This window comes from Sus scrofa, chromosome 1 (genome assembly GCF_000003025.6).
Source record: "Sus scrofa isolate TJ Tabasco breed Duroc chromosome 1, Sscrofa11.1, whole genome shotgun sequence".
Taxonomy (NCBI): domain Eukaryota; kingdom Metazoa; phylum Chordata; class Mammalia; order Artiodactyla; family Suidae; genus Sus; species Sus scrofa.
This window is the reverse complement of record NC_010443.5, coordinates 244,368,788-244,440,876: the sequence shown is the minus strand read 5'-3', so window position 1 is coordinate 244,440,876 and position 72,089 is coordinate 244,368,788. Positions and strand designations below refer to the sequence as shown.

At 33.4% G+C, this 72,089-nt stretch overlaps 1 protein-coding gene across 1 annotated transcript; it reads right to left on the bottom strand.

Annotated features, from left to right (window-relative positions):
* Positions 30,223-49,921, bottom strand: CYLC2 (cylicin 2). The gene is made up of 6 exons (XM_021075625.1): positions 49,905-49,921; positions 44,017-44,057; positions 42,241-42,362; positions 40,787-41,023; positions 39,925-40,534; positions 30,223-30,266 (listed from the first exon to the last, which is right to left on the bottom strand). The coding sequence occupies exons 1-6, from the start codon at positions 49,919-49,921 to the stop codon at positions 30,223-30,225; spliced, it is 1,071 nt and encodes a 356-aa protein (XP_020931284.1).

Here is a 72,089-nt window from a genome sequence, read left to right as displayed (position 1 = left end):
AAAAAAACAAGGGCAGGATGCTTCTGAATACTAGGCTCATGCAAATTCACTGATCAGTGAAGCCAAATACGATGAGAGTAATTGGTAGAGTTTAAACACTATTTCTTTGAATGGCTTATACTGCTGTCCTGATTTCCAGTTATGAAAATAAGAATAGCTCAATATTTCTCTAGTATATATGTGCCTGGGGCCTTAGGCTCAGATTATTCAAAATGGACTAGAAACTTGCTGTGAAGCTTCCTAAATAGGGACTTTGAGGTATATAAAAATGTTTGACAGAAACAATGAAAGAAAATGATATTCCAGATCAAGTAAACAGCATGATAAAAACACCAAGGAGGGAAAGCATAAAATATGTTTTGGGAAAAAAAGGAACATTGACATCAATTGAATTAATTGAATTAAGCTGAATTGAAGAAGGTGGAATGATAATGTAAGTGGGACTAAAAGGTTAGGACCAGATTGTAAATGGTATACATTCAGTTAAACAATATTTAAAACTTAGAAGTGATCCATTAAAGGAATATTATATGGTCTGATAATGATTTTTTGATATAGATTTTTTTTTAGTTTTATTTACAAGGTTTCCTTTTGTGTTGTACCTGTCTTATCCTACTAACAGCCAGTATTGTGCCTGGGCAAGCCCTTCTGGTTCTTATTATGACTGCAAGATACCCTTCAGCAATACCATAAATTTATTTGAAAAAATAAAGATTTGTTGCTTATAGGGCTTAGAAATTACATAGCAGAGCTGGAGCCACACAGCAAAGGGTTGGGAGTAGGGAGTGGTGAGAGTGAGAGAGAATCAAAGTGAGAACTAGTAAGAGAGAACACTGGCTTGAGGGTCTACATTTATTGGGGTTGAGGGTGACAGCCTAGGGGTTTTGTGGGTTCACGCTTTATTGCTAAATTTAAAACAAAAGTGGGAGTTTAAAGTGTCGGGAAAGAAAAATCAGGTGGCCCAAATGATCAGTTATCGAAATCAATCAGGATTTCTAAAACAAAGGACCCTCAGGGCAGGGAGGTGGCGTGGTACTTTATCTAGTCCAGCTGCTGGGGTGCATTTTTCTAGATAGTCATCCTTGGAGTGGATGCCTCTTGAAGTGGTTGCGTCAGTAATCAAAACCTAAGTCAGACACATTCATTAGAAAAAAAAAAAAAAAAAAGTAAGGATTTACACTATACTGAGGATGATTTTGTGTTAACTCTTAAGGGCTACATGTCACAAAGTTCATTTGCTAAATTTCAAACTCTCAGAGATTGTTGGGGGAGGGGACTAGAAATTAAGGACCTGAATACTATCATTTTGGTGGGGGGAGGATCTTTAAACATCCAAGTAGAAATAAGTCTTATGGAGGAGGAATTTTGGAGAATAATAAGTGCAAATTTTCAACACAATTTACAAAAGTAGCAAAATATTAAAAAAATTCAGTGTTGAAATTAGGAAATAAAGTCTATACATAAGTGAAAACTCTAAGGACATTTTAAAATTCCTAACATAAGAATTGTATGGTGAAGAGAAAAGGGTCCCTCCATGTCTCAGTCTTGGGGAGCAAGAGCTGAAGGAAAGATAGACCAGTAGAAAAAAATTGATGATTTTAAGTAAGATTCTTTTTTCTTTTTTTTCTTTTTTTTTTTTTTTGGTCTTTTGTCATTTTAGGGCCACACCCCCAGCATATGGAGGTTCCCAGGCTAGGGGTCCAATCGGAGCTGTAGCTGCCGGCCTACACCACAGCCACAGCAACGCCAGATCTGAGCTGCATCTGTGACCTCCACCACAGCTCATGGCAACACTGGATCCTTGACCCACTGAGCGAGGCCAGGGATCGAACATGCAATCTCATGGTTCCTGCTCGGATTCGTTTCTGCTGCACCACAATGGAAACTCCAATAAGATTCTTTTACTGTGGCAAAGCAGAAGCTACAGACAGCTGTGTGTAAGTATTTGTGAGTTAGGTCAGAACACACAGGGAAATAGGCACACACAGTATGGAGAGCACATTTTTTGAATTGATATTTTGGCCATTGTGTTTAATGTGTTCATTCAAAATTAGAGCTGGCAAGCAACTTCCACGACAGGAATATCACCGACTGAATGGAGTATTCACTTCTCCAGTGTGGTAGAAATTTCAGAACCTCTTCACAGTAGTCCTGAAATTTAATCAGATGAGAACAAGTAAGATACTAAAGTTTCTCTCCAGATGCAGTAATTTCTACTAAAAGAATAAGTACAGATTCCCCTACTGAATTTGTAAGTTCCAAACCCGCTACCTTAGAAAACTGAGTAATTAAAACCGTTAAGATGAACTAGTCTCATACATCCCCTTTCATGGGCTGAATTGTGTCTCCCAAAATTTATGTACTAAAATCCTAACCCCCAGTATCTCAGAATGTGATTCGGAGATAAGGGACATTAAATAGTGATTATGGTTAAATGAGGTCCATAAGGTGGCCTCAGTTGAATATGAGGTATGTTCCTATAAGAAGAGATTAGAACACAGAATTACAGAGGAAAGACCATGTGAAGAAAGGGGGAGAAAAACATCTTCAAGGCAAAAAGAGGTGGCTCAGAAAACGTCAGCTCTTGATCTCAGACTTCTACCTTCCAGAACTGTGAGAAAATAAATGTATATTGTCTACACTACCCTGTATGTGGTACTTTATTATGAAAACCCTAGAAAACAGATATACCCCTCATGTGTAAATTCTAAGAAAGATTTATCAACTGTATCTAGAAAAAGTTAAAGGGGATCCAATTAATATTTGGTTATGCCAGGTTTAGAAAAAAACATTTTTTGAATATACTTACATAAAGATGTATAAACTGGGGGGAATGCCGTTTTTAAAAAGAAGGTTCTGAGGGGATAAACAGAGTATATAGTTGATAGCCATACTGTTTCTTCAGATCAATTTAGTCATTCCATTAGAGACAAGCGAAAACTCTTTTTGAAAATTAAACAGCCCTTTATAAAATAGATACATTTCATATCACTTCAAACCTTCAACAATCCGTAGATATTCTTTATGTCAAAATAATAAAACTTTAACTACAATCAAATGAAATTTGAGATCTTCTAACTCTCTAATATTAGTTTGAATTTAGAAGGATTCAGTATTATTGGGATGGACATTAGGATGTATTGTAATGGTTAGTTCCTGTACAGTCTTGTTTCACAACTGATGCCTACTTTATTTTTTATTTTTTTAAGTTTTATTGAAGTATAGTTGATTTACAAGGTTATGATCATTTCTTTCCCATGTAGATTATCAGAGAATATTGAGTACAGTTCTGTGTGCAGTATAGCAGGTCCTCAATGATCAATCATTCCATGTATCTCAGTGTGCACATGCCAATCCCAAACTCCCAGTACATCCCTCCCCACCACCTGTCCCCTTTAGTAACCTTACATTTTTCAAAGTCTGTGAGTCTGTTTCTTTTCTGCCATAAGTTCATTTGTATCCTAGATTCCACAAGCAAGTGATATCATGTGATGTTTATCTTTGCAGCTTATTTTAAATTCCATTTTAAAATTTCCTTCTCTGTCCTCTTTACTATCTCCTGATTAGCTCTTCATTTATTCTACCTAAATACCATTAAAACAAGACTACTGATGAAAATGATTTTCATCGCAGGTATGGGACTTCAGGTGATAACAATGTGGCAAGAATAAACTTACATACTACATATGACTGTCTTAATGTTAGATGTCCGTTACACGTAAAGGGTAATTTCTACCCAGTTTTCCTGTGCTGTTTTTTGTTATCACCCTTGCCATTTAAGATAACTTTCTTTAGCACCAGCTGCCAGCTTCCTTTCCTCCTCCTCCTCCTCAAAAAAAAAAAAAAAGAAAAAAAATCCCTGTTTATCTTTTATGTAGAAAAATTGACTTTTTATAATGTAAATGTCTTATAGCTGAACTATGCTTAGAACACCACTTCTTTCAAGTTCTATTATCCTATTATTCTATTTGAAGTTACTTTACCTAAGACAAAGAAACTTTCTCTTCCTAAGAGGAAGTTTCTTTTTCTGCTAATTCAACTGAATTGTTTGGCAGGAAGCTTTTTTTTTTCCTTAATCATATTTTTATAAGCAGTGGTTAATGAGAAGCTAAGACAGTAATACAAAATTTACAGGGGCCTGGCAGAGATAACAAAAGAACTTAAATTTTAAAAAATCCTGGGAGTTCCCTTTGTAACACAGCAGAAACAAATCCACTCAGTATCCATGAGGATGCAGGTTCAGTTCCTGGCCTCGCTCAGTGTGACGGGGATCCAGCATTGCTGTGAACTGTGGTGTAGGTTGAAGATGCTGCTCGGAACCTGCCTTGCTGTGTCTGTGGTGTAGGCGGGTAGCTGCAGCTCCGACTCAACCCCTAGCCTGGGAACTTTCATATATCACAGGTGTGGCCCTAAAAAGAAAAAAAGAGAAGAAGATCCTATATTACAATATGATGTCCTTAGAAGTAGTAAATAGCAGAAAGAATTAAAAAATGGGATACGTGGCTTGTAACACAAAAAAAATTCTATTAAAATTCTGAAGGAAAGAATAAGTAAATAGCGAGCAAATGATTACATTTACAATAGATAAGCAACGGGATCTTATTTTATAGAGTAGGGAACTATCCAACCTCTTGAGGTAGACAATGATGGAAGATAATTTCAGAAAAAGAGTGTGTATGTATATATATATAAATATATATATATATAACATATATATGTGACTGGGTCACTTTTCTGTACAGCAGAAATTGGCACAATATCATAAATAAAACTATATTTATTTATTTATTTTTTTTATTTTATTTTCCCACTGTACAGCAAGGGGGTCAGGTTATCCTTACATGTATACATTGCAATTATAGTTTTTTCCCCCACCCTTTCTTCTGTTGCAACATGAGTATCTAGACATAGTTCTCAATGCTATTCAGCAGGATCTCCTTGGAAATCTATTCTAAGTTGTGTCTGATAAGCCCAAGCTCCCGATCCCTCCCACTCCCTCCCCCTCCCATCAGGCAACCACAAGTCTCTTCTCCAAGTCCATGATTTTCTTTTCTGAGGAGATGTTCATTTGTGCTGGATATTAGATTCCAGTTATAAGTGATGTCATATGGTATTTGCCTTTGTCTTTCTGGCTCATTTCACTCAGGATGAGATTCTCTAGTTCCATCCATGTTGCTGCAAATGGCATGATGTCATCCTTTTTTATGGCTGAGTAGTATTCCATTGTGTATATATACCACCTGTTCCGAATCCAATCATCTGTCGATGGACATTTGGATTGTTTCCATGTCCTGGCTATTTTGAATAGTGCTGCAATGAACATGCGGGTGCATGTGTCTCTTTTAAGTAGAGCTTTGTCCGGATAGATGCCCAAGAGTGGGATTGCGGGGTCATATGGAAGTTCTATGTATAGCTTTCTAAAGTATCTCCAAACTGTTCTCCATAGTGGCTGTACCAGTTTACATTCCCACCAACAGTGCAGGAGGGTTCCCTTTTCTCCACAGCCCCTCCAGCACTTGTTATTTGTAATAAAACTATATTTATATTAAAAATAGTATAAATGGTAAGTAAAAAATGCAATGGTTTAAGACTTAAGACACTTCACCTACATGCAGTTCATGATAAAGCTGCTGTTGGGTGGGAAACTTCACATAGCTACAGTCTCAATTACCCTCTTTTGTTTCATTTCCATTAGGTGATTCAGGGAATCACAGACATTAAGCGCTTTCTTTTCTCCCTAGTTGGCTATAATCCTCAGGGCATTAAAGGAAGGAGAAGAAGAATCATCCTACACTGCTGCTTGCACATAATAATAACTGCAATGCTACTTTTTCATCACTTTTCTATCCAGAAGGAGCAGCAGCATGTAGTGATCTTCCCATTACAGTGTGCTAGGGAGAAAAGCTGTACCTTTCTCTGACCATGGTGGTGTACTTCTGTTACCAGAGGTTGCTGCTTTTCCTCAATCTTAATCATTCTCTTTACCCTGCTTTTTAGTTGTTTATCAGCTTTAATTTAGCATTCATTCATTCATTCATTCATTCATTTACTTATATCTCTAGATCTGAGCTTGGATCAGAAATCAGGAGTTGATATTTGTCCCCATTTGTCCAGTTTCACACATTTGTGAAGTTGAATAAATAATGCTATTAAGTGGGCAAAGCAAGAAATTAAACTAGAAGATTAGAATATGCATCGGTGCAGTTTATAACTAGAAGGAGACTATCTTCTAAAAGTAAAAGATAGAGACAAAAACACCTTATGCTAAGATGTAGTGATCCATATCACTTAACATGCTCACATAAACACTCAAGGAGCACTCAAGCATATTTTAGAGATGATTCATATTGAAATATCTGAAGCATTCCTTTATTCTAGATATATCATTAGATTTCCAAATACAGAGTATATAATCTCGATATCAATAAAAGCACACCTATACTTTTTTTTCTCCAAAATATATGTCCTGAGTTTATGTGTCTTTTCAATTTAACCTTCTTTATCTCAAAGTTGAGCTACACAATTCAGTGTTCTGTCATTTTTACTCTCTCTACACCCCATGTAACATCTTTCTTTTATTATTGCTAAGTATAAGAATTATAAGTATAATTACCATGATAACTATTTCCTTTTTCATGCATGAACTTAGGAAATGTAAAAAACTTAGCATGTTTTCAAACTTTTTGAGAACCGTAAAAATAATTATTGAATGGATTTAGATACTTAAGTATATTTCATGATATTTTTCTCCTACTATCTCAGTCTAAGAAAACTAAGAGTCACTTCCTAGGTATTCCCCTCTTATATTTACCCATAATAATGTTTTTCATTGATAAAATATTATACTTAGTTTATAGAGGCAATTTAATTTTTATAATGCATTAAGTTCCAGGTTAAGCTAAGAGCAGGAGTTCTATTTGAATCATTTAACAAGCAGAGGCTTGAAATGGAAGCTGTGCTTCCTTAGAAAATATTAGATTTGCCATACTGAATGATAATCAAAACCCAAAATTCTTCCATCTGGTATACTTACTAATAAATTATTGTCAAATGGAAAAATAAAATTGATCTGGAAAAGCATGGATGTAAAAATACTGAAAGGACTGAAAGAAGACCATAGGAGATGGATGACAGATAGATAGATGGTAATTAGGTAGGTAGGTGGATGATTAGGTAGAGAGATGGATGGATAGATGGATAAATAGGTAGATATTCCTCATTAGTAAGCTTTTGAGAGATTTACCTTATAAAAAGTATCATCCTTCCTCTCACATTTACAGAGAATAATCCAGATTTTAGCAAGTTATTCCTTTGCTACTTGACAAAGATATGTATTACAAAAGGAATCTTTTAAATGTTATTGGAGTATAGTTGATTAAAGTGTTGTGTCAATTTCTGCTGTACAGCATAATGACCCAGTAATAAAAATATATACATTCTTTTTCTCATACTACCTTCTATCATATTCTATCCCAATTGGTTGGATATAATTTCCTGTGCTGTACAGTAGGACCTCATTGCTTATCCATTCTAAATGTAATAGTTTGCACCCACCAACCCCAAACTCACTATCCATGCAAAGGGAATTTGAATACATTCTTTTTCAGAATCACTTTCATATTTTCCATGACTTACCACTTTCTTGAGAAAACCAAATTTTGCATAAAAAATCATGCACAGGTCACAAGATTTTCCTGTAAGTTTTGGATATTTATGAACTTTAGGTTAATACCTCCTTCTCTAGAAGTAAACTTTTTTTGTATACTTCATGAAGAAATGTTAGATAACTTAAGTGTTTAGTTAGGTTTTGGCACTTAATAATTTGGGTTTTGAGCACTTCTTTGCCAAAGTAATAGTTTTGGGTTTTTGGCACTTCCTGTGGAACCATGCCATACTCGAAGCCATATTAATAACATTTTATTCTATCAACCACCCTTCATTACCCAACTCTTCAAAATCAGTTAGCTTCACATAGACCCCATTTTTTGTCACTCATGTGGTTTCATCAGGTTTCAAGTACCATTAGAGAATGACGATCACCTTTTCCACAGAAATAACTTAAATTGCCTTAACTTGTATACCAAAATTAAGTAATAACTGACTTTTCATCAAACTTTTGTGACAACAGAAGACATGAAAAATTTTTTGAGAAAAAGAAAATAACTATGACATGAAACTCTTTTTGAGAAAAAGAAAATAGCTGTTTTGCATCTTGTAGTACTTGGGATACCTACATTATCAAAGTTATATAGATCTAAAACCAAAGAAAATAACTTTAGTAACATTCAACTTTATAAAACTAAGCAGTGCATCAGAAAAATGTGTTCTCCTTATTATGCAAAAACAATTATAAAAAATTAAAAATCTAGTCTACTAGTTGTATGTAGGGATGTGTATGTGCATATATGGGTAGTTTTAGCATTATCTCTCAATCCTTCAGTTATGTATACCAAGGACATTCTCATGTAGAAGGGGTTAGAAAACATTCCTTCTTGATCATTAGGGGACAGTCTTATTTTATCCTTTCATCTTATGTGATATCCTATGTGACATACACATCCCTGCTGTGTACTCTGCTCTGATTCACTAAGAGCTGACCCATTCTGGATATTTTTAGAGGAAATATTAATAAGGTTCCATTTTCCAAGGCTGTAATTCCTCAAAGATTGTCATTGCATTTTACATGTCATAATAATTAAATACCAACCTTGTTGTTTTTCAGGTTTGCTTTTGCTTTCCTAATTATTATGCATAGACCTGTTAAATAACTGCAGAAGATTGAATTATCTATGTTGGTTTTAAATGGCTTTGGAGATTTTTGAAGGCTTGTAAATACTTTCTGTTTTCAAGTCACTTCCAAATCCTTCCAGGAGATATAGTTTTTTGTCTGCAGCCTGAAATCTCTATGTATGGCGTTAGTTGAGTTTTCCTCATAAAAGAATATCATAGGGAGTTCTCTGGCGCCTAGTAGGTTAAGGCTCCAGGGTTGTCACTGCTGTGTCTCGGGTTGCTGCTATGGCACCAGTTCCATCCCTGGCCACGGGTATGACAAAAAAAAGTTTCAACCCTCATTAAAAAATAATATCACATAAAACATATGATTTATACAATGAATTTTGGGAGATATGTTTGATTTTTCATCAGATAATTAGTACCTATGGTCCAAGATCTGGCTGGAGCATATAACTGTACCAACCATCTATTTATAATTTATTCTTTCAGTTGTAGACTTAAATTTTTTGAATCCTCCCAAATTCAGTGAATAAAGATTAAAAATAACTGTTTGAATGAATTATTTATTACTAATAAGTGACATAGTTAACATTTGTTTTTATAAAAAACAGAATAAATAGTGGTAGAAAATACAAGCTGTAAATATGACAGACTTTTTGCAAGATTAGTTCTATTTAAATCTAATAAAATACTAAATTTCAGAGGAAATTTCATATCATCATCCACAAAATTAAATAATCATTGTTATTATAATTTATTCAATGGGTAATTATGAAGATTAAGACATTTATATAAAATTTTTAAATAGTGGTTCTGAGAAAGAAGTAAAAAAATTGTTTGTTACTGTCATTGTCTTTTGATGGGTTTTTTTTTTTTAGTTACTAATTGCTAGAATTAACAATGTAGTTTATTAGCTTTCTCATCATTATTCCTTATATTTCATAATCCTCTATTAATTTAGTACTGTGCAAGCATACCTTTAATAGTAATTCTCCCTTAGAAGTTCAGTGGGTGGTAAACTTGCATTTCTGAAAGTGTTTTTAATCTTCCCTTCCTATATATGCTAGTTTGTTGAGTATAAGGGTCTAGGTTCTGACTGTTTGATTAATGTTGCTTCTCTGAGCACTGTGATTCCCCTAGATGTTAAGTGTGATGTCATTTAGTTTTATTCCTTTGTAGATACTCCTGTGATGCTGTTTGCTTGTTATGATTGGAGCTTTTTATTCTCTCCAGAAACTTTTTATATTAGATTTTGTCCTTTTTTCTTCTTCTTATATTTTACCATGGCATTCCTTTAATTGTGCAATTTTATATGAAACATATCATAAAAATATATTAAATGTATATGTGATGCATAATGGATAAGAATAAAATATCTTTGAGCTCACCAACAGCTTCAACACAGAACTTTCTGATCTTTATGGAGTCCCTAGTAGCCTTTTCCCTGACTATAACCCACTGTTCTCCATCCCAGAGACCTGCTAGCCTCAATTTTGTTTTTTATCTTTTACTTGTCTTTTGTTAGCATCTCATCACATGTGTGTGAATTCCTAAAAAAATATTTTAAGATCTGTGCTTTTAATATGTAAATACATGATATCATATTCTAATTAATTGCACTTTCATATATCTTCCTCTGAATTGCCACTCTAAGTGCGTGTCCACTTATCTTCTGGATACTTTGTGATTTTCTGATAGATTTATAGGGATTTTATATGTAATATTAATCCTAAATTTTGCATTCATATGTGTTGAAGATATCATTGATTGGTTTATGTCACTGTCATGTGATATTGACATAATTATGGCATCTTTAAAAATAATATTTAATTGTTATTTCTCTGATAAATATTGTTCTTTAGGAGTTGCTTGGAAATTCTTGGCCCTTTAATCAACTAGTTAAAATTTATAAACTTCCTGTTATTTTGACTAAATCCTATTGGAATTTTGATTGAAATTAAATTGAATATATATTTGATAAATGTGGAATCTTTTGTTAAATTTTCTAATTCATGTGGTATCTATTGATTTATTAATATCTCCTTTAATATGTCAGTAAATTTTATGATAAATATATATATAGCATGTAAAATATATAAATTTTATGTTATTGATAAATATTAGACATATATATATATAACATGATTTTTTTTCTGTAAAAATGTTAACACATTTCCTTAGATTTTACCTCTTAGGGATATTAGAATTCTTAGTGCCATGTTAATCATGTATTTTAATTAGATATTCAAAATGCATATAGCTATAATTACACTTCAACTAATTTTCAAAAGTATTAAATTTTTATACAGATATTCAACTATGTTTCATTATGCGTTTGAGAAGGTGGGACCAAGATGGCAGAGGAGTAAGATGTGACACTCATCTTCTCCCATAAACACATCAAAAAACTACATGTAGAATGATTTGCACAGAGTATCTACTGAATGCTGGCAGAAGACCTTAAACCTCCATAAAGGGCAAGAGACGCTCCACATAATTGGGTAGAACAAAAGGAAAAACAGAGAGAGAGAAACAAGGAAAAAAAAGGAATCAGGATGGGACTAGCACTCCTGAGAGAGAGCTGTGAAAGAGGAAAGGAACCCACACCATGGGAATTCACCTAACTGAGAGGAAGATCAGCCAAGACGAACAGACCTCAAAGCCTCAGAGAAAAGCCCAGCAGCTAGACTGAGGAAGGCAAAGAGAAAGAGCCACAAAGACCATCAGTACCACCATCCCAGACACCACACCCTGTGAGGCTTGGGCAAAAGACTGGACACTGAGACTCAGGCTCTGGAGGTCAGTTCCAGGGAGAGGACTAGGGTTGGTTGTGTGGAGACAGCCTATTGGGCTAGGGAGCAAAGGAACAGTGTACCATAGGCTGGTGAGCAAATTGTCACAGCTGAGGGAACCCAGGGGAGGACTGGGCCTGCAGGAGAAGAAAGGCACCATCCTTAGGGAGGGCAAGATGAGGGGCATAAAACCATAGGAATATCTTTGTGCACACACAGACTTTCAGAAGGTGGGGTGCCTCTGGCACAGGCGAGGGGCATCAATGCACCTCTTGCACAGACTATAGGTGATGGGGCACCTCTTGCTTGGGCTACAGGTGGCTGGGCACCTGTTGCATGGGCTAAGAGCAGTGGGGTGTCTCCTGCATGGGCTAAAAGTGATGACACACCTCTTGCATGGCCTACAGGCATTGGGGGAAAACACAGCAACCATTTCAGACACCAGAGGTAGATGTGGCCTACCACCACTATGCATCCATGAACAGGCATTATCTGGGGCCCAAGTCACCTCAGCAGTGAGCACAGAGGAAAGCATTGAAACTGAGTGCCTCCATTTGTGGCTCTTCTTCTGCTGGGAATACACATGCCCTGATGCTGCCACTAGAAAACACTCTGGGCATTATCTCTACATGCCTGAGGATAACTGTGACTTCTCAGGGCCCTGAAACTAGGAGCAGCCTGTGCCACCTCCCTGAGGTCCTTGCCACTGGCAAGGGCCCAGCAATCAGGCAGTGGTTACTAGCTCTGCCCATTGCCTCCATCTCGCTGGAAGCACATGCAGGGCATACAACAGCATGGGGATAACAGGCTATGCACACTGAAGAAAGAGACAGCAAGTGTCCAAACCGAAAGCAGCCCTCATGCCAAAAATAAATAACAATAATAATAATAAGCCCTCATGAAATACCAAGGGGCAGTGTCATATATAAATAGCTGTCCAAGACTATAGTAGTTGTTTTCCCTTAACTCACAGAATAATATATATATATATATATATATATATATATATATAAGCAAAATGAAGAAGCTCAGGAACCATTTCCAGTTAAAAGAAGAGGAACATTCACCTAAAAGAGCAAACAATGGAAAAGACCTCTGCAGTCTTAACAGACACCAAGTTCAAAAAGGAGATAGTGAAAGTACTGAAGGAATTAAGAGAAAATATGAAGGAATTAAGAGTAGATAAGAACAGTACTATAGATTACTTTAGAAAGAAACTAGAAAATATAAGGAAGAACCAGGGAAATTAGAAAATTCATTTGCAGATATGCAAGCTGAGTTAAAGGCACTGAAGAGCAGAATTAATAGTGTAGATGAACAACTTAGTGACTTCGAAGATAGAATAATGGAAATCACCCAATCAGGACAGCAGACAGAAAGCCAAATGAAAAAAAAAAAAATGAAAACAATATAGGAAATATGTGGGATAATATAAAGAAGTCCAATCTACTAATAATAGGGATTCCAGAAGGAGAAAAAAAGAAAAGGGAAATAAAAATATATTGAAGAAATTATGGCTTGAAAACTTTCCAAATCTAAAGAAACAGATCTCAAGATACAGGAAGCACAGAGGTCTCCAAACAAGTTGAACCCAAACAGCCCCAAACCAACACATGTTATAATAACAATGGCAAAAGTTAAAGAGAAAATTCTAAAGGCAGCAAGAGAAAAACAAAGAGTTAATTTTAAGGGAACCCCCATATGGCTATCAGCTGATTTCTCTACAGAAATACTACAGGCCAAAACAGAGTGACAGGATTTGTTCAGAGTTCTAAAAGGGAAAAATTTGGCAGCTTAGAATGCTCTGCCCACAAGAATATCATTTAAAATACAAGGAGAAGTAAAGAATTTCTCCAAAAAAAAGTAATACTGAAAATGAAAAAGAAGTAAAAAGAAATAGGATGGAGGAGATCACAATTAGAAAGTAATCATTTAAATAAGCCAGTATGCAGATCTAAAAGAAAAAAAAATGTAAAAGTAATGATAAACACAAGGAACAATAAGAGGTAAAACATGAAGATGTTAATAAAAGGACATAAAAATCATGAAGTGTGGGAAAGGAAAGAAAATCTAGACTTCTTTCTTTAGAATATGTTTTAACATATATGACTATGAGGTTAAAGCAAGCAGATATAGGAAGGGGTTATCATACTTGAAAAACAGTGCAACTACTAATCAAAACCAAACAAACCTTTCACAAAAACTAAAAAGAGGATGCAAGCATGAACTAAAAGGAAATAATCCAATCCAAAAAAAAAAAAAGAAGAAGAAGAAGAAGAAAGGAACAAAGGAGAAACATAGAATCAACTGGTAAACAAGGTTTAAAATGGCAATAAATAAATATTTATCAATAATTACTTTAAATGACTAAAGAGTGAATGCTCCACTCAAAAGACACAGGGTGGCAGAATGGATAAAAAACAAGAGCCTACAATGTGCTGCTCACAAGAGACTCACCTTAGGCCAAAGGACACATACAGATTGAAAGTGAGGGGATAGAAAAAGACATTTCATGTGAATGGAAAAGATAGTAAAGCAGGAGTTGCAACACTCATATCAGAGAAAACAGACTTTAAAACAAAGGCCATAAAGAAAGACAAAGGACACTATTTAATGACAAAATGATCATTTCAAAAAGAGGATAATACAGTCATCAATATGTATGCCTCTAATATAGAAGCACCCAAATACATACAACAAATACAATAGATATGAGGAGAATTTTATGGAAATACAGTAAGAGTAGGAGACTTTAACAGCCCACTCACATTAATGAACAGATCCTCTAAACAGAAAATCAGTAAGGCAACAGAGATCCTAATTGACACAATAAAAAACTTAATTGATATTTTCAGAACTTTACATCCAAAAAAAAAAAAATCAGACTATACATTCTTTTCAAGTGCACATGGAACATTCTCAAGGATTAACCACATACTGGGGCAAAAAACTAACATCAGGAGTTCCTGTCATGGTGCAGTGGTTAACGAATCTGACTAGGAACCATGAGGTTGCAGGTTCAATCCCTGGCCTTGTTCAGTGGGTTAAGGATCTGGCGTTGCCATGAGCTGTGGTGTAGGTCACAGACGCAGCTTGGATCCCGTGTTGCTGTGGCTCTGGTGTAGGCCACTGGCTATAGCTCAGATTCAACCCCTAGCCTGGGAACATCCATATGCCGTGGGAGCTGCCCTGGAAAAGGCAAAAAGACCCCCCCCCCAAAAAAAAAAGTAACATCAACAAATTTAAGAGTTTAGAAATTATTTCAAACATCTTCTCTGACCAAAATGGTATGAAACTAGAAATCAACCACAGAAAAAGAAATGAGAAAAAAAAAAAAAATAGACCTGACTACATGGAGACTAAACAACATGCTACTAAAAAAGAATGGGTCAGTGAGGAAATCAAAGGGACATTAAAAAATACTCTGAGACAAATGATAACAAAAACAGTGTCATTAAGGTCTATGGGATGACACAAAAGCAGTTCTTTGAGGGAAGTTCATAGCAATATGGGGCCTTCCTCAAAAAGGAAGAAAAATCTCAAATCAACAATTTAACCTACCACCTAAAATAATTAGAAAAAAAAGAACAAACAAAAGCTAAAGTCAGCAGAAGGAAGGGAGCCACAAAGATCATAAAGGAAATCAATAAAATTGAGGTTCAAAAAAAGTAAAAAAAATCAATAAAACCAAGAGCTGGTTCTTTGAAAGGCTAAATAAAATTGACAAACCTTTGGCCAGACTCACTAAGAATAGAAGAGAAAGAACTCAAACAAAATAAGAACTGAAAAAAAAAGAGAAATCTCAAAGGACACTGCAGAAAAAAAAAAAATAGAATGCTATGAACAATTATACACCAACAAATTTATCAATTCAGAAAACATGGAGAACTTTCTAAAGACAATGAGCCCACCAAAACTGAATCAAGAAGAAATAGATCAACTTTGCAGACCAATCACTAGAAATGAAATTGAATATGGAATAAAAATACTCCCCACAAATGAAAGCCCAGGACCAGATGAATTCACAGGTGAATTCTACCAAACATACAAATAAGAAATTATACCCATCCATCTTAAACTTTTCCAAAAGGTTGAAGAAGGAGGCATTATCTCAAAGATAGTCAAAGAAGCCAACATCACTCTAATATCAAAACCAGAAAAAGATACTACCAAAAAAGAAAATTATAGGCCAATAACTTTAGGAACATAGATGCAAAAATTCTCGACAAAATTTTAGCCAACCAATCCAACAACATATAAAAAAAAACCCTACACTATGACCAAGTTGATTCATTCCAAGTTCAAAAGGATGGTTCAGCATTCACAAATCAATCAACGTCATACACCAGATTAACAAAAGAAAGTCAAAAAAACACATGATCATCTCAATAGATAAGAAAAAGCTTTTGACAAAATCCAACATCCATTCATGAAAAAGCTCTTACAAAAATGAGTATAGAGGGAGCATTCCTTAACATCAGAAGAGCCATTCACGACAAGCCCACAACCAATATAATACTCAACAGAGAAAAGCTGAATGCCTTCCCACAAAATCTGTAAGAAGACAAGGATGCCCACTCTCACCACTGTTATTCAACATAGTTCTAGCCTCAGCAATCAGACAAACAAAAGAGATAAAAGGTATCCAAATTGGAAGAGAAGAGGTAAAAGTGTTACTCAATGCAGATGACATGCTACTATATATAGAACACCCTAAGGACTCCACACAAAAATTACTCAAACTGATTAATGAATTCAGAAAAGCAATGGGATAGAAGATGAACGTTCAGTTGTGTTTCTGTATACTGATAGTGAAGTATTTGAAAAGGGTTATAAAAATGCACCTTTTACAATTGCACCCCCAAAATTAAATACCTAGGAATAAACATGACCAAGGAGGTGAAAGACCTATTTGCTGAAAAGGAAATTAAAGAGGATTCAAAGAAAGGAAAGATATACTGTGCTTCTAGATTGGAAGAATGAGTATTGTTAAAATGGCCATACCACCCAAAGCAATCTTTAGATTCAAGTCAAACCCTTTCAAATTACCCATGACATTTTTCACAGCATTAGAACAAATAATACAAAAATTTATATGGAATTATTAAAGACCCAGAATGGCCAAAGCAATCCTGAGGAATAAAAACCAAGCAGGAAGCATAACTCTCCCTGACTTCAAACAATATTACAAAGCTACAGTAATCAAGACAGTGTGGTATGGATATAAAAACAGACATACAGACCAATGGAATAGAATTGAGAGCCCAGTAATAAACCCAGACACTTACAGTCAATTAATCTTTGCCAAAGTAGGCAACAATATAAAATTGGGGAAAAGAGTCTCTTTAGCAAGTGATGCTGGTAAAACTGGACAGCCACATGTAAATCAGTGAGACTAGAACACACTCTCACACCATGCACAAAAATAAACTCAAATGGCTTAAAGACTTAAACATAACACATGACACTCCTAGATGAGAACATAGGCAAAATATTATCTGACATCAACCATGCAAATGATTTCTTAGGTCTGTTTCCCAAGGCAATAGAAATAAAAACAAAAATAAACCAATGGGACCTAATCAAACTTAACAAGCTTTTGCACAGCAAAGGAAACCATAACAACAACAACAAAAGGTAACCTAGAGAATGGGAGAAAATAGTTTTAAATGATGCAACCAGATTTGGCTTAATCTCCAAAATATACGAACAATTCATACACCTCAACAACAAAAACAAAAACAAGTGAAAAATGGGCAGAATGCCTGAATAGACTTTCCTCCAAAGAAGACATACAGATATCCAAAGGAACCTGAAAATATGATCAACGTCACTAATTATAGAGAAATCAAATCAAAACTACAGTGAGGTACCACCTCACACCAGTCAAAATGGCTGTAATTAATTAATAAGTCTACAAGTAACAAATGCTTGAGAGGGTGTGGAGAAAAGGGAAATCTTCCTCCCTGTTGGTGGGAATGTAAATTGGTACAATCGCTATGGAAAACAGTGTAGAGGTACCTCTGAAAACTAAATATAGAAATACAGTTTGACACAGAAATTCCACTCCTGGGTATATATCCAGACAAAACTTGTTGAAAAAAATACATGCAGCCCTGTGTTCATTGCAGCACTATTAACAATAGCCAAGACATGGAAACAACCTAAATGTCCATCAACAGATTAATGGATTAAGAAGATGTGGTACATGTACACAATCGAATACTACTCAATCATAAAAGAAAATGAAATAATGCCATCTGTAGCAACAGGGAATGGAACTGGTGATTCTCATACTAAGTGAAGTAAGGAAGATGAATACCATATGATATTACTTATATCTGTCATCTGATATGTGGCAAAATGAACCTATCTAAAGAAAAAAAACAAACTCATGGACCTGGAGAACAGTTATGGTTTTCAAGGGGGAGGGAGGGGGATTTACTGGGAGTTTGGGGTTAGTAGATGCAAACTATTGTATTTGGAGTGGATGAGCAATGAAATTCTACCATATGGCACAGAGAACTATATCTAATCACTTATGATGAAACATGATGGACAATAATGTAAGAGAAAGAATGTATGTATATATATATATACACACACACACACACACACATGCACATATGTATAATTGCATCACTTTGCTGTAAGGCAGAAATTGACCAAACATTGTAAATCAGCTATAGTTAAAAATTAAAACAAAGAAGGCAAAAAAAAGAATTTTAGCTCTATAACTATGGATTCTTTTTTCTATATCATCTAAAATAAAAGATATGACTTTTCCTATCTCCTTATCTGTTTTCTTTACTATCATGTGATGGTATCAATCAGTGATTTCAGAAAAATTTGAAATAACACTAGTGAGAATGAATGCTTTTATTTGTTTCTGGTCATAAATATTTTAAATGTTCAGTATTATGAATAGTGTTTGCTTTAAGTTTTATGATAGCTAAGGATTATCAGTATAATATTTCCTTTTTTGCACGTTTGGTAAGATATTTTAAAAATAATTAAAATAGCTTTTTAATCTTTTTTGGTAATTATTGTGATTTTTACTTATTTTCTCATATGCAAGCTAATTTGTTTATGTTATTTTACATTTTTAATACTAAAAAAATAGAATCCTGCAGTAAGTTCAAATAGTTCAAGATGATTATATCCTTATTTATCCTTATTTGGTTTGAATAGCTATGTTTATATGTGAGATTTGCTTATAATTTTAATTTTAAGATTATTTTTATTGGAGATCATACCAAGTTTATGAGATTTGGTTAAAGTGATATGGTTGTGTTTTCTTTCCATTCTTTGTGATAGTTGTGTTAAATTTGATTTTTTTTGTTGTTGTTGAATGTTACATAAAAACTGTTAGGACCTGCTTGGACTGGACTTTTTTCATAGGCTGATTTTTAAAAATCATTTTAGCTTTTATAGAGGTGACAAAAATATTTAGGGTTTTGGTTTTGATTCAGTTTTAACAAGTAATATGTTTTCTTGAGTGTTTAAGTTTTCAAATTTATTAAGATAAAGATTTCAAGTTTCCATCTGTTATTTTCTAAATGTTGCTGTCCTCTGTTTTGAAAATGTGTTTTACTTTCTTGATCTGCCTTCTATATTACTTCTTAATAAATCCTAATTTTAAAATTTTAATGGCTTGGGAATTGTTTTTTCCAGTGCTCACTTTGTTGTTACATTAATCTTCTCTTTTTGTTCATTTCCTATTTCATAATTTCCATTTTCTCCTTTGATATTTAATTCCATTGTGCTTTAATTTTACTAATTCGTTAGTTGCATTACTGCAATTTTAACTAGATACACAAATCTTATTATACTATGGTTTTTTCATTACTTTTTGTTTCTGCTTTTATTAAAATTGTTTTAGTTCTTGAGTCACTTAGAAGTGTTTATTTATTAATTTCTACATAATTGAAATGTTGGAATGTTTCTAAATTTTGTGTGTTCTTGATTTTTAAATTAAACAATCTGTGGCCAGTGATTTTGTAAATGTATAATTTCTTAAAACTTACTTTAGAGCCTCGAATGAGATAAATTTTTGTGAGTGGACCTTGCATGCTGGGAAAAATGTGTATATTTTCTTAGTTACTAAGTATAAATGTATATGTTTGTCCAATATATCCTGATGTTAATTATACTAAGTTTTCAAAATTACTGCTGATGTTTAATGACTGTCACTAACAGAGAGAGATAATTTAACTTTTTCCCAGTAGGATGAGTTAAATTCTCTAAATAGTAAATCTATGTCTCCATTTAATTTGTTCAATTTTTGCTTTAAAATTTGGAGATGCTGCTATTAGGTATGTAAAAGATAAGAATTACATTTTCCCTGTGAGTTAAAATGAATGTTATTGATAGTGACTCTCATTTCAAAGCTTTTAAAATTTTCTCAATTAGTGATTCTTTTGACTTATTTTGAAGTATCAATATCAGTGATCATTTGGTATTACCCTACACTTTTTTTTAGTATTATTCTTATATGATTGGTTTCTATTGATACTGAAAATACTTGTAATAAGCTGCTTATTGTTTAGTGTGAAATATAGCATTTATTTACGTAGATAGATAGGTAGATAGATAGATATAGATGTAGATATACACTGTATGTGTCTTTTATTAATTTTGGAATATTACTTTACAACAAACCAAACTTGGTAATTGAAGGGAAAAGCAGAATATGTCCCTTTCACTGAGTTATCATAACACAAAACATGTGTCTTGAGAATACAAGCTGCATTATAAAACAAATGTGATTAAATTTGCCACATTGTGGATTTCTAGAGAAGTACTTATACACTATGTTATTCTAAGTAGTTACATCTTATTTTGGAGGGAGAGTTTCTATGATCTGTAAGTGCTTACTAGTTTACTACAGATTTCTCTAGAAAAGTCTTTACCTCTGTAAGAATTTACCTCCAGATTCAGAAGTTGATTTAAATATGCTTTCAATATTTATATATTATATATAATATATATTTAAAGATATATTATATATAGTTTATATTAAAATATAAAATATAATTTATACTTATATGCCATATATTTTTATATTTTATATATTTTACATTATATAGTATATATAATATATATTATATTTTACATATATGCATACACTATACCTTTATATATATTTCTATATATAACATAAATATAATAAATATAACATATATATATTTATATATGTGTATATGTATACCCTATATATTTTACATAGACTCACCTAAATTTTTCAAACACCTTATGATGCATACGCAATCAATTTTAATAACAATTGCATTTTACAGAAGTGTAACAAAATGCTAGTTTTATATCCCTTTACAAAGAAAAGGTAAGTTTATATTGTAATTATTTATTAAATATATGTATGTATTATGACCTCCATTGTCTCCAAACCTGCCTACCAAAAATTTTACTGTTACAAAATTTTAGAAGCATAATATTCAAATTTAAAGTTTATTTTTAAAATGAAATACATAATTTTCCAGGTTGAGATTTTAAGGCTATAATTTAAATTTCTTAGAATTATTACTATTTCTCATTGTAAATTGTTGTATTTACTACAATAAATATATTCTATTAGTTTTTTCTTTAATATAACATAACACCTGACTTGTGAAGTTCTTTCTGTTGCCGTCAAATGCATAACATTCAAAATGGGAAGACAATTACAATGCCTAAAAAAAAGTTTATACAAAGAAAATTAAAACTATCTGATTAGAAAATGTTGAAATAATATAATTATTACGAGTAGAAAATATATTTCCCTATATTCATACTAAAATGGAGCAGTCTTAGTGTCTTCTCAATTTAATTTTAAATTGTAATGATTTCATTTTGTTCTGCTTTAAAGTAAACTAAATTTCATTATTATTTTTTTGAATGCATACAACTGTATTAAAGTAGCACATAAAGATAGCGATAGACAACATGCTGGCATTTAAAAATTGCCAAAGATAAAATCTTGGGTTGTTAGTCTTCTAAAGTATCAGAGGATCAGCAGCATATCTGGTATTTGAAAAAAGTTTCTTTGTCAGAAATAATGTGTTTATCATTCATTATAATTTCCAGTGGTTGACATGGAATTATGAAACATTATAAGAAATCACTTATCTGTCATAATTTTCTATCAGTGGCATTTGTAAAATTGTATATTACTATGGATTAAAATGTTACATGTGATGTAAGATTGACTTTGGTCTATATGACTATTTATTAAAAATATTTGTGTTCAGATTATTAGTCAATTTTTAAACCAAACAGCTTAATTTACTAGAAAATTGAAATGTATTTTAATGCCTTTATGCTACTTAGTAAACTGAAGCTCAGTAATGTTTAAATTACCTATATAGAGAAATCTTAGACTTAAACCACACTCTCCTGCTTATCAGTTAGCTAAACTCCCTCTAATTTAGACTAAGATGTTTTAATAACGTAGGAGCATGATTTTGTGCGGATTTGTGAATATATACCATTTAACCTCTAATCCTCTTATTCATTGAAATCTTTTTATGGATATAAGTGTGACTGGTTAGTAAAGTATCACTGTCAAAGTAAAATAATGTAAAAACAATTTTTGATTTATCAGTATTTACTATGTTCAAGATTTATACATGAAACAAAATTTTCTAGGTTTTTATATAACATATATACCCTCCATTGTATGATTCATATGACTTGTTACATGATCAATCACCCCTTATTCTATGCAATTATTAGCATAATGTAATTAATACAAATTGATTAATTGAAAATGTAAAAATAAAATAACAAAGGAATCACAAAAGTACTTCTTTATGACATGTATAAATATAAGGGGTAAACATTCTAGATATTCTGGAAAATATCCTCTTAGCTAAAGCTGATTCTTTAATAATATTATATAGATAAGTAAATGAATCTTAACCTATATTTTTCAGGCCTGAGTCATTTTCTAATGCGTTTTTAGAATCAGTGCTATTTGCTTCCATCTTGCTCTGAGTTCAGTGTTTTATATTCTCCTTCCCGTACTGTGACTGTATAATGGTTGAGCTAGGATTCATATTCTAAATTCCTATCGTATTGCTACAAATACAACTCATAAAATTAGTGAGCAGAGTGCAGTACTTAATTGAGGAGACATATCAAAGGCTAAGGGGAGTGGGACAAATAGTGGCAGAAGTTCCTTTGAGACTCATGGAAGCAAGCAATTATGCATTGAACAGTTGACTTTCGTACGGAATTCTGTGGTAGGAACTTTACATATATGATGTAATTTTTGTAACTTTAACATAACTCTACATTTTTGCTAGAGCGAGGCTATGAAGAAACAGGCTGAGATAATCAATAATAATTCCTCCAAAGACCAGAACAATTAGGGTATAAACCATGGTTTAAATGATAGTGTCATGTGAGATTCAAATTCAGACTTATATTCTAGTTTTGCCACTAGCTATGCAAATTTAGTCATGTTACTTAACCTTTCTAAGCTCCAATTAAATGACGATAACATATTGGGATTATTCTAAGTATTAGTGACAGTATAAGAAACGTATTTAGCAGAGAGTTAGTGGTCAGTGAATATTAGTTGATTTTTTGCTGTGGCTGTTATTTCAATTTAAAATATTTGTAGATTAAACATTTTTGTAATGTCTTGAAATATGATTATAATATTGAAATGTTTAGATTTTGCTGTTATTTCTAAAAATATTTTCCTTATTATAATGTAATGTGCTATACAAATTTTTACTTAGTAGATAACTTAAAAACTTTTATGTCTCAGGCATTTCTGTCTACTTTTCACATTAACAGTACGTGATAGCTTGTGGAAATGAGATTGAATAATTAAATATCCAGTAGTGATATATATTTTTTAAAATATATGTAATAGCATTTTTAATTTGAAATTTTTCATTTTATTATTATTGATATTTATTATATAGAATTTGGACCACATTTTTCTTACATTTTTACTATTATTCCAGTAATAAAGGAAATAAATGACCTTTTTAACCAACTGTATCATTAGGCTTATCTGCATAGACTTTTTAGTGATTTCTACTAAGTTCAATATTGACTGTATGTAAAAGAAATATTTTGTTTTATCATCATCAACTGTAGCCTCTTAGAAATTTAATATTTATTGTATAGTATAATATGAGGTATAGGAATATTAAAATCAAAAGTAACAATCCATGACTTAATTTCTGCTTTTCCCTACATGACCTAAACCCTATCAGAAAGCACAAATAAAATGTAATTAGTAATTGGGTAGATAGAAGGGATTTCTGCATTTATTTTCTTTTAGGAAATGTGATAAAATTCAAAAATGGCTGAAAGTATGAATCAGTCATTTTTTTTTTATTGCTGAAGGATATATTCTGACAATTGTCTAGTAATAAAATCTAGATTTAATAATATCCTTGAGGATTTCCCATTGTGGCTCAGCAGGTTATAAACCTGACTAGTATCCATGAGGATGCAGGTTTGATCTCTGGCCTCGCTCAGTGGGTTAAAGGATCTAGCATTGCTGTGGACTGTGGTGTAGGCCCCAGACTCAGTTCAGATCCTTCATTGCTGTGGCTGTGCCTAAGGCTGGCAACTGCAGCTCCAATTCAGATCCTAGCCTGGGAACTTCCTTATGCTGCAGGTGTAGCCCTGCAAAGAAAAAAACTAACCCATGATACTTCTACTTTTTCCAGAATATACAGGAAGATTATCTATAGGGAAAATGGTGTGAATGCCTCCTACTACAAATAATCATGTAAATTAATTATAATCATAATGGAAAATATACTAAAATTTCCTTGTAAATAAATTCACTATTTTCAATTCATGTTTTTACTGCCATATTAAAAAACATGCCTTAATCTACACAACTGAACTGATTATCATTTAAAAACATTTTAACTCATTGCAAAAGTAAATACATAGTTCACAAAGATTGGATAGAAAATGTTTTTATGAGATACGAATGCCCGGCACACAAGGACCTTTATAATTTCTTTTTTTCTGTGTATATTTCCTTCTTAGTTTTCCCATGCTCATGTTCTCAATTATCTCCATGCTCACTAGCATCTTCTTTTCTTAGAACATTCTCTAAATGATAAAATAGTGTATAAACGTGGTTAATGTTTGAGATTGGGGATAAACTCATAGCCAGTATCAATGGAAGAAAAATTTACATTTCTAAAACTACACCTATATTTCCAAATTTAGAACTCGTACCTGAGATATTGACTATTACTTCAGTCTTTTCAAATATTGCCTCTACTTTCAGGTGTTCTAGATCATTGCAGTGTCTGTGTAATAACAACTTCATTTCAAATTAGTGAAAAGAAAATAAATTATTGACTGCAGGACTTAGAAATTCAAAAGATATTTTATTACAATAATTATTCTGTATGAAAAAATATAGAACATATATAATGAAAGTCAGAGGATTTAAAACATAAACCAATAAACATACTTTAAAAAAATTAAAGGCCTTATCAAAGGATATCCATAAGTGGTGAATATTTTATACATATCTGAAAAAAAATCATAAAAATGCTGAAGAAACAGTTAAGACATCTGATGGCACACACAAACACAATATACATATATAATACATTTACCTACACACACATATATGTGTAACACATACATATTCTGAGATGTTGCTTATATTCTGTAATGAGATTAAGGTCATATTTTCCTCTAAAAGAGCATTGTACTTTGCAAACTTTGTTTACGACCTGGTAGCTATTCAAATTAAGTAAGCTTGAAAACGTTCACACTCTAATTGTTGGAAGAAATTTTAATATATGCCCAGTTAATATACAGTTGTTTACACCATTGTTAAAAATCTTGCATTTTCCTACTTTTTTCTTTTTTATGTATCAAAAAGTAGGAAGAAATATATTATCATCTTCCAAAGACTAAATCTTAGGTCTTTTTTGTTGTCTTCGATTCTTTATTATGTAAGTAGAAGCTATTATGAGATTCACATTTGTTTATAATTTTTGACTTCCTGAAAAATTGACATTTTAAAAATATTACTACAATTGCCTTTACAACTTTTTCCTTGATTCTATTTTGTTTGATATTAATCAATATTTTTCTTGATTGGATTATGATGGGCATATATTTTTGTATACTTTAATATCAAACTTTCAATAAATTCAGGTTTTTAATAAATTCATGCTTGTTCCTTATTAAAATAAAAAAAGCAAGTTTTGGAAGCTCCCATATAGTGCAGTAGGTTAAGGATCCAACATTGCTGTGTCAAGTCACAACTGCAGAGCATGTTCAATCTCTGATCTAGGAACTTCCACATGCCATACATAGGTACAGCCAAAACATTTTAAAAAGCACGTTTTGGTTTTATCCAATCTGAAAATCTCTGACTTTAAATTTTAAAATTAAATTTTAAATCAAGGCTGTTATACATTTCTTCTTGTGTTTATTCTATTTTTTGTAGTTTTAATATTTTGAAGCATAACATATATCCATTAAAATTCATAAAATATATATAAACATATCAATATGCTATAAGAAAAAGAACCAAAATGAAAAATATCATTTGCCAACACTCACCCAGGGTCCCAAGTACACCTCTTAGTTAGCATCATCCTGTTCTACTTTCTAGATGTAACCCGCATTAAAAATATTTAGTTTTCACTTTCCCCAAACACTAGATGGAAGTTTGGTTGAGATCACACTGAATCTATAGATAAATTTTCATAGAATTGACACATTATATTAAAACATCCAATACCTAAATGTAATCTATCTCCTCATTTATATATGCCTTTTAGAATTTTCTCAGTGCTATTTTGTGGTACATGTTGTAGAGATTTTGTGCATTATTAAGTTTATTCTAAGGTTTTTGTTATCTTTGATGTTACTAAAAATGGTTTATATCATATAAAATTTTAACCCTCTATTTAGGCTTAAAATTTACCTATATAGTTATATATATTTATTTAAACATATTTGTATACATATCATATGTAATTCAATTGTTTGTTTTTTTATTGAGATACTTGATATTGTGTAAGTTTGTATAAAACATATTGATTTGATATATTTATATGTCGTGATATGATTACTAGCACCTACATCAAGTCAATATAATTTCATTTTGTGGCAAGAACATTTAAAGTCTAGCCCCCAAGCAACATTTAAGTATACAATACAGTTTTGTTGATTATAATCTGACTATAATCTCAATTCTTCACATTAGAACTCCAGAAATTGTTTGTCTTCTAACGCCATGTTTGTACGCTATAATCAGTATCTCCCCAAATACCCCCTCCCCATCCCATAGTAACCACCAATCTATTCTTGGTTTCTATTGCTTGCCTTTTTTAGGTTTGACATATAAGTGATATCATACATATTTGTCTTTGGCCTATTTTCCATAATGTCCTTAATGGTTATCTACATTGTAGCATGACAGAGTTTCATTCTTTGTCATGGCTGCAAAATAATACATAGATAAGTAGGTAGGTAGGTAGATAGACAGACGGATTTATAGTTATCACATCTTTTTTTTTTTTTTTTTTTTTTTTGTCTTTTTAGCTATTTCTTGGGCCGCTCCCGTGGCATATGGAGGTTCCCTGGCTAGGGGTCTAATTGGAGCTGTAGACACTGGTCTACATCACAGCCACAGCAACGCAGGATCCGAGCCGCGTCTGCAACCTACACCACAGCTCACGGCAACGCCGGATCATTAACCCACTGAGCAAGGCCAGGGACCGAACCCGCAACCTCATGGTTCCTAGTCAGATTCGTTAACCACTGCGCCACAACGGGAACTCCAGTTATCACATCTTTATCTGTACATCCATTAGTAGACACTAAGGTTGTTTGACTATTTTAGCTATTGTGAATAAAGCTGGAATAATCATGGGATTGCACATATCCTTTTAACATCCTGTTTTCATTTCCTTTGGATATATACCAGATATGAGATTGCTAGATCAGGTGGTAGTTAGATTTTTAATTCTATGAAGAACCTCCATACTTTTTCCCATGATTGAACCCATTTAAATTCCCACAAACACTGCACAAGTTTCCCTTTTCTCCACATCCACACCAAAACTTGTTATAACAGGAGTTCTTGATGATACCTATTCTAACAAAAATGAGGTGAGATTTCATTTTTGTTTGATCTTTTATTTCTCTGCTGATGAGTGATATTGAGCATCATTTCATATTTTTCTTGGCCATTTGGCCATCTTCTTTTGAAGAAATGTCTATTTAATTCCTTTGCTCATTTTTAAATTAGAATTTTGTTTCATTTTGAGTGATAAGAGTGCTTTATATATTTGGGACATTCACTCATTAGGTATATAAATTGCAATTTTTTTTAACCTTTCGTAGGCTGCCTTTTCACTTTGCAAATGGTTTTATTTTCTTTACAGAAGCTTTCTAGTTTGATGTGGTCCCACATACTGATTTTTGTTTTTGTTTGTGCCTTTGGTGTCATATCTAAAAAATCATTGCAAGACCAATTTCAAGGAAGTTTTTCCAAAGTTTTCTTCTAGGAGTTTTATGGTTTCAGGTCTCATGTTTAAGTCTGTAATCCATTTGAGTTAATTTTTGTGAGTAGTGTGAGTAGGATTCTAATTTAATTTTACTGCATGTTGTTATCCAGTTTTCCCAAAACCATTTTTTTAGTAAATTTTATTAGAGTGTAGTTGACTTAGAGTGCTATGTTAGTTTCACGTGTACAGAAAAGTGAATCAGCCATGCAAATATATATGTATATCTATTCTTTTCCAGATTCATTCCCTAGATAGGCTATCACAGAGTATTGAATAGATTTCTCTATGATATAAATATTCCTGTTATGATCAGTTTTGTATGTAGTAGTGGGAATATGCCAATCCCAACCTCCTAATCCAGCCTTCCCCCCAGTATTTCCCCTTTGGTAGTCATGAGTTTGTTTTTGAAATATTTGAGTCTTTTTCTGATTAATGAATAGGTTCTTTTGTATTAGTTAACTAGATTCCACATATTAGTGGTCTCATATGATATTTGTCCTTTTGTAACTTACTAATGATATTCTATAGGTTCTGTATATTAATTATGATAATCTATAGCTTCAAATGGCATTATTTTGTTCTTTTTATGGCTGCGTAGTATTCCATTGTCTTTATATAATCTTCTGTTGATGGACATTTAGGTTTCTTCCATATCTTGGCTATTGTAAATAGTGCTGCAATTACTGTTGGGGTGCATGTGTCTTTGTGAACGATGTTTTTCCCCAGATATATGCCCAGGAGTGAGATTGCTGTGTCATCTTGTAGTTCTACATTTAGGTTTCTAAGGAACCTTCACACTGCTCACCATAGTGGTTGCACCAACCTACATTCACACCAACAGTGTAAGAGGGTTCCCTTTTCTCCAGCACTTATTGTTTCTAGACTTTTTGATGATGGCATTCTGCCTGGTGTGAGGTGATACCTCATTGTAGTTTTATCTCCATTTCTCTAATAATTAGTGATGTTGAGAACCTTTTCATGTAGTTTTTGTCTATCTGTATGTCTTCTTTGGAGAAATGTCTGTTTAGAACTTCTGCCAACTTTTTTATTGGATTTTTTTTTTTATATAAAGCTCTATGAGATGTTTACATGCTTTAGAGATTAATCCCTTGTTGGTCACTTCATTGAAAATATTTTCTTTCATTCCATGGGTTGTCTTTGTTTTTTTGTTTGTTTGTTTTAGTATTTCCTTTCCTGTGAAAATTTTTTTAAAGTTTAATTAGGTCACATTTGTTTACTTATTGTTTTTCATTATTCTAGGAGGTGGATTGAAACAGATATTGCTGCAATTTATGTCAAATAGTGTACTGCCTATGTTTTCCTCTTAGAGACTTATATTATCTAGGCTTACGTTTAGGTTTTTCATCCATTTTCAGATTATATTTTTGAGCATAATATAAGAGAATGTTCTAATTTAATTCTTTTACATGTAGCTGTCCAATTTTCCAAGCATCACTTATTGAAGAGACTGTCTTCTCTCCATTATATATTCTTGACTTTGCTGTAGATTAGTTGACCATAGGTGTGTGGGTTTATTTCTTGGCTTTCTATCCTGTTCCACTGATCTGGATTTCTGTATTTGTGCAAGTACCATACTGTTTTGATTACTATAGTTATGTAGTATAGTCTGAAGTCAGGGAGTGTGATTCCTCCATCTCTGTTTCTCTTTCTCAAGATTACTTTGTCTGTTTTGGGTCTTTTGTGTGTTTCTATACACATTATTTTTTTTTTGTTGTTCTAGTTATATGAAAAATGCCACTGGTAGTTTGATAGGGATTGCACTGAATCTATAGGTCACCTTGGATAGCATAGTCATTTTGACAATGTTAATTCTTCCAATCCAAGAATATGGTATTTCTTTCCATCTGTTTGTGCCAACATTTTTGACTACCTCCATCATTGTCTAATAGCTTCCAGAATACAGGTCTTATGACTCTTTAGGTAGACAAAAGCCATTTATTGAGGAGACTGTACTTCTCCCCATTGAGCCTTCTTGGATTTTTCATCAAATATCATTTGACCATAGTTGCATGATTTATTTCTGGGCTTTTGATTCTGTTTCATTGGCTTAAGCATCTATTTCTTATTCTAATGCCACGCCATATTTATTACTATAAATTTGTAATTTAGTCTGAGATCTGGTCATTTGGATGCTACCTGTTTTTTTTTTTCCCCTATTTCTTAGGGTTTCTTTTGCTATTCAGGGTCTTTTGTGGCTCTATGAGTTTTAGTGCTATTTTTTTCTATTTATGTAAAATAAGAGATGTTGGTAGAATCTCAATAGGAATTGCAATGAATATATAGATGACTTTTAGCAATATTAATTCTTTCAGTCCCTGAATACAGGATCTCTGTCATATGACTTCTCCAGTTTCTTTCATCAGTGTAGTATAGTTTTCACTAAGAATCTTTCACCTTATTAATTAAATTTATTCCTAAGTATTTTATTATTTGTGATGCTATTTAAAAGCTATTTTTTTCTTTTTCAAACAGTTCATTTTTAGTGTTTAGAAACATTGATTTTTGTTTGTTAATTTTGTATCCTGTAACCTTCCTGAACTTTTAACTGTGATCTAATACGTACTTGAGTTGGGTGGGGGGGTTCTTTAGAGTTTTAGGATATGTCCTAATAGAGACAGTACCTCCTCCTCTTCAACTTGGATGCCTTTTCTTTCTCTTTATCTAATTTCTCTGGATAGAATGCCTCATAATACGTTGAAGAGAAATGGTGAGAGTAGGCATTCTTGTCTTTTCCCCAGTGTTAGAGGGAAAGAAATGTTGAGGAACAGAGTTTCCACTGTGTCTCAGTGGTAACAATCCCAACTAGTATCCATGAGGATGCAGGTTCAATTCCTGGCCCTGCTCAGTGGGTTAAGTATCTGGCATTGCTATGACTGTCATGTAAGTTGCAGAAATAACTGGGATCTGGCATTGCCATAGCTGTGGTATAGGCTGGCAGCTGTTTCTCTGATTTGATCCCTAACCTAGGAACTTCCATATACTGCACCTGCGGTCCTGAAAAGAAAAAAGAAAAGAAAAGAAATGTTGAGGAACATTTCAAATATACCCAATTCATCGAGAGTTTTTTATCATGAATGAATGTTGGATTTTGTCAAATAGCATTTTTATATCTATTGAGATGATCATATGGTTTTAATCTTTCATTTATTAATGTGATGCATCATAATAATCAAATTGCATAAATTGAACTATCTTTGCATCCCAGTCATAAATCCCATTTGATCATGGTGTATTGTCTTTTTAATGTGCTGTTGAATTCATTATGATAATATTTGGTTGATGATTTTTGCATATATATTCATCACAGATATTGGCCTATAGTTTTCTTCTGAAGTCTTTATCTGGCTTTGGTATGTTTCTAATGTTGGCTTTATAAGAGGAGTTTGGGAATGTTGCTTCTTCTTCACTTTTTTTAGAAAGAGTTTGAGAAAGATTGGCAGGAATTCCTTTTAAATGTTTGGTAGAATCCACCAGTGAAACCATCTGTATGGTCTTTGGCTTTTCTTTATTGGGATAATTTAATTATTGGTCCAATTGCCTTACTTGTTATAGGTTAATTTAGGTTTTCTATTTGTTCATAATTTAGACTTGGTAGGTTGAATGGTATAAGAATTTATCTATTTATTTTATGTCATCTAATTTGTTAGTATATAATTGTTCACACTAGTGTCTTATGATCCTTTATACTTCTGTGGTACCATTTGTAAGTCTCCTCTTTTATTTCCAATTTTATTTGTCTTTTTTTTTCTTAACATAGTGCTGCCTATGTTTGTCATTTTTTTCACCTTTATAATCTTTAATTTTCTCATTTAAAAATAATTTAATAATAACAACCCACTGAGCTGTAATGGAGATTATATGATATAATATTTGAGAAACACTTAGCACAATATTTTCAATGTAAAATCTCTATATTTAATATATTTGATTTTCATTAATCAAAAACTAACTTTATAAATTGCTTCTTCTATAGTGTGCACTCTTCCAATTATGTTATATGTATTAACTCTTTTTTAATTTTGAAGGAACACCTATGTTACTACTATCAGCCACACTTTTACATGTGGCTGCACTGAGGCCAACTGAAGAAAGATTGGTTATGTAAAAGAATAGAGAGCCAAGAAACAAATGCAGGCAGATATAGTTAACTAAGCTTCAATAAGGGTGCCAAGCATACGCAAATGTGAAAAGATAGTTTCTTCAACAAATGGTGATATAAAAACTGAATATTTACATTCAAGAGAATGGAATTGGACTTTTATCTGGTATCGTACAAAAATGGCTTAAATGTAAGACCTGTGAGGTCTAAGAGGACCTAAGCACTGCCTATGTAGGTGCTCATGATTCCACTCAGAAGCAACCTGAGCTTGGTTTTCTTTCTCTCTTGTGTTCATCCCAAATCTAGTTAGTGCAAGGCTACTGTGTGCAGTAGTCTAGGGTTCAGGGTCTGGGCCTTTGTCTGCAGGAATTGAGTCAGCTGCCCTACCACCTGAGATCTTGCCTGCCTCTATGGCAGTCCATTCCTAGTACCTGCTTGCCCAAAATATCGCACTAAGCTGCTGTGTGGGGTGGAAAACTGGCGCATAATCACTGGGAGATGAACAGCTGTGTATTCCAGAGTGTTCTGACAATGACTGTCACCACCTCACTGGGACCACACCACAGGTCCTCCAGGCTGTGTCTGTGTAACTGAGTCCTATCCCAGGGCTTCTTTGCCCGAGATTCATTGGTTAGGCTCTGCACACTTCCCCCGCTCCCTGCCATCCTTGTACAAGCATTGGAATGGCCAGCTTTGATTGTGTAGGAGTTCTTTGGCCAGTTTCCAATTGGTTTTCTCTAAGCATTGTTCCACATGTAGATGTATTTTTGATGTGTTTGTTGGGGGAGTTGAGCTGTATATCCTCCTACTCTGCCATCCTAACCACCTCCTTTTTACTAACGGTTTTTATTTCTGAAGTGGAATTACTGATAGATAGTGATTCTATTAGAATTAATGAAAGCTGATAATGTCTGAAATATAATTTCAGAAAATCAGTGTATATTTTATATCGGGCATAATGTGATTTTTTTCTCTCTTACATAAAACAGTTCTTACAAAGAATTCAAGTTAATCAGTTATTTTATCTTTCATGCCAATCACTTTTAACATATTTTTCTTACTTGCTCTGTGATATTGATAATATTATACAAACACAGACATACGCACATACACACACAGTCAGAGGAGGTATAAAAAAAACTTCAAACTAAAAATACCTTACAAATGTTCATACTATTGGAGGTGATGAGGCATATTGTGGAGTATTTATAGAATCCTGTAATATCAAACATGATTAAATGATGATTTATTTTACTACCTTAACTTTCCACATAAGGATGCCAGAGGACTTTCATATTTCTTTCAGGACATAGAGATTTTTAAAGACAGGATTTGTTTTTTATTAATGACATTTCTTATGTGATTTTAGTCACACTGAGAATGTTACTCATAACTGCAAGGCTTTACAGTGATTTAATCATATATGCACTCATCAACAAGCTTACAAAAGTAGCAGTTCTTTAACATTTGTATTTCACTTTTACACAGCACTTTTACTTAAGGGAAAATTAAGCAGTAAAAGAGGAAAAATATCTTCCACATATAAATTGTGTGATGAAGAGTCCAAATTGAGAACTGAAATATATAGAAGGATTATTGAGTAGAAGTTTTTCCTGTACATGGATCTCTCTCTTTGAATTGATTTCCCATCCTGTTTCTCCTCCCTTTTGGCTTCAATAGGAGACCAGGCCAATAAGTGTTATAGGAAAAAACCTATAGTTACCCCAAACATTTTTGCTGTTTGTTGTTATGCATAAAGAAAAAACTTAGCAGATAACTAAAAGTTATAAAATTGTATACTTCTTAGAGACTTGTATATTTCTCACTGATTGGAGGATTGTTATATCATTTTATTATAACATTTTTGTTTTAGTAACCAAAAGCCTTTATTGCATATGAGTTACAGTTTTGTTTTCTTTGATCATGTTCGTATGTTTCAAACAGTCAACAGTCATAACCCACATTTGGATCATAAAAATGTATCTTTAGATAAAAACCAAGAGCCTCTGCCATAGGTCAGAGTCTAAAATGATAAGCTATTTTTGGGTGATACTAATAGTCCCCATCGAAGAATTCAGTATATTTGGTCAGAAATCACAGCTACAAGTAAAGACTCAAAAATCTGTGTCTGGTACTTTTTTTCCCTTGATTTGGAGGGAATAAAAACCTGTAATTGTTCTTATGTAGTGAAAACATTTCTGTTTTGTGTTTGTTTGTTTTGTCTTTTTAGGGCCACACCTATGGCATATGGAGGTTCCGAGGCTAGGGGATGAATCCGAGCTGTAGCTGCTGGCCTACACCAGAGCCACAGCAACTCAGGATTCAAGCTGTGTCTGCGGCCTATACCACAGCTCACTGTAACACCAGATCCTTAACCCACTGAGCAAGGCCAGGGATCAAACCCGCATCCTCATGGATGCTAGTCAGATTCATTTCCGTTGAGCCATGACCGGAAATCCCAACATTTTCATTTTTAAATTCTATTTCGACATGTCAATCTATAATAAATAGAAAGGTTATGAAGCTAAGTAACAAACTCTAAGCTGAGCTATCCATTTGAGAGGGTGTATAGTTGTATTAATAGGAATCTTTTTGAATGAGATTAGGCCATATCCTTGTGAGCCAAACAGCATTGAAGAGTTCGAATCTTATGGGTGATACTCATGAGTTGTATCTCATTTCAAATATTTCTGGGCAGAAAGGAAAACCATTTCAGAGTATTTTAAGGTAATGATGTTCAGAAAGATACTTATTTTTATTTTCTTCACACTTCTTACTCTGATATAGACAACAGATGGTTGTACATTATCTAGAAGAATAAAACATGTTAAAGGATAGAAGTAGATGGTTGATAGGGAAGTAAATGGAAAAGGATAGGCAGTGAAACATGCCTGGATCAAAATGGATCACAAACCTAACTGTAAAAACTATAAAAGTTTTAGAAGGTAGCATAAAAAAATCTAGATGATATTGGGTTTGGTGGTGGCTTTTTAAATACAAAACCAAAGAAATCCATGAAAGAAAGAATTGATAAGCTAGACTTCATTAAAATAGTATTTTAAACAATTCTGTTTTGTGTCAGCATTGACTAGAGAATAAAAAGGCAAGTCATAGACTGGAAGAAAATATTTTGAAAAAACTTATGATAATAGACTATTATCAAAAATATACACAGAACTTTTAAAAATTACAGTAATTAGAAAAACATACTTGGTTAAAAAAAATGAGTCAAAACCTTAACACGCCCTTCACCAAAGAAGATAAACATATTGAAAATGAGCATGTTGTTTTGGAAGAAATGCAAATCAAAACAACACTGAGATACTACACCTAGCAAGATGCCCCAAATCCAAACTACCGATAACGCCAAGTGTGTGGAAAAGTCTAGAGCAATAGGAATTCTTACTCATTGCCGGTAGGTATGCAAAAATTTACATCCCAATATAAAAGACAGTTTGCTAGTTTCTTTGTGTGTGTGTGTGTGTGTGTGTGTGTGTGTGCAATAATCATGATATATGCACATGCATGTGTGTGTACATATATATAAATATATATACCTTTTATTTTTGACATACAGAAATGCTGTATGTATGTAATGTATATACCTTGAAAATGTAATATTGATGCAAAACAACCTATTCTTATCATACAATCCAGCAATTATGCTCCATGGCATTTAACCAAAGTATTTGAAATTTTATGTCCATGAAAATATGTGCATATAACTATTCATAGTAGTTTTATTCATAACTGCCAAAATTTAGATTCAACCAAGGTTGATTTTCAGTAGGTGAATGGATGATTTTCGTTAGATATATAGGTAAAGATAGATTAGACTATGCTACATCTAGACAATGGAATATTACTCAACACTAAAAAGAAATTAAATATTAAGCAGTGAAAAGACATGGAGGAATTTTAATGCATATTACTAAATAAAATAAGCCAGTCTGAAAAGGCTGCTAACTGTACTATTCCAACTGTATAATGTTCTTGAAATGGAAAAACTCTGGAGAAAGTAAAAAGGTCAGTGTTTACCAGGGGTAGAGGGAAAATGTGGGATGAATCAACAGAGCACAGAGGAGTTTTAGGACAGTAAAATTACTATAAATGACACTATAATGATGAATATATGTTGTCATGTTCTTTAAAAAAACATAAAACGTACACCCCCAAGAATGTATCCTAATGTAAACTATGGGTTTTGAGTGATAATGATACATAAATAAAATGTACTACTCTGGTGGGGAATGTTGATAATGGGGGGAGGAAGCTATGCATTTGTGGTGTATAGGGCATATATGGGAAATCTGTACCTTCTGATTGAATTTTCTGTAAAACCAAAACTTCTCTAAAAACTAAAAGCTATTTTAAAATATCTAGGAAGGTAAAGTATAATCTGAAAATGAATAATTTGAAGGCATTAACAATGTGAAATTCTTGAAGAATTGTGTTGTAAGCTGAGGGAAAAAGTGTGAAGCCTAAGAACCATAATGATTAGTGTGATTAAACATAGAAGTCCAGTGTGACAAGAGTATGGTAGAGAATTTTGGTACCACATGAGGACAGAGAAATAGCATCCAGTTAGTTAAAAACTTCATAAACTCAAGCATAAGAATAGTTTATGCTAAATGTGACTTTAATACACTGGAAAGTTGGGAGTAATGGAGAAACATGATGACTTTTGTGTTGAAAATGGTTTGTTGCATGGTGGTGAGAAATGATGTAGGGGACTTTCCCTGCATCATTTAGTTGGGGCTTGGGGGGTTTCCAGTTGAGATATAATGCCTAATTGTACTTCTAGTGTGGAAATAGTGGAAATGCAGTGTAATAGGACAATTCACTTATTTTATAGGTAGTCAGAAAGGACTATCAATAAGTGGGATAAAGAAAAAAGGGTAATTATGAATGACTCATTCATGTTGGATTTATTCAACAGGTTAGATGTCAGTATTATTTACTAAGTTGGTGAAAACTTGGGGAAAAACAGGTTTCAGTTGGAGCGGTGTCAAGAGTTCTCTTGGGACATGTTAATTTTTAGATGTCTGGAAGACAGTCATGTAGATGCTTTAATATAGCATTTGGATATATGAATTTACAGTTGAGTGGAAAGTCAATAGTAGGTTTAAATGTAGGATTCAATAGCACATGAATGGTAAATAAATCCATGGGAATTATGTAAGGAAAATATAGATAGAAAAGGGAAGAAGAGCCAGGATAAAACTGCTGTTGGATTTGGCTACATGGAGGTTCCTCGTGACCTTGGTGTATTTCGTTAGAATGATAAAGGCAGATGTTCAGTTGTTCTTTCACTATATATTACATTTGAATCTAAATTTTGGCTTTTGAATGCTGTGTTAGAAAATAATTTTAAGGGCATTTTTTTAGAGGTAAAAGGGAGATTTAAAATGATTTAATAAATTCTCAGATGCTAACATTTCCAGAAAAGAATGAAAATCTGAAATAGGATTTTAATCTAAGAAGCGATTTAATGAGTTTCCTGGAAGCAGTGGGACAACTGTGGTGAGATTTGATTCTCTTTGTCATTAGAACAGATCCAGATCAGCAATGTCGGACCACTTGGAAGACCACCAGTTACAATAGCCATTAATGCTCAGGTGGTTGATGTAGAGCACAGGGGCCAATGTTTAAAGAACAGACAAAATAATTATCCTTCACTGTTAATAGAAAGCTAGCTCTTGAGAGCATATGGAATAGGAGACCCTTCCTTTAATATTACAGAGAAGCTTTACCTTAGATCTGGAGTTTATATTGGGAAGGATAAGGGGGAAAGAAAATCACTTGGCAAGTTCTGAAGCAATGTTGAGCTTATCCGAGGGAATATTTTAAGTCAGGAAAGATTTAATTGTCACTAATTGGCAAATTTTTTACTTGTCTTCACATTAATAGGATTCATGGGTCACAACATAGTATAATATAGTTATAACGATATAAAGTTAATTATTTTCACATCTAAATAACATCTGGAGATGTTTTTACTCTGTTAGACTTTCTTGAATTCTGGGAAATTTGGTTTTATATATGTATTTAGCAGGAATCACTTTAATATGTCTTGTTTAAATCACTTTAATGTCTTGTTTAAATTTACTCACATTTTTTTTTTTTCTGTGACAAGCAAAAGCCCTGAGCAAGCTCAGGGTCTATCTTTTATTAGGATTGTGAACAAAAACCGTGGGGGACAGAGACTATAGATTAAAATTTACAGGGACCACACAAGCCTGGGGGAATTATGGTTAACAGAGTCGGTTCTAACAATCATCAGTCTTGTCTCTGGAAGGCATCCCCATCCATTAACCTTTACAGCAGGCCTATGTGTTCCCCTCACAGGGCCCATAAGCCTTAACTACCCAAAGTTTTTCCCTAGCATGACCTTGTTGGCATTCCAAGGGCAGGTCACAGTTTTCCATGCCCTCCATATACTATTCTGTTTCTGTTTCCTTACTCTAGCTGCATGCTTTCAAGCTTGAGGTTTATGGCCCTGTTTTCTTCCACCCACTCATATTTATATTCCTGCTCCCTTTTGTGGAAGGCAGATACTCTTGGTCAAGGAACTGAATCCACGCCACTGACTGCTGTACATCACCAGTATTATACTTAAAACACTCCGCCACCTGAGGTATAGTGTCAGGAGAGTCTTTATGATGGCCCTATCTATGACTTCTCTTAGTACCTCTGTAGGGATGTATTTATTTATTAATTGACTTCTTTTACTCACATTTTTAATTTGGAATCACTTTTCAACCTTCCTTAAATGGAGAGAAGTCAGCCACTGTTTTCTGCTTAAAAACAAACAAAATTCTTGGTAAGTAGTTCTTAAAGTTGTATGTCATAAATGAGTCTCTTATCCCTTACCATAAATAATTCTACTTCCCTTAAACTTTCCATTGGCACTTTAAAAAATTTCATACATGTGGTGTTCCCAGCAAATTCTTACATATTTCTTATAATGCAAAAGTCAAACTTGATTAAAGTCTAGTAAAAACCTGATCAGCAGATTACAGATATTTTAAAGAATGGTAAATTTTAATTCAAATTACTTCAGTTATTTTTTTTTTTTTTACCTTATTGGAGTTGAAAGGAAAACAAACTTACCAAGTGTGTTTATCTTGGGTTGGAAGTAGAGCATTCAATATCCATTAACCTGGTTGTGGCTGTTTATACTTCAGATCTGGTGGTATCAGCTCACCAAAAAAGTAGTATTTTATTTTTGTTTTGAGAAATGCTACCTTTAATTTGTAGTTCTATTTATTTGAGGTAGACTTTGACATTTTTTTTTTATTTCTCTTGATTCTTATGGTTCCTTATTTAAATCTATCTGTGGGTACAACTTCAGATTGTTTAAATTTGTGGATTCAGCATCTGCATCCTTGGATTTTTTGACACCTTTGTTGATTTGTTTTTCTTCTTTGTATTTACAAATTCAGTATCATCAACTTCTACATCCTTATCTGAATATTCTTTTTGAAACTTTCTAGGGATCTTCATTGAATTCTCCGTATCCCCAGATTTAGCGTAAGTATCTTCCAGGTCCTTCAGTGAATCATCTCTTATGTTTTTAACATCTTTCTTATATTTTTAATGAAGATTTTCTGGGTCCATCTTTGTATTCTTTACTCCATTTAAAAAATTATTTTGTTAATGTTTAAATCTCCTTTTTCACTCATAGTTTCAGTTTCAGACTACTAAAATTATTTCATCTAATATGCTTTCGAATTATTATCCAAGGCCTACTTGCCCTTCTTGGCATCCTTCTTGGCATCCTTTTTGGCATCCTTCTTGGCATCAGCAGATTCTGGTTCAGTACCTTTCTTAGCATCTTTCTTGGCATCTTTCTTGGCATCTTTCTTGGCATCTTTCTTGGGAGTATCTTTTGATTCACTGTCTGCCTCACTGGGCTTCTTTTCATCTTTCTTTCCTTTTTTACTCTCCTTCTTCTTTGAATCTTTCTTGTCCTTTGATTCATCACCTTTGTCACCAGGTTTCTTTGAATCCTTTTTCCCTTCCTTGTCCTTTGCGTCTTTCTTTTCACCTTCTGATTCTGTAGCTGACTCCTTGCCTTTCTTCGGACCTTTTTTATCTTTTTTGGAATCTTTCTTTGCATCTCCTTTTTCACCCTCTGATTCTGTAGCTGACTCCTTGCCTTTCTTCGGACCTTTTTTATCTTTTTTGGAATCTTTCTTTGCATCTCCTTTTTCACCCTCTGATTCTGTAGCTGACTCCTTGCCTTTCTTTGGACCTTTTTTATCTTTTTTGGAATCTTTCTTTGCATCTCCTTTTTCACCCTCTGATTCTGTAGCTGACTCCTTGCCTTTCTTTGGACCTTTTTTATCTTTTTTGGGATCTTTCTTTGCATCTCCTTTTTCACCCTCTGATTCTGTAGCTGACTCCTTGCCTTGCTTTGAATCTTTCTTTTCTTTTTTGGAACCTTTCTTTGCATCTCCTTTTTCAGCTTCTGATTCTGTATCAGATTCCTTTCCCTTCTTTGGACCTTTCTTATCTTTTTTGGACTCTTTCTTTTCAATTGCTTTTTCTTCTTTAGCTCCTGGTTCTTTCTTTGAAGCTTTCCTAGATTTTCCCTGTGAAATGATGGATTCTGCTTCTGAATCTGATTTGTCCTTGTCTGTTTTCTTGTCTTCTTTACCTTTCTTTATTGATGGAGATAAAGGTTTCCCTACACTTTTAGCATCCCCCTTAGAGGGACCAGTTGGTTTCATTGGTACAGGCTGCCTCCTGGCAGCTAAATAAACAGATGGTTTCTCAGAAATTCTCATTAAAGAACGGTACATCCATAGTGGTCGTCTGTGATCTCCCCTTAATTTCTCTTCATCATATTTCTGAAATATTTGTTAGAATAATGGTGAACAACTTTTGTGTGAGTAACACTGCCTTTATTACTAGATATCAAATATATTTTAACTTCAACCATGAAAAAATTTTAGATTTTGATAGACAATGGATAAATGGTAGATTTTATAGTTTATTATGCTTTTCCAATTTTGTTCCTTTTGGTACTAAAGGATAACCAAGCCTCATTTTAGGCCTAATTTCAATTTACAGTATCTTCATAATTACCTCAAGATTTTATGTTAAAATTCTTAAAGATATCCACTAACTAATGACATATTAAAACCTCTCTTTGTAATTATGAGAGGCTTTTGTGTTTGTTGTTGTTTTTGAGATTTCCTGGACTTTCTTACCCCCTTCCATTTCTATGCTAACTCAAACTAATTATTCTCTAACATTTAATAGCTTCATGCTATAAAAGTTTAATTGCAAAAATAGCAAATTTGGGAAGAATGCTAATGAACAATGGAAAAATAAGTTGAATAAAGAAAGAAAAAGGAAGATCAAAAGTCAGAAGTAATGTGAATCACTACTGATTAGATACATTACCTAAAGCAAACAATTTGATGATAAATTATTTTGTGAAAACTTTTCTTAGAACATTTTTATATACCTTGATGATTCCAGAAACGTTGGGAAATTTTAATCTCCTAATATTCAGAATTTTGAATTCTGTATCATAGGAAATGAGAATGCACCAAAACTTCCTCAGTGTATAATGTAACTCCATGATTCTAATGAAGGGTTATCTCTAACTGGGTAATATTTTCTGAATGTTCATACTAACTGTAGCATTAGGATCTCTGTATTTCTTTGCTTCTTGGACACATATTTTCTGTAATGTGGGGTTGCTAAACAAATAGTTAATATGAGATAAAGTAATTATTTTTATATGGTGAAATGCACATAAAATATACCTAATTTCTCCAAGTAGAAGAATTTGTATTACCTTTAACTATGCTGTCCAATATGCTATTTAAAAGCTGCATGTGAATTAAATCAAATTGAATTGTAAAATTCAATTGCTCAGTTGCCCTAGCCTCATTTCAGTTGTAGAGTAGCCACACTGGAATCAGAATGCAAAAAATATAAAATATTTTCATCATCACAGAAATTCCACTGGTCAGCACTGATCTATAACATATACAACTGTACATAATTTCACAAGCTTATTACCAATAAACGTATGTGATGTTTCAATACTCACAGGAATTGTACTGTCGCGTAGTTGGGAAGGTTTTGATCTCCTTTTTGTTCCTGGTCTTGGTGGTTTGGGAAATACCAGGGCAAAGTGTTGCTGATTCCATGATTTTTTGCTTAATTCACTGACTAAAATAAGAAAATATTAAGCTGTACTTCAGAGTAAATAGAATTTCATCAGATCTAAAATGACAGTAAGATAATTTAATGTAAATAAGTGATTCAAATTATGGTTTCTTTTAATTGCTAGTGTTTGAAATTCAGTACTATTAATATGAGAAAATAAAATTTGATTTTTTAAAAATTTGACTAGTTTTTCAGTTTTCTATATAGTCGTTGTGAAACTAATACAGTCTGTAATGTAAATGAAGAGAAACAGTTTTATTGTTTCCTTTTAATGTTTCTATCTCTCCCAGAAAGATCTGTATTCTTTTGGATAGAACACAATTCTCCTGAGAACAGAAAATATGATAACTACTTCTGTAGCTCCCAAAGTAGTTAGCACAGTGCCTGTTTAAATTATTCATTATCTGTATGGTTGAATCTAGACGCTAACGCTTGAGATCCCCTGAGTTAATCATAATTTACTAAGCTGCAAGAGTAAATGTTATACACCCAAGAGCTGCATTGTCATAGGTGGCATACTAATTGAGAAAACTGATAAATAAAGAGTACCTACAGACTTGTGATTGACAGTTACATGGAAGCTGTAATATAAATAGTTAAAAAAATTGAAGTTATCAGTGAAACCAGTGAGAGAGATAACATAACTCTATTTAATATGTACAATAACTGTGTATATAGGAGCAAATAGGTTCACCCTATGAGTCTCCTAAAGACACAATCAGAATCATTGAGAAAATATGCAGAATGAAAGACATATTTAAGTTCAGTATATGAGGAAAATTTAATTATATGATATATGAAGTCCTTCAACATCAGATTGACTGGCCTTGTCAAATAGTGAATTTTTTTGGCCAATTATGAGCCATATACAATCTTATCAGGAATATAGTAGAAGATATTTCTGACACAGGTAAGATGTTGTTTATCCATATTTTTATACTGCCTTTCAACTGTAATATTATCTGATTGTATGATTTCTAATATGTAAATATGCCCACCCTTATGCTGCTAAATATATTCACTTAATAGTCTTAGGGGTTAAAAACAAAATGTCCTTAGAAAGTATTCACTAACCCATGAGAAAAGTGCATAGGAAAACTAAAAGCTGATTTTTTTTAAATTTTATCTTATTTTTATTATAGTTGATTTACAGTGTTGTGTCAATTTCTGCTGTACAGCGAATGACCCAGTCATACATATATACATATTCTTTTTCCTCACACTATCTTCCAACATGTTTTATCACAAGAGTTCCCTGTGCTGAACAGTAGACCTCATAGTTTATCCATTCTTTTTTTTTTTTTTTTTTTTGTCTTTCTGTCTTTTCTAGGGGCCACACCCTCAGCATATGGAGGTTCCCAGGCTAGGGGTCTGATCGGAGCTGTAGCCGCTGGCCTATCCACAGTCACAGCAACGCGGGATCCGAGCCGCTTTTGCGACCTACACCACAGCTCATGGCAATGCTGGAACCTTAACCCACTGAGCGAGGTCAGGGATTGAACTCGCAACCTCATGGTTCCTAATCGGGTTTGTTAACCATCGAGCCACGACGGGAACTCCAGTTTATCCATTCTACATGTAATAGTTTGCATCTCCATGACAGCTATCACTTTATCATTTATTCATTCATCTATGATAAAAAAATTCATCATCTTACCTGGAATGTAATTATCATATGTCCCAAAGTTTATTTTTTGGCTATTAAAATAAAAGGGGAAAGTTTAATTAACTTATAAAAAATCACTCTAGTTAATGACTCTTATTGTACATAAACACTTCTCACCACCAAATAGAGAAATATTTTACATTCTTAGATCTTTAATATTATGTAAGATTACTTCATCCTAGAAAAATATAGGGGAGCAAATATGTGATTTTAGCACAGGCTTCAACAGAACTAAAACAAGGTGGATTAAAAACATTAAAAAAATTCTCTAACTTGCTTTATTGAAATATGGGCAATTATTTTTAATGTGAAATCATGATTGGATTGTTTCCCACCTTATGCTTCTAATTCTCTTGAAATTGAACTCTAAGATATTGTAAGAATTATAAAATTCATCTTACAAAAACTATAATAAGATCAGATCCTCAAAATATTCTCAGAACTAAACAAAATCCAAATCATTCAATGGCATATGTGGTGTCTCTGAATGTGTGTGTGTGTCAGTATATACTACAAGTATTAATATGAATTTTGATATTTTTTTCTTCTCTAGGAAAATATGAAAAATAAAACCATGTTGCAAAGTAATTTCTACTTATGTTTCTACTTTCAGAACTATATGAACATGTAGTACTCCTCTACACAAAGAGGAGTTTTATACCTAATTTGTATTTGTTTGTAATCAAGGCAGATATTAATATATGTTAGAGAAATATCATTATACACCATCCCATTATATTATAGAAATAAAGTCATTGTTTATCATTAGTATATTTTAGGCTTACACACACAAACACACATGCAAACATAATAACACATACTCACACAGTATTTTACTTATGTTGACATTACATAAATATTAAAAGTATAGTAAAAAAAAAACTTGGTACTTTCATTAAAGCTTTAGTTCCCAGAACAAAATCTGGCACATTTTTGCCACTCTACAAAATTTTGAATAAATCATTTGAATATTATAAAGCCTAGTGATTTCTTAACTGAGGATATACATTAAAATTACTTGCCCTATTATATCCAAATCTCTAGGTTTGGATCTAGCCAATGTACATTTATACACTGCTGAAAAATATTGATTTTCAACCATGTTTATGAACTTCTATGTTCTAAATGCTCTGAAAGAGGAAATATTTCATGAAATAATGTTATTAAATTTATTTTTAAATTTTATTAAATTTGAGATATAAAAAGTGCTACATAGGCATGGTCCATTAAATTTTTGTGCAATCTCTAGGGCATATTCTTTGATCATTAAGCTGTTGAATTAAAAATTGATAACAAAATCATAGTTGACCCTTGGACGACACAGTTTTAAACATCACATTTCCACTTAGACATGAATATTTTTTAATAAATGTGTATTACAGTACTACATAACCCATTATTACTTGAATCCCTGGATGCAGTACCATGAATTTGGAGAGCCCACTATTAAGTTATTTTCAGATTTTAACTTTGTCAGGATCAGTGCCATTAGCCCCCACATATTTCAAAGGTCAAAAGTATGTAGAAACCACACAAATATTTTGAAAAAAAAAGCATCTCCAAATAACCAGTGGTAAAACAGAAATCACAATGCACACTTATAAAAAAGAAGCAACTGGATAATAATTTATATCAAAAATTGTGGAATATTGTGAACAGTTTGTAGAGAGAATTTTATATCTTTTAATGTCTTATATAAGAAAAAAATTTAAAATCATTGTTGTAAATCTCTGGTTTAGAATTATGATGATATAAAACTGAAGTCAAAGTTAAAGGGAGAAAATAATAAAGCTTAAGCCAAAATCAGTGAAAGAAAAAAAAATTAGAGCAAATATAAAAATTCCATGTTTTGTTTTTTGAAAAGATTATTAAAACTGATTAACTCCTATTAAAGCTGATGAAGAAAAAACAGCGAACTCATACATTACCAATATTAGGACAGATGAAGATTTTTATAACTATACAGATTTTAAAGGATAATGAGAACTATCATTAATAATGAGCAACGTAAGTGAAATAGATGAGTTTCTTGTAAAACTCATTTTATGTATCAGTACTGACACATGATGAAATAATAAAAATTAACTAGCCCTATAATTATTAAATACATTTAATTCACTATCAAAAATCTTCCCAGAAGGAAAAGCACAGGGCCTGTGGGGTTTTACTGATAAATTAAATTAAAAACTTAAGGAAAAAATAGTAATACGACACAAGTTTTTCAGAAACAAGACGATGGGGGATGTTACAACTCATTTTTTAGACCAATATAAATAAACTTGTCAGCAAAATGTCTCAAGGACATTACCAGAAATGTGTATTGTAGGCCAATACCATGCATTAACACAGACACAAAAAATATTATTATTATTGTTTTTTGTCTTTTTAGGGCCGCACCCATGGCATATGGAGATTCCCAGGCTAGGGGTCAGATGGGAGCTGTAGCCACTGGCCTATGCTGCAGACACAGCAATGCTAGATCTCAGCAGCATCTGCAGCCTACACCACAGCTCACAGCAACAGCAGATACTTAACCCACTGAGTGAGGACAGGGATTGAACCTACATCTTCATGGATGCTAGTCAGATTCCTTTCCATTGAGCCACAATGGGAACTCCAGAATGAGACAATAATTATTTAATGGTTCATTAATTTTTCTTGCTAAATAATATATAAAAAGGCTAATATATCATAACCATTGAGGTTTACTTTCTGGTGTGTAAACTGATTGGCTTAACATACATGAATTAACCAATGCAATCACTCCAAGTAACATATAACAAATTTCATCTGTGGGGTTCCCATTGTGGCTCAGTGGAAACGAGCCTAACTAGTATCCATGAGACTGTGCGTTCTATCCCTAGCCTCACTCAGTGGGTTAGCATCCGGTGTTGCCACACACTGTGGTCTAGGTCGCAGACGTGGCTTGGATCTGGCATTGCTGTGGCTGTAGTGTAGACTGGCAGCTGCAGCTCATATTTGACCCCTAGACTAGGAACTTCCATATGCCACACCTGCAATCCTAAAAAAAAAAAAAAAAAGAAAAGGGAAAAAAAAAGAAAATTCATCTGATTATCTCAAGATATGCAGAAGAATTTATGAAAAAACATAATATTCATTCACAATAAAAACTCAGAAAACTGTGAATAGAAGGCATCTTCCTCAAATGGATAAAATGAGTCTAGAGAATACTTACTATTAAAATTAAATTAGTAGTTGAATATTTACTGTTTCCTATAGAAACTATAAACAAGGCATAGATGCTCACTTTATTCAGCATTGTGATCCTCACCCTGTTTTGCACTTTAGGGCAATAACAGCATTAAGATTGGAAAGGAAGAAATAAAATTGTTTTTATTCACAGGAGGCATAATTGACACCTGAAAAATAATTATTTCGGGCTCTTTAGTGAATGTCTGGAATACTACTTAGCTATGTAAGGCATTACTGATGTATGCAACATGACGACATGGATGAATCAGAAACATATAATGAAATAAAAAAAATACAGAAACACAAAACTTATACACTATGATTTAATTTGTGTGAATTTCAAGAATAGGCAAGACTGTTTATGGTAAATTAGCAGCGATTTGTGGGTGAGGGGCAGAATGGACTGACTGGAAGCTGGCAAAATGTAACTGAATGGTGTGGTTGAAAATGCCTTTGTTTCTTAAAGTTGGTTAGGTTAGGGTTAGTGACAATTCATTACATGTAAATTTCTTTCATTTTTACTGAAAAGAGTTTATGGGACCCCAAAATGGCATTGATCTAAATACTGTAGTTCTCACTCTCTATATAAATGTACATATGTCATAAGCAGTTAAATCAGTTTAATCTTTTGGAATTAGATAGTTTTCTCACTATTTCCCCTAAGTCTGATCCTGCTGGTGGCACATCTCTCCTCTTACTTCTCTGAGACAGTCAAGTTTTCTAAGATGAATTCAGATTCAATTTTTGAAGTATCATATTTAAAAAAAAAAACTGTAAGTGTATCTCTTATTATTATTATTTGGTTTTGTTGGCCATAACTGCAACATGTAGAGGTCCACAGGCCAGGGTTCAAACCCAAACCACACCAGTGACAACACCAGACTTTAACCTGCCATACCACAAGGGAACTCCTATTATTTTTTGTTTGGAAACTATTTCTATGTGAATATAAATTTATTTATATCCTTTATAAATAGGACCCTCAAAACTTTGAAGATAAAGTTTGTAGTCCAATATAATTCCTTACTCTAAAAAGAGGAAGAAATGCAACAATTAAATCAAACATTTCATTATTTCTTGATATGACTAGTTTTTGAAATATGTATATATACACACAATAGCTAATACTTGATCTTAAGCAAGATTACATGGAACACAGAAGCCACAAATCTGCCTTCACTTCAGGTCCACATATCTTAATCATTTCAAAATCAGTCTTGGTATCTCTAAGCTTTTTTAGGTAAAGAAGATACACATTGTCATTGTGGAATAGAATATGTTCATGACTTAGAAAAGGAGTCTAGATTTAGGTTTTCTTAAATAAAAAGTGGAGATCCCAAATAGGAGACATGGAGAGTTTATTTTTTAAGAGAAAAATGTTTGTACATTATCACTGGAGAGATTTTTTAAAAGGGGTTAATGTTAACCAAGTTTATGAATTTTTTTTAAAAATCTTAATCTAAGTACAAAATACATTTGCTTTTACTCTTCCTTTAACAATGTATCTGTTAGGATATGTTTTAAAAGTGTATAAAATATTTAAGGGATAAAGGGTCTCAATAATGTGTTATCACCCACAGATTCATTGTATGTCTTTTTTATTGAAGTATAGTTGATGTCTAATATTATATAAGCTACAGATATACAGTACAGTAATTCATAGTTTTTAAATGTTATGCTCCATTTATAATTATTAAAATATTGGCTATATCCCCTTTATTGTACAATATATCTTTATAGCTTATTTTACATGTAATAGTTTGTACCTCTTAATCCCCTATCCCTATATTGCCTCTCCCCACTCCCTTTCCTCATTGGTAACCACTAATTTTTTCTCTATATGTGTGAATCTGTTTCTTTTTTGTTTCATTCACTAGTTTAAGTTTTAGATTCCATATAAAGTGATATCATAAGGTATCTGACTGCATCTTTTCTTTAACAGAAGTGTCCAAAGAAAACCTATATCCTTCATATTTCAGAGTTATATGCCTTTGCCCTTGTTCCATGTCTTCACGGTGAAAAGGTTTACATAATTAAAAGGTTTTACTTTCCTCTCACATGAACATATGATAAATTAAGCATAAAGATACTACTATCATCAAACTTCCCACATCTGGGTAATTTTCTTTTCATTGCAAAGCGCTTTTGCGTACTCAGTATTTCTCAAAGGAGATATAGTTAGCATTTAGATGTGATTTGTGTGGGGCTGCACCACTTATTACCAAAGGTTTAGTACCCTAGACCTATATACCCTCTATAAGTCAGTAGTACTCCTCAGTCACTGTGATTTAAAAAAAAAAAAGTTTCCATAAATTTTTAAATAGGCTCTAAGGAAGTGATAGTTCTCTGAATGTCAGCCACTAATTATTTCATTCTATATGTCCCAAAATACAATATTATTAAAAAAAACTGAGGACTCACATTGAAAAAGAATCAACCAATACCCAATATCTGTTTACTGAAGAGAATGAACTAGTTAAGTCTGGGATCAACACCACTCATGATATTGCTTGAGAACATATGTGTCTGCTAAACATATACTCTCTTATTTGTCAATGGCATGTTAATAATATTAGCAAACATATCTCTATACTAAAGAGGATAATGTAAAGCTAACTAGAGCAATTCAGTTATTTTAAAACATTAAATTTGACAAGAGGACTTACAATCTTGGTACAGACATTTCCCCCACCTATGATTTGCCAGAACTTAAACACTGTAAGTTCAAATTAATGATGTTGAGAAGTGACATCATAAAGAGGCCAAGAGCACTGGGAGTTAAAGGGGAAAAGCAAGAGGATCTACTTGTATTTCTGCTTTACGTTCTCTAACATTCAGTCTAAGATTGGTGCTTACTTTCATTGAATAAATACAACTGGAAATTCTAAAAATCCAATTGAATTTTTATAATAAAAATTGTTTCAATTTTTCATATAATTTTAATTTATTGAATAATATGATAAAAGGATGAATCTAGACATTTATGTATTAAGATTGGTTGTAATCCTAACTTCCCTGACATTCATGCGTCTGTTGTTAAATTCATTTCATAATTTTACCTTGCCTTTCCCCATTTTAAACTTGTGGATTGTTCATAGAAACAGCTTTTAAAGAAAGCTACGTGCTTTTAAAAATTATCGCCTTACCAAGAGAGCTGATTTAGATAATTTTAATTCTACCCACCACTCCACACCACAATAGATGAATAAAAATACTGTATAAGGTATTATTTAAACATGTTGCCATTACTTAACTCCTTCTGGGAAGTTTCAACAGACTTTTTTTTTCCTTAAGGACAACTTTTATCAAACTTTAGCTATTGTAAGAGATAAACTTCTATTTTTTCAGTCATGGAAGTTTTTCTTTCATATCCCAGAACTGTGGTAAATTCTAGAGGGGTTGGGTGGAGGAATTTCTACAAAGTTGATTTAGCTATTCAGTTTTCTCTGATCTATTGCTCTACTACTTTACTAACAACCAATTTAACACTATTAATGCTGATGTTTTCCTGCAGAGTGGTAATTTAGTAAACAAGTCATGATTTCTAATTCCATAATAAGTGTTTTTTTTTTTTTTTAAACTTGCTAACCTTTAATTTTTTTTTTTTTTTTTTTTTTTTTTTGTCTTTTTGTCTTTTTGTCTGTTGTTGTTGTTGTTGCTGTTGTTGCTATTTCTTGGGCCGCTCCCGCGGCATATGGAGGTTCCCAGGCTAGGGGTTGAATCGGAGCTGTAGCCACCGGCCTACGCCAGAGCCACAGCAACGCGGGATCCGAGCCGCGTCTGCGACCTACACCACAGCTCACGGCAACGCCGGATCGTTAACCCACTGAGCAAGGGCAGGGACCGAACCCGCAACCTCATGGTTCCTAGTTGGATTCGTTAACCACTGCGCCACGAAGGGAACTCCCATAATAAGTGTTTTACAGATTATAAAATAATTTCTGTACATTATTTCATTTATTTCTTATATAATACAGTAAAAATATAAGGACATTTGGTTCTTGGTATTTACTGAGTTATTTTCTAAGACTTTGCAAATTGTTGCCTGTTTAAAAATACAGCATATAATTTCCCCATAAAAGCTATCTATCTATCTATATAACTATAATAGGTTCTTCAGTCTCATTGATTCCAGTGATTCACATATTTATGTGAGTATGTTTATATATGTGTGATTTGTGTATCTATCAGCTTACCTATCCATCCATGTATTATCAATTTATTTATTTCTCTCTATGTTGTGTAAAAGATTTAGGACATTTAACAAGGGGATGTAAATGTGCAAATAAAATTACTAAATGTATTATAAGCTATTTTATAGCTTATAGGGTAATAGTATAGATCATGTATATTTATATATATGCACATATATAGTAAGAGTATCATTATTATAAGTTAATCATGAAATTGTGCAAATATCTAAAGTTGTTATTTTTAAATGTAAATAAATCATAGGTGATCAACATGATAAATTATTGTGAAGTGAACAAACTTTTTAACAACTATTTTTTGTTACAAATAGATCATTACTAGTAGCCTTTTATCTATTCAGTTTATTATTATTTATGCCCTCCCTGAAGGTGACCACTCTTCTGTCTTATAAAAGTATCAATTTTTTTTTTCTAGTTTGGGACGGATAGAATCATAGAACATATTTTTTATATGTGCATTCTTCTAATGTACATTTTTATGTCCATCCATATGATTGCATATATTTGCAGTTTGTTCATCATTTATATATATATATATATATATATAGTCACACATATATATGTATGTATAATTATTTGTAGTATTATGAGCTATAGGCATTATATGTATATGATAGTTTACTTATATATTCTACAATTGACGAGCATTTATTTTACTTCCAATTTTTAACAAGTAGAAATTATTTTGTTTTTAATGATTTTATGTATGTACTTTGGTGGACATGATCATACATTTATGTTGGCATATAACATTTATGAAAGCACTTTGTCATAGAGAATAGTGAAATTTAATTTAGATAATGCCAAACAGTTTTCTAAAATGCCTGTGTCAATGGCAATGTGTGAGAGCTCCTGTTCATCTACATCCTTACCAACAATGGGTTTTATGAGTTAATTTAACTTTAGCTAGTTTAAAATCTTGAGATTATATATTAATGTTGATTTATATTGAATTTCCTGATCTTAAGTAATTAGGGACACTGGTGAAAAGGCTGACCTGGGGAGGAAAAAAACATGAAATCTACCAAAGAGGGAAAATAAGAATTACAATGAAATTTTCATCAAAATTATGCAAGCCTCAGATATAGTAAAAGAAAATGAAGATTAAAATATATGATATAAAAATACTACATATAGGAGACTAGAATGGGCTATGTTTACATTGCACAAAGTAGGCATCAGAGCAGGAAAAATAACAGGGATAAAGAGGAATCTTACAAAAAGATAAAGGAGTAAATTCCATTCAAGTTTTCAGGCAAATATTTAGCTTTCACCAAAATCAAGCATATCATCCATCATAAAAACAAATCTTTAAAATTTACACTATACAGAGTATATTCTTGGGTCATAACAGGATTAAACTAGAAATCAGTAATAAGATACCTGAAGTCATCAAATATTTGGAAGTAAAGAACTGCTGGGACAAGATAGCAGAATAAAAGTACTTGGCTCACTGCCTTTCACAAAAACGCCAAAACCACAATTAACTGCTGAACAACCATCACCAAAATTGGAAACTTCCAAAAATGATATCCTATACCCCAAAAAACCAAGACAAAGCCACAACAATATGGTAGGAGGGGTGCTTTCACAATATAAACAAAACCAAATAACTGCTAGGTGGTTGACCCACAATATAGAAAATATACCACAGAAGCTATCCCACAGAAGTGAGTGCTCCAAACCCCACATTACATTCCCTGGCCTGGGGATCTGTCATTGAGAAAAGGAGTCCCACAGTTTTCGGCATTGAAGATTAGAAGGGCTAGAGCACAGTAGCTCCACTTGACTGGGGGAAACAGAGACTCCAGTCTTGGAGGCTGCACACAAGTTTACATGTGTCCTGGGTCCCAGGGGAAAGGAGAGACTCCATAAGAATCTAGGCCAGACCTACCTGGGTCTCAGAGTGTCTCTTGGGAAAGTAGGGGTCAACTTTGGCTCACTGTGGAGGTAGGACACTGGAGGCAGAGGTCCCAGGGAATAATCATTGGCATGAGCTACCCTGTAGGCTGATATTTTGGAAAAATCTGGTCCCACTCAAAAATAGCCTGCAGGCACGAATGCTGAGAAGCCCCAGGCCAAACAACCAACAGGATGGGAGCAGTCATACTCACCAGCAGACAGGCTATCTAAAGTCTTCCTAGGCACACAGGTGTCCCTAATCATACTCCTTGACATAGCCTTGCTTGTCAGAGCGAAAAGACCCAGATTTATCCAGCAGTAGGCAGATCCCAGTCCCTCCCATCAGGAAGCTGGCACAAGCCCCAGGATCAATATCACCAACCACAGGGAAATCACCAGAAAAAAAGAGGAGCTTCAACCATGCAGCCTACAGAAAGACCACAAGGAGTTCCCTTTGTGGTACAGTGGAAATTAATCCAACTGTTATCTATGATGATACAGACTCAATAATGGCCTTGTTCAGTGTGTAATGGATCTGGCATTGCCATGAGCTGTGGTGCAGGTCGCAGATGAAGCTCAGATTTGGCATTGCTGTAGCTGTGGTGTAGGCCAGCAGCTGTGGCTTTGATTTGACCCCTATCATGAGAACTTCCATATGCCATACCTGCAGCTCTTAAAAAAAATGGATACCACAAACACAGAAAGTTAGACAAAATAAAAGGCAGAGACATATTCTTCAGATGAAGCAACAAGGCAAAACCTCAAAAGGACAACCACATGATATGGAGATAGGCAACCTACATGAAAAAGACTTCAGAATAATGATAGTAAGGATTATCCAACATCTCAGGGGAAAAATAGAGGCAAATAAATGAAAATAAATATTTAACAAAGAAATAGAAGATTCAAAGAACAGAGATAAATAATACAATAGCTGAAATGAAAAAGTCACTGAAAGAATTAGTAGCAGAATACATGAGGCAGAAGAATAGGCTAGTGGAAATCTCTGATATGGACTAGAATAAGGAAAAAAAGAATGAAAAGAACTGAAGACAGTCTAAGAAACTTCTGGGACAATATTAAATGAACCAACATTTGTGTAATAGGGGTCCAAGAAGGAGAAGAAAGAGGAAAAGTACCAGAGAAAATATTTGAAGAGATAATAGCAGAAAACTTCCCTAACCTGGGAAAGGAAATACTCATTCAAGTACAGGAAACACAGTGAGTACTAAACCCAAGAAGGAATATGCCAAGACACATATTAGTCAAACTGACGAAAATCAAATAGAAAGGTAAAATATTAAAGCAACTAGCAAAAATCAACAAATAACATATAAGGGAACCCCTTAAGTTATCAGCTGAAGTGATGAAAGGGACAAACCTGCAACCATAAGTAATCTACGCAGCAAGTCTCTCATTCAGATTCAATGGAAAAATTTACAGACAACTCAAAGCTAAGAGACTTCAGACCCACCAAATTGTAATTACAACAAATTCTAAAGGAACATCTCTAGGATGAAAAGAAAAGACCACAACTACAAACAAGAAAATTACAAATGAAAAGACTCACAGGTAAAGGCAAACATATAGTAAAGTTAAGATCATCCACACACAAATATGATATCATAACCAGCAATCATCAGAAGAGGAGAGTATGATTGCAGGATATTAGCAAAATGCATTTGAAATTAGGAGATCAGCAGAACAGTCATGTGTGTATGCATGTGTGTGTGTGTGTGTGTGTGTGTGTGTGTGTGTGTGTGTGTGTGTGTGTAGACTGATATTAAAACTTCATGGTAGCCACAAACTAAAAGTAGATACACACACAAAAAGTAAAACCAATCCAAATGCAACACTGAATATACTCATCAAACCACAAGAGAAGACTATAAAAGAGGAAGGGAAGAAAAAAGACTAAAAAAAATCAAATCCAAAACAATTTTCAAAATGAAAATAAGAACATGTGTATAAATAATTACCTTAAATATTAATAGATTAAATGCTTCAACCAAAAGCCATAGACCAGCTAAATAGATGGAAAAACAAGACCATATACGTGCTGTCTACAAGAGACCCACTTTAAATTTAGGGACACTGACTGAAAATGAGAGGATCAAAAAAGATATTCCAGTAAAAGGGAAATAAAAGGAAAGTGGTTTTTTGCAGTTTTTTCTTGTTGATTTCCAGTCGTATAGCATTGTGGTCGGAAAAGATGCTTGAAATTGTTTCAATTTTATTAAAGTTACCAAGGTTTCATTTGTAGCTCAGGATGTGATCAACCTTAGAGAATTTTCCATGTGCACCTGAGAAGAATGTGTATTCTGTTGCTTTTGGATAGAATGTCCTATAAACAACTATGAAGTCCATCTGGTTTAATGCATCATTCAGAGCCTGTGTTTCCTTATTGATTTTCTGTCTGGTGGATCTGTCCATTGCTGTAAGTGGGGTGTTAAAATCCCCCACTACGAATGTGTTATTGTCAATTTCTCCTTTTAAGGTTGTTAGCAGTTGCCTTATATATTGTGGTGAACCTGTGTTGGGTGTGTAGATATTGAAAATTGTTATATCATCTTCTTGGATTGAACCTTTGATCATTATGTAATGTCCTTCTTTGTCCCTTAAAATATTCATCATTTTAAAGTCTATTTTGTCTGATATGAGTATTGCTACTCCAGCTTTCTTTTGATTCCTGTTTGCATGAAATATTTTCTTCCATCCTCTCACTTTCAATTTGTATGTGTCCCTAGAAGTGAAGTGGGTCTCTTGAAGACAGCATATATATATGGGTCTTGTTTTTGTATCCATTCAGCCAGTCTGTATCTTTTGGTTGGGGCATTTAGTCCATTAACATTTAAGGTAATTATTGATATGTGTGTTCTTATTGCCATTTTATTAATTGCTTTGGCTTTGTTTTGTTGCTCTTTTTTCTTCCCTTCTTCTCTTGTTCTCTCCTCTTCTGGCTTGATGACTATATTTAGTGTTGTATTTGAGTTAATTTTTCATATTTATTTGTGTACAAATTGTAGATTTTTTGTTTGCAATTATTCTGAAATTTTGATATAAGAATCTCTCTCTATATATATATGAGATTGTTTTAAGTTGTTGGTCTTTTAGTTGCAAGTTCATCTCCAGTGTCTGGCATCTGTACCCACCTCTTCTCATGATTTCTGATTTTGGTGGCATATGCATTTTTGAAAGTGAGTTCAGGAAAACTCCTCTTCAGCATGAATACTCATTTTGTTTTTATCCAGAATTCTATAGGCACCTTCTTATTCAAGATTAGTTTCCAAAAGGTAATCCTCACTGTTTCTTAGATGGATAAAAACTTTTGATAAGATATAACTGTTTTTTGAAAGTTAACATTATGGTGAATTTTATGCTCAGACTAATGTGCTCTTACCCTCATGGAACTATCATTCCACTATTATTGTGTCCTGGGCATTTTGCCAAACATTAGATACAAAATGGCAAGGTGGGAAACTATTATCCCTATACACTATTATGCTGCATTCATATCTAATCTCAAATTAATCCATGCTATAACTCTGTGAATTACACCTCTGAATTATGAATATATTAATCTAAAAAAGCCAAATATTAGATTAAAAATGTCTAATACTGACTTTAAATAATATCCTAGATAGGTAGAAAATGTTTAAGTGGTAACTTCCTCAATTCTCCTCTTAGAACAGCCTGATGGCAAAGTTGTCTTGAAGGACCTAAAATGTACTCTAGCAAGAATAATCTTTTACATGTCAAACTGTCAAACTTCCACTTAAAATCCTCCCATGAATCTCACTTAGCTATTGGATGACTGAACAAAAAATATCTCCTGCTATTTTTATATTAATTGGTTTCCATAATTTGTTCATCAATAATATCAATAAAAACATTTAAAATTATTAATGTTTCTAGAATATAATGAATTTAATCCATTTGCTGACAGTTTTCAGCATGTGTGCATGTGTGTGTGTATAGAGAGAAAGAGAGAGGGAGAAAGCAGGAGAGTTGGGGAGGGAGAAAGAGTGAGAGACAGACAGACAGAGAAGCTCTAATTCATATTCAGCTTGCATTTATTCTTCTTCATACACTTATAGCTCTAAAGAGGAAAGCAATAATGTCCATGAATTTTTGCCTCAATAAAAATGATGATTTTATAGAAAAGGACCTGAAAAGAACAATAAGCTTAACAGTTTCTTTTTACCTATAGGAACACTGTAAGTAAGTGACTTATCTATGTCTTATGCTGTGTGATAGAGACACTAGGAGGAGATTTATATGTAACTCCTGACTCCTGTGCCAACACTCTTTCCACATTACTAGATTTGTCTTGTTATTTTATTAAACTGTGCACTTTCTTCCTCCTCTAATTTGCATATATAGATATTATACCAAGTGTAGTCTTATCTAAATCTCAACCCCAGCTTTCAACACTTTTTTTCTTTTTATCAGTTGTTCCACGTTAAACTACTTTTCTTTCTTATTTCTTGATTTCTTTTATACTTCTATGGTTTATTGATACTCATATGCTTTTTATCCCTCAAGAACTAAATTGGGTATCAACTTTCTATAAAATATTACTCTCTGAATTCTCCTGGCAGAGTTGTTTCTTTGACCATATGACCCCTCAGACTTGCTTCTGATAATAGAAAGATTATGAGCTATAAATGCAGTGTTTAAAAAAAATTATATGGAGACAAACAGCCTAGGCACAACTTCTTGATCTGCCATTTAATCAAAAGTTTCTCTTGGGAAGGAGATAAAAATAGGGATAACAAGAGACACTTTAATTAATAGAAAAACAATGTGAGAAAAATCATGGATAATTTTCATTTCTACTTTTATCATCATCATATTTTCCTTAAATTGGCTTGAAATCACTTGCTTCCATATTCTCTATGTTAATATATTCAAGGAAACGTATAATTCTTGTGTTTTCATACTACAGAGAGTACAATTCTTGATGTGTGAGAGAAATCCAGTATCTGTAATCAGGTAACAATTGATCTAGTCAAAAGTGGTTTCTCTAGAATATCATATTCAGAAATACAATGTTTTGACACTTATAGTAAAAAAAAAGTGTCTTAGATTTTACAGATATTTATATTTGGAGAATTATTCCCCAACAAATAGAAGAGATGTATGTTAATACCAGAGCTGAATGAGGAAGATGAAAAAAAAGGTTTTTCAATCACTAGCTAAAATAAATTCTTATCAAATCAATGGATTTTGTCATAGCATTATCATTTATATCACAGTTTTCCTCTATTTGGCATAGCAGGGTAAACAAAATTTGCACATATGTTATATTCTTGTATATATTCTAAATATTTCTTCTACTGACAGTTTAATTACTGACACTGAAGTAAGCAAAAAAAAAAAGTAAGGGGAAAAAGATATTGCAGCTAATTAAATTTGCAGTCAAGCACAAAGGAAGAAAAGCAACCTCTAACTATGAAGTCAAGCTAAAACATAATTTATGGATACATGTCTAACTAGTAGCATTTGCATTCTTTTTGTTGTAATAGAAATATAAACTATAGTATAAATATATTAAAAATAAACTAAAATTCTCATCTTTATTTTTATTTTCCTAGATTAATCCTTTTGAAATAGTCCAAAATAGTGAGTGAACTTTGAATGTAAAATTTTATTTTAATGCGGGAGAATAAGATATATTTTTAATTTTCTGAAAATAAAAATGAGAGGAAATTATGCAAAATGGAGTAAGTCAGACAGAGAAAGACAAATTACTGTATGATATCACTTGTATGTGTAATCTAAAACATACAACAAACTAGTGAATACAACAAAAGAGAAACAGTCGTAGTTACAGAGAATAAGCTAGTGGTTACCAATGAGGATGGGGGAGGGAAAATAAGAGGGAAGGAGAGTAGGAGTGTGATCCTTTGACCAGAAACATTATTTTAACTTGGGAACTTGTTAGAAATGAAAATTCCAAGCCCTACCAAAGAACCATTAAATATACGCTCTAGAGTTGGTTCTTAACAATCAGTATTTAACAAGTCCTCCAGGTGATTCTGACACATACTAAAGAAATATTCCAAAATAAAAGATGCATATTGATGCCAGAATTGGATAGAGGAGAGTAGATGTATTCTAGTATTTGAGTTTAATAGGGCACACTAAACCACTGCTTTAGACATCCAAAGTTCTTAGAGATCAATTAATTTTGTCTATATTTACAGATAAAAATTGATACCAGGACAGATGTCAAACCTGTGCCTCTACAGCAACCTAAGCCACTGCAGTCAGATTTAAAAGGAAGTTCTTGAGAGCTACAGAGAGGCTCATTCTTGAATTTCTTTAATCTGTTGTGGACTATGTGAACAAGTAGTTTCTACAAGTTTATATAAAGCTGTGAAGTTTACATTTGGCATCAGTCATTACATGAAGTAAGGTGATACTTCTGTTGATTTTTAGTGATAATTCATCCACACTTGCATGTTTGTATTTTATGTGGAAATTCAAAGTTAGCTTCAAAAGTTGGCTTCAGTAGTTAAGAAACTTTCTAGTGTTGACTGTCTGATTTATATGAAGGGACCATGAGAACCCAGGATGTGACACAGGTGAGCATACTTCTGAGAAAATGAGTTTAGATAATATTTGTAAAATCATCTCTTTTACCTTTCTTTATAATGCTTTCAGCATAGATTACAGAATGTGGATTGTTAAACAAAATTTAGAGCATTATTAAACAATAAATTGTTTACCTGGCATGTCTGTACTGGGCAGGAGAGTAGTAACTACAAATGTCTGATAACTAAAGAGGCATGAATAGTTGATAATAAACTACACATGTGAACAAGTGGTAGATATTTGCTGATAATGCCTATGCAATACAGTATAAGTACATAGACCTATTTATGCCCAATCCTTCCACATTAAGGAAATGTTAAACTCCTTTACACACATATATGACACATGGAAATGTATCATATATTCATTTCCTTACCTAATTAATTAATCTCCTGTAAACTTTGGTGACTTATGATAGGTCAGTGCCTTTATTTGCACTAATATGATTATTGTTGGAAATTATTTCTCTCTCATGATTGCATAGAGTTTACAAATTCATAAAACAAATCATGACATACATGATAGATAAGATAAAATAAGAAGTTAGTATGGAAAAGGATCTAAAATTACAAAAATTGGGAGATCACACTCTTCTCTAATATCTGCTCGTACAAGAGTACAGGTGAGAGCCCACATGCTATATGTCAATATATATTACTTGTAAATCAAGTCAAAACTATGACTCAATCTGTCTTCTTATCCAGGGACAAGTTGCTCTATACTCTTCGTGATCCAAGAACTGAGATTGTGATTTTTCTCATCACTATTATGGAATAGTGTAGTACCACACCCTACTCTGTAAGCTCTTTGAGAGACACACACACACACAAGTGCACACATGCATGCACGCACACACACACACACACACAAGTTCAATCAGCCTTGATCCTTTAGCCTAGTGGCAAGTTTCATTTAACAACTCTCTCCCATGAGTTTTCATTGCTTAATTGGTCCCTGAATTTTCAAAATATTTTTTCAAGACCAAATGAAAAAAAAAAGTTTTTACATTTCTTTTGTCATCTTCTAGAAAGTCCTCTAAGTTCATTGTTTTCCTTTTTTTTTTTTGAGAGCACAAAAACAAAAATATAATATTTTGTAACACAAAATATTATATATATATATATACACAAATACACACACACACATATGATGTTTCCAAAAATGTGGAACATAATATTGAGGAATAAATTAGTTGACCAGCATAGACATAGTTTAAGCATCACATTTGAAAAGGTTATTGCATCAAACTCTTAAACATTTGCCATTTTAATTTGCAACTGAGTTGCTTGTTTGTATGCGACATGATTATTTTTTTGTAGTGTTGACTTTTTAGTGTTTTAAATTAAAACTTAACAATTATTTATGTCATATTCTAATAATTTTTTTTTGTCTTTTTGCCATTTCTTGGGCCGCTCCCGTGGCATATGGAGGTTCCCGGGCTAGGGGTCTGCAACGCGAGATCCAAGCCACGTCTGTGACCTACACCACAGCTCACAGCAATGCCGGATCATTAGCCCACTGAGCAAGGGCAGGGATCGAACCCGCAACCTCATGGTTCCTAGTCGGATTCGTTAACCACTGCGCCACGACGGGAACTCCCCTAATGGTATTTTTTATCTCCCTCGATGCTTCTGCATTAATCAATTGGTTTTCTTCTCTAAGGAAGAGTTGTCTTTTCTCTCCCCCTTTATATATTTATATAAATATTTATGAACTCACAATATATTTTAATAATTATAGTCAAACACAATTGCTGTTTATTTTGTTGCTCAAATTGTTCCACCTTTGGCTATTGTAAACTCTTCCAGTTTGGCTCTTTTGTGCTTTCAACCTATCCCCATCCTTTTCATTGAATAGTTCAATTTGCACTTTATTGTGCTCATAGTAATTATATTATAATAATAAACCCCCAAATAGGTGAAATTTATTTAAAATATGATCTAAATTTAATATGTAATTATTTGTGTGGAATAAATATATCCTATGATTTTTAAAATCCATTGATTATAATTTTTACTTATTTTTGTCATATAAGCTATATATCATGATCGCAAAGCTGTTACCTCTGTGAGGTGGGGAAAAATAAATTTTATTATGTACATTTGTACATTTTTAAATTGTTTTCTAACAAGTGCATTTCAATTTCATAGTGAGAAAATATTTTAAATTGAAAATAAATAGTAGATTCTGGATAAGAGGCATAATTTTTTCTGCAGTTTTGACTTCCTGAATTTGATGTAACTGTGGGACCCTTTCAGAAATAATTAAGTAGATATATGAAACCAACATCCAGTAGTTAGTTTCTGTTAATATTTTGGTTTCTTATAAAATATGGAGTCAGTGTTCTTTGGAGAAATATTTGATTTTAGACACAGGAAAAGGAAAATATTGATAAGACTAGAGCAACCTGTCATAGTAAAAGTAAGGAAATACAGAAGAGGAAATATTGTGGAAAATTCTACAAAACAACAGACAAGTATTTTTCAGAAGTGTCAAGGTTATAAAAGTCAAGGAAAGATAGAGGAACTCACAGATTTGGAGCCAGTGACAAGGAGACTAAATGCACTGTGGGATCACATACTGATTCTGGATCAGAAAAACAACATTTGTGAAAAGACTGATACATCTAAATAATGTTGACAATTAATTTGATAATGCTGTATCAGGAGTTCCCTTCGTGGCTCAGCAATTAACGATACCGACTAGGATCCATGAGGATGTGAGTTTGATCCCTAGCCTCAATCAGTGGGTTAAGAATCTGGCATTGCTGTGAGCTGCAGTGTAGGTGGTAGATGTGGCTGGGATCCACACTGGTGTGGCTCTGGCATAGGCTGTGGCTACAGCTCTGATTAGACCTCTATCCTGGGAACCTCCATATACCACAGGTGTGGCCCCTCAAAAAAAAAAAAAGGATGATGATTTCTAGTTTCATTCATGTTGCTACAGATGGCATTATTTCATTCTTTTTATGGCTAAGTAATATTCCATTGTATTATATGTAGCATATTTTCTTTCTCCATTTCTCTGTCACTGGACATTTAGGTTGTTTCCAAGTCTTATCTCTTGTAAATAACGCTGCAATGGATACTAGGGTGCATGTGTCTTCTCAAATTATGCCAAGGAGTAGGATTGCTGGGTCATATGGTAGTTTTATTGTTAGTATTTGGTAAATATCTATACTATTTTCCAAAGTGATTTATATTCCTACCAAAAGTGTAAGAGGGTTCTGTTTTCTCACACCTTCTCCAGCATTTATTGTTTGTAAATATTTTGATGATGGCCATTCTTACTAGTATGAGGTAATACCTAATTGTAGTTCTGATTCACATTTCTCTAATAATTAGCCATTTTGAGAATCTTTAGAAATATTTTTGGCCATCTGCATGTGTTGTTTACGAAAAATGTCTATTTAAAACTTCTTCCCATTTTTGATTGAATTTTTTTTACAGAGAGCTTCATGAGATGTTTGAATATATTGGAAAATAATGAACTGCCTGTTCTTTGGTTTGCAAATATTTTCTCCCATTCTGTGGGTTTTCTTTTCACTTTGTTTATGGTTTCCTTTGGTATATAAACACTTTCAGTTTAATTAGGTCCCATTTGTTTATTTTTGTTTTTTATTTTTCATTACTCTAGGAGGTAGATCCAAGAAGATATTGCTGATGTTTTATGTCAAAATGTCATCTATGTTTTCCTCTCAGAGTTTTATACTATCTGGTCTTACATTTCAATGTAAGATCTTCAATCCGTTTTGAGTTTATTTTTGTGCATCATCTTAAAGAGTGTTCTAATTTCACTCTTTTACATGTAGCTATCAAGTTTTCCCAGCACCATTTATTGATGAGAATACCTTTTCTCCATCATATATTCTTGCCTCCTTTGTTGTAGATCAGTAAACCATATATGTGTGCTGCTCTATTGATCTATATTTCTGTTTTTGTTCCAGTATCATTTAGTTTTGATGACTATAGCTCTGTAGTATAGTGTGAAGTTTGGGAGACTGATTCCTCCAGCTCCATTTTTCCTTATCACTATCCCTTTGGCCATTTGGGATATTTTGTGTTGCGAAACTGATTTAATAATGTTTTGTTTTAGTTCTTTGAAAAGTGCCATTGGTAATTTGACAGGTATTACATTGAATCTGTGGATATCCTTATGTGGTATAGTCATTTTGACAATACTGAGCCATACAATCTAAGAGCATGGTATATATTTCCAACTCTTTGTGTCATCTTTGATTGCTTTCAACAGTGTCATATAGTTTTCAATTAATAGGTCTTTTGCTTCCTTAGGTATGTTTATTCCTGTATATTTTATTCTTTTTGATGTGATGGTAAATGATATTTTTTCCATTAATTTCTCTCTGTGACTTTTTGTTGTTAGTGTATAGAAATGCAAGATATTTCCATGGTATTAATTTTGTATTCTGCAAGTTGACCAAATTCACTGATAAACTGTAGTAGTTTTCTGATAGCATCTTTAGGATTTTCTATGTATAGTATTTTGTAATCTGCTATTAGTGATTGTTTTATTTCTTATTTTCAATTTGGATTCCTTTATTTCTTTTTCTTCTCTTATTGCTGTGGCTAGGATTTCCAAAACTATGTTGAATAACCATAGTGAGAGTGGACATCCTTGTATTGTTTTTAATCTTAACAGAAATGCTTCCAGTATTTCACCATTGAGAATGATGTTAGCAATGGGTTTATTAAATATGGCTTTTGCTATGTTGAGGTAGTTTTCCACAATGCCCACTTTCTGGGGGGTTTTCTCATAAATGTGTTTTGAATTTTGTCAAAAGCTTTTTCTTCATCTATTGAGAGGAACTTTTTTTTCTTCAATTTGTTAATGTGGTGTATCACACTGATTTATTTGCTGATACTGAAGAATCTTTGTATCCCTGGGATAAATCCTACTTGATCATGGCCTATTGATCCTTTTAATTTCTTGTTGGATTTGGTTTTCTAATACTGTGTTGAGGATTTTTACATCTATATTCATCAGTAACGTTGTAATGTAACTTTCTTTTTTTTGTGGTGTCCTTGTCTGGGTTGGGTGTTGGAGTGATAGTGGCCTTGCAGAATGAGTTTGGGAGTGTTCCTTCCTTTGTAATTTTTTGGAAGAATTTCAGAAGGATAGGTGTTAACTCTTTTCTAATTCTTTTATAGGGTTTGCCTGTGAAGCCATCTGGTCCTTGACTTTTGTTTGTTGGAAGTTTAAATAACCACATTTTCAATTTCAGTACTGTGATTGGTCTATTCATATTTTCCAGTCATTTCTAGTTCAGTCTTAGAACCTTTGTAAGCATCTGTTAATTTCTTCTAGATTGTCCATTTTATTGGTATATAGTTGCTTGTAGTAGTCTCTTGAATCCTTTGTATTTCTGTGGTGTGAGTTGTAATTTTGTTTTTAATTTTATTAATTAGAGCCCTCTTTTTTTCTTGATTAGTCCAGTTAAAGCTTTATCAATTTTTTTGACCTTTTAAAAGGACTAGTTTTTAGTTTCATTGATCTTTTTTATTAATTTATTTATATCTATGTCATTTATTTCTGCTCTGATCTTCATGATATCTTTCCTTCTGCAACCTTTAGATATTGTTTATTCTTCTTTCTCTAGTTGTTTTAGGTGCAAGGTTAGGTTGTTTGAGATTTTTCATTTTTTTCCTGAGTAAGCTAGTATTGCTATAAACTTTTCTCTTAGAAATGCTTTTGCTACATCCCCTAGGTTTTTGGTCATTGTGTTTTTGTTATTTGTCTCTGGGCATTGTTGATTTCCTCTTTGATTTCTTTGGTGATCCATTGGTTGTTAGCATAAAGTAGCATACACTCTAGCTTTCACATATTTGTGTTTCTTGTAGTTATTTTCTTGTGGTTGATTTCTAATTTTATAGCGTTGTGGTCAGAAAAGATGATCAATATGGTTTCAATATTCTTAAATTTACCAAGGTTTGATTTGCGGCCCAGCATGAGATTTATCCTGGAGAATGTTTCATGTGTTCTTTTTTTATATTTTTAATATTGATTTACAATGTTCTATCAATTTCTGCTGTACATCAAAGTGATCCAGGCATACATTATATATACATACTTTTTATCATATATCTTCTATCATGTTCCATTTTTTCTTAAGAAGAAATGTATTCTGCTGCTTTTGAGTGGAATGTTCTAGAAATATCAATTAAGATCATCTGGTCTAATGCATCCTTTAAAGTCTGTGTTTCCTTATTGATCTTCTGTCTGGATGATCTGCCCATTGATGTATTGATGTAAGGGGGGTGTAAAAGCCCCCCGTTATTATGGTAGCATTGTCCAGTTCCCCTTTTATGGATTTTAGCAGTTGCTATATATATACATAATTTTTTTTTCTTTTTAGGGCTGCACCCACAGTACATGGAGCTTCCCAGGCTAGAGGTCGAATTGGAGCTATAGCCGTTGGCCTACGGCACAGCCACAGCAACACAAGATCTGAGCTACGTCTGCTACCTACACCAAAACTCACAGTAATGCTGGATCTTTAATCCTCTGAGCAAGGCCAGGGATTGAACACATGTCCTCATGGATGCTAGTTGTGTTTGTTAACCGCTGAGCCACACAGGAACACACAGTTGCCTTATATATTGAGGTGCAGCTATGTTGGGTGCATATATATTTATAATTGTTATATCTTTTTCTTGTATAGGGCCTTAATCATTATGTAACATCCTTCTTTGTCTCTTGTAACTATTTACTTTTTAAGGTCTATTTTGGTATTTATGATTATTGCTACTCCCACCTTTTTTTTCCCATTTTTTTTATTACTCAAATGAATTTATCCCATCTGTAGTTGTACAATGATCATAACAATCCAATTTTACAGGATTTCCATCCCACAGCCCAGGCACATCCCCCCACCACCCAAACTGTCTCCTCCAGAGACCACAAGTTTTTCAATGTCTGTGAGTCAGCATCTGTTCTGCAAAGAAGTTCCGTCTGTCCTTTTTTCAGATTCCACATGTCAGTGAAAGCATTTGATGCTGGTGTCTCATTGTATGGCTGACTTCACTTAGTATGATAGTTTCTAGGTCCATCCATGTTGCTAAAAATGCGGTATTTAGTTCTTTTTAATGGCTGAGTAATATTCCATTGTGTATACGTACCACCTCTTCTGGATCCACTCCTCTGTCAATGGACATTTAGGTTGTTTCCATGTCTTCACTATTGAAAATAGTGCTGCAGTGAACACTGGAGTACATGTGTCTTTGCAAGTCGTGGTTTTCTCTGGATAGATGGCCAGGAGTGAGATTGCTGGGTCAAATGGTAGTTCTATTTTGAGTTTTCTGAGGAATCTCTATACTGTTTTCCACAGTGGTTGCACCAATTGACAATCCCACCAACAGTGTACTAGGGTTCCTTTTTCTCTAAAACCTCTCCAGCACTTATTATTTGTAGATATTTTGATGATGGCCATTCTGGCAGGTGTAAGGTGGTACCTCATAGTGGTTTTGATTTGCATCTCTCTAATAATGAGGGATGTTGAACATCTTTTCATGTGTTTTTTGGCCATCTGTATGTCTTCTTTGGAGAATTGTCTGTTTAGATCTTCTGCCCATTTTTTGATGGGTTGTTATTTTTTTGGTATGGAGCTGCAGAAGGTGTTTATAAATTTTGGAGATTAATCCCTTGTCAGTTGATTCACTTGCAAAGATTTTCTCCCATTCTGTGGGTTGTCTTTTTGTTTTGCTTAGGGTTTCCTTTGCTGTGCAGAAACATTGAAGTTTGATTAGGTCCCATTTGTTGATTTTTCTTTTTATCGTCATTACTCTAAGTAGTAGATCTGAGAAGATGTTGCTGTCATTTATGTCAGAGAGTGTTTGGCCTATGTTTTCCTCTAAGAGTTTTATGGTGTCTAGTCTTATATCTAGGTCATTCATCCATTTCGAGTTTGTTTTTGTGTATGGTGTTAGAGAGTGTTCCAATTTCATTCTTTTCCATTTGGCTGTCCAGTTTTCCCAGCACCACTTATTGAACAAGCTGTCCTTTCTCCATTGTATATCCTTGCCTCCTTTGTCATAGATGAGTTGGCTGTAGATGCATGGGTTTAATTCTGGGCTTTCTATCCTGTTCCCCTGATCTGTATTTCTGTCTTTGTACCAGTACCACGTGGTTTTGATAATGCTTGCTTTGTAGTATAGTCTGAAGTCTGGGAGCCTGATTCCTCCAGCTCCATTTTTCTTTTTCAGGATGTCTTTGGATATTCTGGGTCTTTTGTGCTTCCAAACAAACTTTAAAATTTTTTTGTTTGAGTTCTATGAAAAATATCCTTGGTAATTTGACAGGCATTGCATTGAATCTGTAGATTGCCTTAGGTAGTATAGTCATTTTGATAACATTAAATCTTTCAAACCGCGAGCATGGCATATCTTTCCATCTATTTGTGTCATCTTTGATTTCTTTCATCAGTGCCTTGTAGTTTTCAGAGTATAGGTCTTTTGTTTCTTTAGGTAGGTTTAATCCTAGGTATTTTATTCTTTTGGATGTAATGGTAAATAGGATTGCTTCCCTAATTTCCTTTTCTGCTTTTTCACTGTTACTATATAGAAACACTGTCAGTTTCCTTTTATTGATTTTTGTATCCTGCAACGTTGCCAAATTCCTGGATGAGCTCTAACAGTTTTCTGGTAGAGTCTTTAGGATCCTCTAGGTATAGTATCATGTCATCTGCAAATAGTAATAGTTTTACTTCTTCCTTTCCAGTTTGGATTCCTTTTATCTCTTTTACTTCTCTGATTGCTGTGGCTAGGACTTCCAAAATTATGTTGAAGAGTAGTGGCAAGAGCGGACATCTCTGTCTTGTTCCTGATCTCAGCGGGATTTCTTTTAGCTTTTCACCATCAAGAATGATGTTTGCTGTGGGTTTGTCGTATATGGCCTTTATTATGTTGAGGTAGGTCCCCGTTATGCCCACTTTCTGAAGGGTTTTTAATCAGAAATGGGTGTTGCATTTTCTCAAAGAACTTTTCTCCATCTACTGAGAGGATTGTATGGTTTTTATTCTTTAGTTTGGTAATGTGGTGTATCACACTGATGGATTTGCAGATATTGAAGAACACTTGTATCCCTGGGATAAATTGCACTTGATCATGATGTACAATCCTTTTAATGTACTGTTGGATGCAGTTTGCAAGTATTTTGTTGAGGATATTTGCATCAATGTTCATCAGTGAATTGGCCTGTCATTTTCTTTTTTTGTGGTGTCTTTGTCTGGTTTTGGTACCAGGGTGATGGTGGCCTCATAGAATGTGTTTGGGTGCATCCCTTCCTCTGCAATTTTTTGAAACAGTTTCGGAAGGAGAGGTGTTAGCTCTTCTCGAAATGTTTGATAGAATTCACCTGTGAAGCCATCTGATCCTAGACTTTTGTTTATTGCAAGTTTTTAAATCACCGTTTCAATTTCAGTTCTTGTGATTGGTCCATTCATCTTTTCTATTTCATCTTGGTTTAGTCTTGGAAGATTGTACTTTTCTAAGAATTTGTCCATTTCTTCTAGGTTTTCCATTTTATTGGCATATAGTTGCATATAGTAGTCTCTTATGATCCTTTGCATTTCTGTGATGTCCGTTGTTACTTCTCTTTTTTCATTTCTAATTTTATTGATTAGAGTCCTCTCTCTTTTTTTCTTGATATGTCTGGCTAGGGGTTTATCAATTTTGTTGATCTTTTCAAAGAACCAGCTTTGTGTTTCATGGATCTTTTCTATGGTTTTCTCTGTTTCTACATCATTGATTTCTGCTCTGATCTTTATGATTTCTTTCCTTCTACTAAATTTAGGTCTTGTCTGGACTTCTCTCTCAAGCTGCTTTAGATGTAAAGTTAGCTTATTTATTTGGGCTTTTTCTTGTTTCCTAAGGTGGGCTTGTTTTGCTATAAACTTTCCTCTTAGAACAGCTTTTGCTGCATCCCATAGGTTTTGCAGTGACATATCTTCATTGTCATTTGCTGCTAGGTATTTTTTAATTTCCTCTTGGATTTCTTCAGTGATTCATTGGCTGTTTATTAGCATGTTGTCAAGTCTCCACATGTTTTTTTTTTTTGCAGTTTTTTTCTTAAACAAGAAGATATACAAAATACAATAACTGAAAGAAAAAATTCACTAGAAGCAGCTAACAGCAGAATACAGTAGGCAGAAAAATGAATAAGTGAGGTGGAGGACAGATTAGTGGAAATTATGGATGTAGAACAGAAAAGAGAAAAAAGATTGAAAACAAATGAAGAGAGTCTCAGAGAACTCTGGGACAAAGTGAAATGCACCAACATCCATATTATAGGGGTGCCAGCAGGAGAAGAGAGAGAGAAGGGGACAGAAAAAATATTCCAAGAGATAATAGCCAAAAACTTCCCTAACATGGGGAAGGAATCACTCACTCAAATCCAGGAAGCACAACGAGTACCATACAAAATAAACCCAAGGAGGAACACCCTGAGACACACACTAATCAAACTGAGCAAAATTAAAGACAAAGAGAACATCTTGAAAGCAGCTAGGGAAAAGAAACAAATAATATACAAGGGAACTCTGATAAGGCTATTGGCAGATTTTTCAACAGAAACTCTGCAGGTCAGAAGGAAGTGGCATGATATACTTAACGTGAGGAAAGGAAAAAACCTCCAACCAAAATTACTCTACCTAGCAAGGCTCTCATTCAGATTTGAAGGAGAAAGCAAAACCTTCACAGATAAGCAAAAGCTGAGAGAATTCAGCAACACTAAACCAGCCTTACAAAAAATACTAAATGAACTTCTATAGGCAGAAAAGAACAAGAGAAGAAGGAAAGGAAAAAGAGCAACAAAAACAAAGCCAAAGCAATTAATAAAATGGCAATAAGAACATACATATCAATAATTACCTTAAATGTTAATGGACTAAATGCCCCAACCAAAAGATACAGACTGGCTGAATGGATACAAAAACAAGACCCATATATATGCTGTCTTCAAGAGACCCACTTCACTTCTAGGGACACATACAAATTGAAAGTGAGAGGATGGAAGAAAATATTTCATGCAAACAGGGATCAAAAGAAAGCTGGAGTAGCAATACTCATATCAGACAAAATAGACTTTAAAATGATGAATATTTTAAGGGACAAAGAAGGACATTACATAATGATCAAAGGTTCAATCCAAGAAGATGATATAACAATTTTCAATATCTACACACCCAACACAGGTTCACCACAATATATAAGGCAACTGCTAACAACCTTAAAAGGAGAAATTGACAATAACACATTCGTAGTGGGGGACTTTAACACCCCACTTACAGCAATGGACAGATCCACCAGACAGAAAATCAATAAGGAAACACAGGCTCTGAATGATGCATTAAACCAGATGGACTTCATAGAAACACACTTTGACATAAATGACAGCAACATCTTCTCAGATCTACTACTTAGAGTAATGACGATAAAAAGAAAAATCAACAAATGGGACCTAATCAAACTTCAATGTTTCTGCACAGCAAAGGAAACCCTAAGCAAAACAAAAAGACAACCCACAGAATGGGAGAAAATCTTTGCAAGTGAATCAACTGACAAGGGATTAATCTCCAAAATTTATAAACACCTTCTGCAGCTCCATACCAAAAAAATAACAACCCATCAAAAAATGGGCAGAAGATCTAAACAGACAATTCTCCAAAGAAGACATACAGATGGCCAAAAAACACATGAAAAGATGTTCAACATCCCTCATTATTAGAGAGATGCAAATCAAAACCACTATGAGGTACCACCTTACACCTGCCAGAATGGCCATCATCAAAATATCTACAAATAATAAGTGCTGGAGAGGTTTTAGAGAAAAAGGAACCCTAGTACACTGTTGGTGGGATTGTCAATTGGTGCAACCACTGTGGAAAACAGTATAGAGATTCCTCAGAAAACTCAAAATAGAACTACCATTTGACCCAGCAATCTCACTCCTGGCCATCTATCCAGAGAAAACCACGACTTGCAAAGACACATGTACTCCAGTGTTCACTGCAGCACTATTTTCAATAGTGAAGACATGGAAACAACCTAAATGTCCATTGACAGAGGAGTGGATCCAGAAGAGGTGGTACGTATACACAATGGAATATTACTCAGCCATTAAAAA

Bases quoted from the DNA above. Each gene is read 5' to 3' on its own strand.
- CYLC2 (XM_021075625.1), bottom strand. The intron at 40,535-40,786 runs GCAGAATCCATC...GGAGATGCAAAG, and splicing joins AGGACAAATCAGATTCAGAA to AAAGATCCCAAAAAAGATAA. The intron at 30,267-39,924 runs GCAAGTAGGCCT...TAAAACTCATAG, and splicing joins CAAGAAGGATGCCAAGAAGG to AGCCACAAAAGACCCTGAAT.